Here is a 71,202-nt window from a genome sequence, read left to right as displayed (position 1 = left end):
TGATGATTATAATATAATATTGTTGTCTGTATTCATTATACTGTGCATTAGATCTCTAGGGCTTATTGCAAGTCTGTGTCCTTAAACAACATCTGTCTTATAACCCCACCCCCCATCCCCTGGTAGCCACCATTTTACTTTCTGTTTGTACACGTTTGGCTTTTTTAGATTTAGCATATGAGGATATCATACAGTATTAATTTTTCTCTGTCTGACTTATGTCACTTAGCGTAATGTCTCAAGCTCCATTCACGTTGTCACAAATGGCAGGATGTCCTTTCTCATGACTGAATAATATTCCGTGGTATATACATACATACCACATCTTCTTCATCCGTTCGTCCACTGATGGGCACTTAAGTTGTTTCCATATCTTGGCTCTTGTGAATAATGCTGCAATGAACCATGGGAGTGCAGATATTTCCAAAAGAAGAATAATACATTGTGACACTTGGAGATTACGTGAAAATCAAATTTCAGTGTCCTTAAATAAAGATTTATTGGGAGATGACCATGCTCATTTGTTACAGACTGTTTTCATGTTACAATGGCCGAGTTGAGTAGTTGCAGCAGAGACCTGTGTGTCCCATCAAGCCTAGAATATTTACTACCTGGCCCCTTACGGGAAAAGTTTGCTGACCCTGAGGCAGATGACTGACACCTTTTAATTTCTTCTATGCTTATTATCCTATTCAGAAATATAGTAAGAGTAAGAGAGGAGGATTTTCTCCTTTGCCATGTTGAGCAGGCAGTGCTGATGGCATAGCCAACGAGAGATGGTATGTAGATAGCAAATATCTCAATGAGATTGTCATTAGATTCCCATTAATGTAGAGCAGGAAAATCTTAAAACGAAGCCTGAGTTTTCCATTCCTGTGCATTACAAGGTCAAGGGCCCACACTGAAATCCCGTAGTGTGTGTCTGCTTAGGGCAATCCTGGCAACCTTACTGGTTTCTTCTGAGCTGGACTGTTGCCCTCCCTCTGCTCAAATAAATCCAAACCATTCTCTTCCAGGAGCCACTTCAGAATATGTTCCTTGCCATCGATCAATGGAAAGAAATGATGTTTATGAGAGTATTGTGTGAAATGTGGACTAGAATAAAATGTTGACTATTGTTATTTTACACAAATGCGATTGTCTGGGTTTGTCTGGTTTGCTTGATCAACCCTGGCACAGCCTTTCCTGCTGCTTGCTGAAGTCCTGTTTCTGGTTATCCTGGGTTTCATCTCTGCTGCTGATGTCGGGTTCTGTCCTTTGGGTGGAGAAGAGGATGCCTGCAGACCCAGAGCTGCTGTTTATAATCAACATTACTGTTGTTTTATTTTTGTTAACAGAGCTCATCCTCTTTGTCTGATGGAACTCAGCTACCTTCCATCAATGTACAATGACCAAGGACATCGTGATGCCTTTGGGAAAGGGTTGATAGGGGGATGCAACAGCAACTAGGGTGTCAACGACAAAGTCCCAGGTTCCCATCCTCCTACATCCAGGCTAACTGCCAAGCCTCCGGGTAGATGTCTAAGTGTCCCAGACAAGGCATCCTGTATTTCCATTTTGGTTTTGGATTCTGTCATCGCTGCTGCAGGCAATTCTGTTAATCATTTCCTTTGTCAAGTTTACCCAGGGTTGGGCAGATCCCATGAGCAGATTCCCTTAAACTCACACGCCCCTGACTTGTAAGCCAGAACCATCAACTTTCAGTGGGAACTGTGAGGGCTGGAGATGCCTCAAACCAGCGGACACTCTCCGTAGCTCTATGGTCCAGTGGGAGTTTAACACTGGCCTATATTATGCTTGGGCAATGAGGCTTTGTGCCCAAATTCATGATTTTATATTATCCCGATGTCCGTCATTGTGGGGGGACCCAGAAGTTATAGTAACAATCTCTAAAGGCAACGCCTTGCTGAAGTCCAGAGAATTTGCCAACGATGTTCTCTCCTTCTGCCCCATTCCGTCACCCACTCACTCCTCCACGCACTCCACGCATTCCAGCCACTGCCACAGTCGACCACTGGAACTCTTCTCTCCAAGGTTGACAGTGTCTACTCAACCACTAAGTTTAAAAGACAGTTTTTCATTCTTACCTTGCATTTCATATCTGTCCTCGAAACCCCCTCTTCCTTACCTCCTGTGATCTTGCACCCGGGAGGATTAGAACACCATCTCCAGATGCTGCAGGGTCAGTGTTAGGTGTGACCCTCACTCTGGAATTCTGGTGTGTCTGAAGCAACCTCCACATTAGTCAACGGAAGGAGTAACGCTCAGTGGAAACCCCACCGCCAGATCCTGTAGGAAGGAAGGCAGAGGAGCTGAAGCCTTTGTGATGTGGCCTTGGTTAGTTAGCCAGATTACAACCTGAACTCACACCTGCATGAGAATCCCTGTCCTCTCTCTCAGCAGACATGTTCACTTCCTGTTTCAGAGGAGACAGAAGCCACAGGCTGGATTCCAAGCGGTCACGTCTATTGAGCCCTTTTCACGCCCTATCTTGCTTGACTCTGCAGATAGTACTTCACCCCTCCTTTCCACTGTGACCCCTCTTGTGTCTCTGCCCTTATTTATTTATTTAAAGAAGATGTTGTGGGTAGGAGTTTACTAATTAATTAATTTATTTTTGCTGTGTTGGGTCATCGTTTCTGTGCAAGGGCTTTCTCTAGTTGTGGCGAGCGGGGGCCACTCTTCATCGCGGTGCGCGGGCCTCTCACTATCGCGGCCTCTCTTGTTGCGGAGCACAGGCTCCAGACGCGCAGGCTCAGTAGTTGTGGCTCACGGGCCCAGCTGCTCCGCGCCATGTGGGATCCTCCCAGACCAGGGCTCGAACCCGTGTCCCCCGCATTAGCAGGCAGATTCTCAACCACTGCGCCACCAGGGAAGCCCTCTGCCCTTATTTTATAAGTCTCCTTGGTGGCTTCCCTTCCTTCTGTTTGTCTAGACTTTTCTGACAGTCAATTCTCTTCTCTCTTCATGAGCTTGGTAATTTAAACCACACTCATGGCTTCACCTACAATTTTTATGATCACTAAAGCCCTGTCTCCAGCCCAGGGCTCTCTTGATAGCGCCACATCTGCTTGTTGGACGTTCACGGGCCTATTCTAGGTGCTTCCAGCTTGACAGATGGAACTCTGGTTCCTTCTTCCAGGCATCTGGTAGCACTCTGCCCCAGGCCCGACGTTTGTGCAGACACACGGCACTACCTGCAGCTCCCAGACACGTCATTCTCACCACTCCCTAGCAGCAATTATGCTGCTCCGTGTTTCCTCCACCTGGAACCCCCTTCTCTTCCTCACTCCCCATCCCCCAGTCCTCTCAAGATTAAGTTCAGAAGTCATTCCATCCAGGGTCGCCTTCCTTGAGTCCCTTTGCTGTTACCCTGTGTGCACACTGGTGTGGAACTCATTACACAGGATTCTAACTGTGGGCTTCTCTTCTTCTTTCCTTGCTGGCTTGTGAGCTCTCTGGGAACAGACTCCCAACGATAGCACAGCCCCACTCTCTTGCCATTCTGCTGTTGACTGAAGGAAAAACGCACAACATAAGAGCTGTGAGTTTGGGTTTTATTGGGGGACCTTATGAGGACACTAGCCTCTCAGGAGCTCTGAGAGAACCACTCTGAAGAGGCGGGGGAGAAGCCAGTATACATATATGATTTGGGGCTGTGGAATACGTGCAGGCAAGCATACATCTCGGTAAGAGATGACGCGTGGTCACACGGATCAGATATCTCAGTTAATGGTTTGGTATTTGTGTGTGTGTGTGTATGGGAAGATGCAGGAACCTGGGTTCCTTAAAATTCTTCCCGAGATGTCTCTGTCTGAGGAGACTGCTTCTCCAAAGCACAGCGTATCCTGTTATTGTTCTGATTTCCTCAGTGACTTAATCCTTGTAGGACTGGGTGGCGAGCAACACCCTTTGTTCCTCTTTGTTTATATTGCTCTGTGTGAGGGAGAAGCTTTTTTATTTTATTTTTTATTTTTTTGCGGTACACGGGCCTCTCACTGTTGTGGCCTCTCCCGTCGCGGAGCACAGGCTCCGGACGCGCAGGCTCAGCGGCCACGGCTCACGGGCCCAGCCGCTCCGCGGCACGTGGGATCCTCCCGGACCGGGGCACGAACCCGGGTCCCCTGCACCGGCAGGCGGACCCCCAACCACTGCGCCACCAGGGAAGCCCGAGAAGCTTTTTTAAAATCACAAATTATCCACTGATGTTAAAGTATATTTGAGAGTTCTGGCCAGAGGTTTGCTGTCTTGCTTGTGCAATCAAATCACTCGGGAGCTTTTAAAAAAATACAGATTCTCCACGCTCCCCTTTCTGGAGATTTTGACTCAATAGATCTGAGGTAAATCCCAGACACTTGGACTATTTAAACTCCACTAGTGACTCTGTGGGGCAGCAGGACCGGGAACCACCGAGAAGGTCCTTTACTAACGAGGGACACATTTATGAACTGCGTTATCAGTGAGCACATTGGCAGGGTTTGGTAAGTCCCAACCAGGGGGCAGCAGTAGTGCTCCCCTCAATCCCACAGGATGCTGGGGAGGTCCTGCGGCCAGCTCCCCCTCCGTCCCCAGGGAGCGGCGGGCACAGTAATGAGAACCATGGAGACCTGGGTTCATATTGTTTGCAGTCTCAGATCGTACGACAGTTACTCTCTTTATGTAAGTTAATGCAGTTTTCTCATTTGTAAAAGATGGCTAATAAAAGTGCCACACCATAGGTTTTATATGATGAATAAATTGTGTGTGTTTGTGTGTAAAATTTACCAGTCTGACACAAACTTAACTCTCAATAAAAGCTGACTACTATTTTCTTGTCCTTTTTGTCAAAAGACATGTCATAGGCTCTTCCTAGTTTAGAGCACTGACGAAAGCCACGTAATCACCAATTTTCAGAACTAGAAGGAAACCTAGATTCACTTCCTCTCTGAACTAGATGGAGAAGCAAGCACAGCTCATGGTTTCTGAGTCTGTAGACCCATGGACCCAAGGATGCAGTCAAATCTCTCTTACAGCACTTGGAGCTGTGAGGAATTCTGCTGAACAGAGCTTGCGCTGGTGCAAGTATATTCCGTTACGAGGACGGGTATCTCTCAAAGAGGACTGTGTCCACATATTTTTATTACTCCAAAAGCTTTTCCCACCGGCTCAGGGTTTTTTCAGCTCATAGCTTATCCTTTCTCATGTCTGCCTTCCTCCTTGCCTAGCTGGCTCTCTATTTCAGTTCAGCCTTCCCATCCTTGGGGAATTGGTCCCTCACTCCCAATGACTTGGTCAGTGTTCTCTTTTATGGCTGGGCTGGTACCATGAGCATCTTTGGCAGCAATGACGAGGTTGTGGTTTACAAAAGTAAACTCAGTTAATGGATGCGAGCCCCGTTGGACTTTAGCTCCATAATTGCAAGGGCAATATCTGGTTTTCTCTTCCTTGCTTAGAACAGTGCCTGGCCCAGAGAAGAGGAACAGCAGACATTCTTTGCCGGAAACATACAGTTGTCACCTTCCATACATGCTCTTGGATTGCAAACATATCTGCAGCTAATAACAATGGTGGTAATAGAAAGAGTAGCAACATTTGATTGCTAACTATGGCCAGACACTGTAGAAACAATTTATTATATTTAATCCTTGCTACAAATGTATAAGCTATAAACTATTACAATTTCCATTGTATAGTTGAGGCAGCCGAGTATAGAAAGCAAGAAACTTGCTCAAAATTGTACATTTTCAAAGCCAGAAAGTCCACCTCCAGCACTGGTGATCTGTGCATTGTAAAGAAAGTGGTACTTCCAGGTTGGATGTCTAGTAGCGGTGACATGTCAGATGGACTGGAGGTGGATGCAAGTTAATTTCCATCTCAGTTGCCCCTTGCACCTCAGTTTCTGATCAAATAAATTTTTCTAGTCGAAGACTCCTCACTGTAGTTCCTTCATCTGTCTCTCTTTAATTCTTTTTTCCTTCTTCTGTTTTTTAGACAAGATTATATATTAACAACAGCAAACACCGGCATGGATGTAAGCACCAGAAATTCTCATTCAGTGGGAATGCAAAACAGTACAGCCACCTTCAAAGGCGCTTTGTGAGTCTCTTAAAAACGAAACATACTCTCACCATGTAAGCCCGCAATTAGGCTCTCTGCTATTTACCCCAAAGAGTTGACAGCCTATGTCCACATGAAAACCACACAAGGATGTTTGTACCTGCTTTATTCATAGTTGCCCAACTTGGAAGCAATCTAGATTTTTAACTAAGTGAGTGGATAAATAAACCATGGCACATCAGACAACGGACTGTTGTTCAGTACTAAAAAGAAACGAGCTATCAAACCTTGAAAAGACACGGAGGAATCTAAATACATATCACTAAGTGAAAGAAGCCCACCTGGAAAAGGATGCATGCTGTATGGTCCCCACTATATGATATCCTGTAAAAGGTAAAACTGTGGAGACAGTAAAAAGATCAGTGGTTTCCACAGGTTAAGAAGGAGGAAGAGAGGGCTTCCCTGGTGGCGCAGTGGTTGAGAGTCCGCCTGCCGATGTAGGGGACACGGGTTCGTGCCCAGGTCTGGGAAGATCCCACATGCCGCGGAGCGGCTGGGCCCGTGAGCCATGGCCGCTGAGCCTGCGCGTCCGGAGCCTGTGCTCCGCAGCGGGAGAGGCCACAACAGTGAGAGGCCCGCATACCGCAAAAAAAAAGAAAAAATAAAGGAGGAAGAGATGAGTACACATGGCACAGGTGATTTTCAGGGCAGTGAGACTATTACACATGGTACCATAATGAGGATAATTAGTATTATACATCTGTCGAACCCCATAGAACGTACAACACCAAGAATGAACACTGAACTATGGATTTGGGGTGATAATGATGTGTCAGTGTGTTACCAAGTCCAAGCTCATACTGCTTGCTGCCCAGTAAGCCAATAAATTGAGAGACAGGTTGCTGGGGCAAGGCACGACACCTTTATTAGGAAAGCCAGCAGACCGAGAAGATGGTGGACTTGTGTCCCAAAGAACCATCATCCCTGAGTCAGAACTCAGGCTTCTTTTATACTAAAAGGGGTGGGGGGTAAAGTCAAACATTTCCTGGTTCCAGTCAGACTCCAGAGGGGGTGTGTTAATTTCTTCCTCGCAGGAGTCATTCACAGGTAGGCTTTGTCAGGAGGTTTCCTGTGAGCTAAACAAAGGTATTTTAGCTTAATTCTCATTGCGTGGGAGGCTGTGTTCCCAGGGATGGGCCATGATGTGTAATTTAAGCTTGTAGGCACATCTCTTTAGTGATTAACTTACAGCAAAAAGCAATAGAATACAGAGGTTAAAGTAAAAGAAACAGATCCAATATGGAGTCAGATTTGTTCTTCCCTATTGCAAATGTAGGTTCATCAGTGGAACAAATGAACTATCTGATGAGAGCTGTAGATAGTTGGGAAGCCTGTGCCCGTGTGGGGGAGGGACTATATGGGAACTTTCTGCTCAATTTTGCTGCGGATCTAAAACTGCTGTAAAAAATAAAAGTCTACTTTCAAAAAAGGAGGGACATATGTTGTTAAAATATCCTCCTCAAACAAGGGGAAAAATTCCATGGAGAAAGAAAAATCAAGGAATCAGTCATCACTTATAGACAGCTGATCAACTATCGGGGAATTAAAGGCAATCTATTGAAAACACTATTAGGACTCATTAGAATTCATCAAGTTAGCTGAATACAAGATCAGCATATAAACATCAAGCACAATCGATAAACCAGCTGTTACCAGTACATAACCTAATGGAAATAATGATAAATGGACGAAGGTAACGATAGCAACAAAAAAAATATTGAAATATATTTAATTAGAAATATATAAACCTTTAAGGATAACATCATGAAACTTTACTCCTGGATAAAAAAGGGGGTCTACCATGAGGTTTTTGTATAGCACTCTACACACACACACACACACACACACACACACACACATATAATATATATATGATTGTTTTAAGTTGCTGATCTCCTAATTTCAAATGGATTTTAAAAACCCTGCATCTGTACTCTCCTCCCATTACAATGACTGCTTTTGACGTCATATTTTGCATCTAATTGTTTTGCGTATCCCTTAACGGGCTTATTGCGGACACAGATGATTTTACTACTTCTGTCTTGTAACCTCCCTACTAGCCTTGTGTGTGGATGGTTTCCTACCTTTATTGTATGTTGCCTTCACTGGTGAGCTTTCTCACTTCATAATTTTGTTTCTAGTTGTAGCCAGGAAAGGGGTCTAAGTAAATGGACGCACCCACCTTACTTTCAAGGAAACATGAAAGCATTTAATGATGTCAACTGCTCTCACACTACTCTACAAATTCAGTGCAGCCCCCATTAGAATCCTAATATGGCAGCTGTGGGCTTATTTTAAATTCTAAAGCGCTGTTTGAATGTCTCAAAATTAGCACGTACTCACTTATTGGGTTGAGGGGAGGAACCCGACTTTGGTCCCAGGTTCAAGCCCAGCTCTGGCACTTTCTACCTGTGGGGACACCAGCAAGGTGCTCACCCTCCCAGCCTCAGTTTCCCCCTCTGTAAAATAAGGTGACATAATCCTGCCTACTTCATGGGATTTGTCTTAGGATAAATAATACAGGAAAAAAATGTCCAGCACAGTATCTGGCAGTAAAAGTAGCTATGACACTTAAGTAACAAAAAGGAAAAGAATATAAGTACTAAGTCAAACAAAGTAAATCACCTCTCTCCCAAAGTCAAATAACAAACTGAGTCTACCTGACTTTGCCTATGAGGAATGTTTATTTATCCTAAATGCTAACAAATTGTGCTTCAGAATTTGACTCTGGTTCCATTGGGATTTCTCTCAGTTAAGAAGAGACCATTCCTTTTTCAATCACTTTATTGTTTTATGGCGAGTTCTAAGTGACTCTTATTGTGGTTTTAATATTCTTAGTACTGACTATAGGAACAAGGGTATAGGAAGGTGGTGGGTGGAGATAGATATTATTTATCCCAAGACACACAGGGACTCTGGGGACTCATGTCTTCAGCGGGATGCTCTGGTCACTCGTGTCCTTTTGGCTGAGGTTGGAAATCCCAGAGATTCTTTAGGTCTTGCAACTGATGAACATATGTCCCACCTCCCCTTTCATAATCCCTCTTGTTCCAATTTACCAAAGACAGTAGGTTTCTGCATCATCCACCAGAATCTTAACACAGAGCCTTGACTCTGCGTTTAGAAATCCCTGGACCTCAAAGAAACAGTTTAAAGTCTTATTTGGTGATACAGAAAAAATTTTCTATATCAAGTGATTTCTACTTCTTTCCTCTAATAAAATCAAAAGAGGACCTAAGTTAACTGACTGATAAATTATTAAAAATCATTTTCAGTGATAAATTACGATGCCTTTTTTAGCCTGTAGTTCAGAATGATTGAAAAAATTGAATGGCACCGCTATCACAAAACTCATTCTGCAACTGCAAATTCATGTGACAAGTGTTTTCAGAGTTTACATCCATGAAGGTGAAAAACATGAATAAAAGTACCTCATTTTAACAATAATTCACAGTATCCATGTATATGTAAAATCAAGAGTCCTCATTCAGTTCATGAAGAGATACATTTATCAATAACATTTTACATCACGTGTTTAAAAAGAATCAACAATTGAAATAAATGTCTGGTCTTCATGCAAAGTTGCAAGCATCTCTGCTGGCGCCCAAATCACCAATACACCTTATCTTACAAACTCCTTGAAGCCACTTTATCCCTTCTTCCCACGCCTTTCTGCATTGTGGAACCTATGAGATTTATGCCCTGAGGTTCCTCAGGGAAACGTGTGAGTGATGTAGCCACGCCTTACTACTCCCACAGACCACCTGCCAGCCCCCCTCCTACCCCTAATGCAGCTCAGACTTCGGGCCAAGGATGTGAGCTGCAGAGGGAGGCATATAACATGGACAAATCCACTGGGCATCAGAGGTTGTTTCCTTCACCTTGTTCACCAACTCTTGCCATGAAGGGATGGCCTTGTGATGTTTGAATCTCTTTTCTGTGTCATACCTTAGGCAGAAGGAGGTAAGAAAATATCAGAAATGCTTGGTTTGCTCCGGAATTCTCCATAACAGTTACTCAGTGTGTGCACTGGGCTACCTGTGCTGTTCATAGTGCTGGGGATCCAGCCCAGGTACCAGCTGAGACACAACCTAGAGTTTGGGGACCATCATCCACTTGTAAATTGACTTCATCCACCATGTGGCATCAGTGGGGTACTCCCGTGAGCCAGTGCTATCAGGTACACTATTTGGATGGCCCAAGGCCTCCTCTCCTGAGAAGGCAGAGCTGTGTTCATCACAATACATTTTGCCTCAATAATACAATTTTTAACTTTGTATTTGGAATTAACTTCAAACACGCAGAAACATTGTAATGATATGTATAGTAGAACACCATCATGCCATTACCCAGATGCACTTTTTTTTAAAATTGAAGTATAGTTGGTGTACAATATTTTATAAGTTGCAAGTGTACAATAGATTCACGATTTTTAAAGGTTTTATTCCATTTACAGTTATTATAAAATATTGGATATATTCCCTGTGTTGTACAATATATCCCTTGTAGCTTATACATAATAGTTTTAATTCCCTACCCTTATATTTCCCCTCCCACCCTCCCTCTCCCCACTGGTAACCGCTAGTTTGTTCTCTGTACCTGTGAGTCTGTCTGTTTTTTGTTACATTCACTAATTTGTCGTATTTTTAAGATTCCACATATAAGTGATACCATACAACATCTGTCTTTCTCTGTCTGACTTATTTCACTGAGCATAATACCCTCCAAGTCCATACATGGGGTTGCAAATGGCAAAATTTCATTCTTTTCTACGGCTGAGTAGTATTCCATTATATAGATACACACCAGATGCACTTATTGTTGATGTATTACTTGATTTACTTTATATACATTCTTTTGGAGACTTCTTCTCACAAAGACAGAGGCCAGACATTTCAATACATGGAAGAAAAATTCCAACAGACACGCATAGCCTTTAGCATGAAATTATACCCATATATTCCACTGGCCCCAAAGCTGTGGCAAGGCCATACATACATAAAGTCAGGGACGATGTAGGGACTAAAGAAACTACAATAAGCAGATCTTTTGTGGTTGCCAACCCTCCCATGTCAAGAAGAACATGTAGGCTGCATTTGAAAGATTGGAGGAGCACTGCATTAATGAAACTGTCCTGGGCTCCTGAGTTCCAGGCAGTGTTCCAGAGGTTTCCCTTACCATGCAGAAGACACTTGAATGTCAAGGACTCTCCCTCCATCTGAAGTCCTTTTCTGCAGGAGTCAAGACTGCCAGACCAAGGTGAGGCACTGTTCCAATATGTCTGTTCTACCTAGGGAACGGATGTTACCGAAGGCAATTCCAAGGGAGAGCTGCCTTGTAGCAGTGAAGCCAGATGTTAACAACTCTTCCTGCCCCTCCCACAGTAAGGTAAGCTGGCGTGTCGTTGAGATACACGTTCTCATTGTAGGGCAGCCCCACAGGTGCTGGAGACCCCTGAGGACAGCAAGTCACAACCCCTTCACTGGTCCCTTCCTGAATAGGGGAGTTTGAGTCCTCTGCAAACACAAGTGCCACTTATGAAAATGGAAATAGCAGATTTTTGCCATCTTTCCCCTTGAGAAGAAAGGAGTAACTCCATGGTGTCCATGACAGGTTGAATGAAAATGAAGGTTTTAAAAAAATTTTATTTATTTGTTTGTTTTGGCAGTGTTGGGTCTTTGTTGCTGTGTGCGGGCTTTCTCTAGTTGTGGTGAGCAGGGGCTACTCTTCGGTACGTGGGCTTCTCGTTGCAGGAGAAGCAGTTGGCTCAGCAGTTGCGGTACGCAGGCCCTAGAGCATGCGGGCTCAGTAGTTGTGGTTCGTGGGCTCTAGAGCTCAGGCTCAGTAGTTGTGGAGCATGGGCTTAGTTGCTCCACGGCATATGGGGTCTTCCCGGACCAGAGATTGAACCCGTGTCCCCTGCATTGGCAGGCGGATTCTTAACCACTTCACCAGAGGGAAGTCCCAATCTCAGACTCTCTTGCCAGCTGCCTTCTCATTAGCTTCTCTAATGGAAGGCACTGATGAAGATAGGAAGGTGGGAAGAGGGCAGAAGTCATGTGCTGCGGTATTGTTTAAGGGAGAAAAGCTTTCTAGAATCCAGTTTAGAATTTGTCTATCTGTAGCAGGCCACTAACTGGGGACCTGATGCCTTCCCACGATCAACAGAGAGAGAGGCAGAGAAACCAATCAATAAAATAAAGAATTTGAGGTGTGGCCCTGACTTGCCAGCCCTGGGCTATATGGACTATGTCAGCTTGAGAGAACCAATTCATCTTAAGTCCCAGTAAATGGAGATACACTTTCTTCTTTACATGAGAGTCCGTATTGTGCTCATCTGGTGTATTGAAACTTTTAACGGGAATCTGGACCTCTCATAAAGGTGTTTTGGTCCATGTATCATTGGTTTTTTTTTTGTTTGTTTCTAAAATATTTATTTATTTATTTATCTTTGGCTGCATTGGGTCTTCGTTGCTGTGCACGGGCTTTCTCTATTTGCAGCGAGCGGGGGCTACTCTTTGTTGCAGTGGCTTCTCTTGTTGTGGAGCACGGGCTCTAGGCGTGCGGGCTTCAGTAGTTATGGCACGTGGGCTCAGTAATTGTGGCTCTCGCGGCTCTAGAGCGCAGACTCAGTAGTTGTGGCGCACGGGCTTAGTTGCTCCGCGGCATGTGGGAGTCTTCCCGGACCAGGGATCGAACCCGTATCCCCTGCATTGGAAGGCGGATTCTTAACCACTGTGCCACCAGGGAAGCCCCATGTATCATTGTTAAATCAGTCTTTCTGCGGGGGAATAAAGGCTGGGACTTCCGCCACCTTGCTGATTTCACTCTGGGGATATCCTAGTTCCTCTCTAATTTCCAGTAGCTACGAGGGAGAGCATATAAAAGCTGCTGTATTTTTTACACATTGTTGATACATCTAGCCTTACAAAGTATCTCATCTTACTATCTTAATACTGCTTGTTGTATTTCAAGAGCCTGTCTCATGTTTCCTGGCAAAACAATCATGCTCTCTGCAAATGAATGTGTTTTCTGTCTTCTTTGGAAATATTTAGGATTGGTCCATTTTATTATTTTTGTCGCTACTTAGGGGGGTTGACACAAAGCAAGGTTGACTGACTGCATGTCACAGGCATATTTTTGTTTATCCTGGATTTTAATGGAAATGTCATTAGCATCCATTATTTTATTTTATTTTAATTTTTTAAATGATTTTCTTTGTTTTGGCCGTGCCACGCGGCTTGTGGGATCTTAGTTCCCCAAACAGGGATGGAACCCAGGCTCTCGGCAGTGACATCAGCAAGTCCTAACCACTGGACCGCCAGGGAATTCCTGCATCCGTTATTTTAGAACTGCACTTGCTCTTGGCATTGTAAATTATTTTTTTGTACCTAAATAGTTTCTTCTATACTTATTTTACTTTAAATTTTTATTAAGAATGGTCATTGAGTTTCATTAAATAACCTTCATCTAGTCATATAATAGGGAGATTTCTCTTTTTCAGTTGTTGAGATGATGATATTGGTAACGTGTATAATATTGAACTGCACCCTTGGTTTTGGAATCCCCTGTGTATGTTTCACATGTTAATCCAAGGCCACCTCTGGCCTGTATTTAATGATTTCAGAGGAGACCTTTTTTTTTTTTTTGCGGTACGCGGGCCTCTCACTGTTGTGGCCTCTCCCGTTGCGGAGCACAGGCTCCGGACGCGCAGGCTCAGCGGCCATGGCTCACGGGCCCAGCCGCTCCGCGGCATGTGGGACCTCCCCGGACCGGTCACGAACCCGCGTCCCCTGCATCGGCAGACGGACTCTCAACCACTGCGCCACCAGGAAGCCCAGAGGAGAACTTTTATACACACACAAACACACACACACACACACACATTGACATGATACTGTGGTTCTCAAAGCCTGGTCCATGGGCCACTGTGGAACTCTGAGATTCTTACAAGGGGTCCTGGGAGATCAAACTCTTTTAATAATGATACTAATATTTTTCAGGTCACTCTCATTCTCTTACAATTGTTCTTTGGAGTTTTCCAGAGGCTATGTGATATGTGACACAGCGACAGAATTAATGCAGAAGAAAATATATTTCAGCAGTTTTCTATCAGTCATATGTTAAAGAGACTTGCAAAATTCTAAACATTGGTAATCCCAATGCAATGCAATTTTTTTTGTCCTTTTGGAAAATATAAACTTTTTAATAAAGATATGCTATATATTAAAATATATGAATTTATTATTCTTATGATTAAATAAAAAATAAATGTTTTATAAATGTCTCCATTTTAAACTGTGTAAATGTAGATATTTATAAGGCACTTAAACAGAAGCTCTTTTTTGTGGTCCTTAATCATTTTTACGGTTATAATGGATTCCCTTTTCTGAGAACCATTGACATAATATAACCACAGACATGTAAGTACATTTTATATATGTATCATTTGAATAATACTAAGTACCCTACTTATTATTTTCACTCCTAGCTATCAATACTCATAAAAACAAGGAAGGTTGAGGGACCTCCCTAGTGGGCCAATGGTAAAGAATCTACCTTTCAAGATCCCACATGCCTCAGGGCAACTAAGCCCCTGCACCACAACTACTGAGCTCACGCCTCAACTGGAGAGCCTGCGTGCCGCAAACTACTGAGCCCAAGCGCTCTGGAACTCATGCGCCACAACTAGAGAAGAGAAAACCTTCTCTCTGCAACTAGAGAGAAGCCTGCACGCCACAATGAAGAGGCTTCATGCCTCAGTGAAGATCCCGTGTGCCGCAACTAAGACCTGACGCAGCCAAAAAAATAAATAAATAAAACAATAATAATAATTTAAAAAAAAACAACAAGGACGGTTGAGAAGAAGTGGAAGTTGACAAAAGGATGATCAAGGAAGATCTCACTGAGAAGGAGACATTTGAGTAGAGACCAAGGAAACAAGAGAAATTGAAATGAGATTCAAACAGGATTGGTGTGCACTGCATGTTCCTATATGTGTTCAAAGGCAAATAATAATAATAATAAATTTTAAAATAGTGTTCAGTTGTTAGATTGTGTATAGTTGGCAAATACACTGCCCAGAGACAGGACTAAGTGGGCAATTAATAGATATTTTTTAAGATTTTTTTTTTGGATGTGGACCAGTTTTTAAAGTCTTTGTTGAATTTGTTACAATATTGCTTCTGTTTTATGTTTTGTTTTGTTTTTCTTGCTGCGAGGCACGTGGGATCTTAGCTCCCTGACCAGGATGGAACCCATACCCCCCGCATTGGAAGGTGATGTCTAAACCACTGGACCACCAGGGAAGTCCCAATAGATCTGGATCCAATAATTCTTTCAGTCTCTGATATTCTTTCTTTACCTCCAAAACACATATATATCTTCATCCTTCTACTTATTTATTTATTTTTTTTTGCGGTACGTGGGCCTCTCACTGTCGTGGCCTCTCCCGTTGCGGAGCACAGGCTCTGGACGCGCAGGCCCAGCGGCCATGGCTCACGGGCCCAGCTGCTCCGCGGCATGTGGGGTCTTCCCAGACCGGGTCACGAACCCGCGTCCCCTGCATCGGCAGGCGGACTCCCAACCACTGCACCACCAGGGAAGCCCCCTTCTACTTATTTTTATATTATCTCAGTGGTTTCTCTAAAAATGGTTATTACTGTTACATATGAGTCCAAGTTGGGGGACTGGAGCTGGGGGTGCTCCTCAGAACACAGTGGATGCTGACAGTGGGCGGTGGGAGTATTTGCACTGGGTGTGGGCGTAAAGAGACGCAGTGCCTGTGGAGCATTTGAAAGTGATGAGTGAAAGTGAAGCGTCCCCGGAACCTACTTTTCTAAATAGCATCAGTGATAAAGTCCACCTCCCTGAAGAGATATCAGTATACGTTTTAATACTCGTTCTACCTTCCATTGCCCTGGAACAGACCACTCCCAGAGCCCTGTCCTCGATACTCCCCCGACTCCATGCGGTCACTCAGGCACCCAGGCTGTCCTGATGAAGGCCTCAAGCATCTCTTAGGGCCTCAGGACTCTACTGGACCTTGGCGTTAGGTGGCAGATAAGGGAATAGGGAAGGGGCTTTCTGAGACAGGTCTGGAGGTGATGTTTCCCATGACTCCCCCATTCCATTGACCTGAACTCAGGGACGTGGCCACACCCCAGGGAAACAAAGCCAGCTGTGTGTCCTGGCGGCAGAGTAAAATGGCTTGGTAAATAGCTCTCTAGTATCTGTTTTGCTTTTTTAAACTGCTTTATTGACTTCACAATATATAATGAACATCTCTCCATGCAACAGGTAAAACTCTCCTGCTGATAGAAACTTACAGATTGGGTCAGAAACACAACATTCAATTAGAAGCTGGTAATAGGAGACCCACAAGAAACAAGTAACACCAAAAGGTTTACGACAAAGGTACGTCACAAACATGTAAGTTTAGGAAACGATGTGTCTCCCTACTAACTTCAGGGAAGACATCAGGATTCAAGGCATAAGGCAAAAATCCTGATGGTCCTGGTGAGGGGAGTCAGGGCTAACTGCCCGCAGACTATGACTCACTGCTTTTCCCTCAGCTGCCTCCCCTCCTCCCCAGTCCTTTCCATATTCTCTTCTCTCATCCTTAGCTGTGGCTCTCTAAGACTCTGAGTCATGTCCCATCTACACTGCAGGGTGGGCTGCCTAATGCAGAACCGCCTACGATTTCCTCTAGGAACACAATATCCACCAGCCTCCAAAGGGCCACGGGCTCTCCTTTATCAGCGTCTCGCCCCTTTTCATCCTTGTTTTCATTCTCCTGGTTGGCATGTTCCATGTTGAGGGTGTTACCGCCTGTTCCTCTTTGGACGCCATTGCTCCTGGGCCTGTCCTCGCTGCCTCCTGCTTCTCCCGATTCTTGCTGCACGTGCGCCGCCGCCACACTTCGACTCGCAGGCCGTTTTCTGTGGCCAAACGCCATGCCGCGCGGGGGCGCCTGGGGGCTGCCGTCTCTGCCCCGGGACCTCTGGGGAGGGGTCCACAGGCCGTGTCCGCTCGCCCACGCCATCTCTGGGGACCCCCCTCCGGGTCCCTTACCTGTTCTCCCTGCACCTCCTACTCTTGGGGGCCGACCCCGGCCCGCACTCCTTCAGGGCCACCAGGAGCAGGGAGCGAGAAGTGAGTGAGCGACGGCCGGGCTGATATCTGTTTTTAATATCCTTACTGTCTAGAGCATAAACTATTTTGTAAATTGTTGATCTTGGTAGGCAAACCTATATTTCATTTCTTTTCCTTAAATTCTTTTTTTTTTAATAATTTTTTAAAATTTATTTTTATGTATTTTATTTTTTGGCCCTGTTGCACAGCATGTGGGATCTTAGTTCCCCGACCAGGGATGGAACCTGTGTCCCCTGCATTGGAAGCGTGAAGTCTTAACCACTGGGCCGCCAGGGAGGTCCCAATATTTCATTTCTAATCCTGTCACCCTCAGCAAGATCTATAAACAAAACACATTTTTTCAACAGCTTTATTGAGATATAACTCACATATCATAGAATGCATGCATTTAAAGGGTACACTTCCGTGGTTTTCAATATATTCAGGGTTGTGCAGTCATCCCCACAATCCACTGTGGAACATTTTTCATCACCCCCAGAAGAACCCCCCAGACAGCAGACATGCCCCATTCCCAATAACTCCCCCAGTCTCAGGCAATAAGTAATCTACTTTCTGTCTCCATTCTCTTTTAATGTTGCTGATGAAAAGTCTGTTGTGAATTCTAGTTATTTTGTGGGAAAAGTTTAGATTTTTCTTTTCAACTTTGATTTTCTGAAACTTCACGGAAACTAGGCTTTATCCAGACATCAGTCTTTTTCACTCATCTATCTTAGCCCTCACTGAACCCTTTTAGTCAGAAACTGACGAAATACGTTTATCTTTACTGCCATCCCCAGGCAGTTGCCATCCTGTTTTTTTTTTTTAACTGAAATATAGTTGATTTACAATATTGTGTTAGTTTCAGGTGTACAGCAAAGTGATTCAGTTATATATACATATTTTTTTTTCAGATTATTTTCCATTCTGTTCATGTATTTTGTGAGAAGTGTTTTAACTCGAGTGTTTACTTCCAGGAGACACAATATTTGCTTTAGTCTAAGACATGTGTTAGAAGTACAGCTAGAATGATGCATTTCTGCCTGGACAGATGTTACTATCCTGTCTCCAGCTCCAGGTAATAAGAGTCCTACAGAGTGTACTTAGAAGGAAAACTACGAGCAATATTTCCATGAGGTCTTTTTCTCCATCCTCATTTCGCCATAAACTTCTAACACGACACTGAGGATTCTCGCCTCCTCCCTGGTCTGTGATTCCTGTTTCTTTCCACCCGAGTTTGTTACCAGTGCATTTTCCGCAGGGCACGTAGCCCTCACGTACCTACCGTCTGTTCTCCGTTCCCTATCCCCTGAGTGCTGAAGCTACTTATTAGGTAATGAGGACCCCAGGTTGAAGCCTTTTCCGTTCCACAGAGCAACAGCCCAGTGCTGGAGAAAGACACCTAAAATAAATACATTGGGTATGTATTTGACGATTCATTGATTTATATTTTCTAGGAGCGTGGTGTTTTTTTACCGAGTGATTGGAGATTTTCCTATGATCATTCTCTTCTTGATTTTCAGTTTGATTCCACGATGGTCAGAGAACATACTTTGTACGATTGCACTTATTTTGCCATTGTCAAGGTTAGTCGAATGACGTGTTGGCGTGGACATCCTTTGCTCCCGTCTCCAGTGTTCCTGCAACACTCCCATCCTCTGGACATCTGGTAGTTGCTGGCGCTGTTGGCACGGTCCACTCTCACTCTCTTGAACTCCGCGTGGATTTCCAGGCACAAGTCCCTTGAACAGACACTCTTCAGCTATATCATTGGCCAGGTGGTGCGCCGGGCAAACACGTGACCATGGAGAATGGGTACCCTCACTCCACTGGGGCAGCTCTGTGATGTCCTGAGGCAGATGGAGGCCCAAGCTGTCCAGGTGCTGAGACTGGGGCTAGGAAGGGGCTTTCTGGGCCTGCCCTGTCTAGAGGCTGACATCAGGTTCTGCAGTCCTAGGAGGGTACCTCCTGGGAGCTGCCATTGCTCGGAATCCTGAGACCTCCTCCCTTCCAAGCCGGTGACCGGTCTGACTGGGAGATGGGAATTTCACTGACTACAGTCCCATTTGGCCTTCTGGCGCCGCAACGCAGGACCTTCTCTTGTGTTTCATTCCTGTCCGTGTTATACCTGACAGAGGAGTTGAACCTGGTGGGAGCTGAATTGTCCCGAGAAAGGGCCAGAGGTCTACCTGGTAGAGGGGATGCCCAGGTAGGAAGAGGGACCCTCGGAGGTGTGAGCAGAAGTGGCAATAACTTATCCCTGGTTACAAGATTGTGGGGACTGGTAAAAGTAAGGGGAGATAAGGTTTGATTTTAAAATCTCTTGCTTTGGGACTTCCCTGGTGGTCCAGTAGGTAAGACTCTGCGCCCCCAATGCAGGGGGCCCAGATTCGAGCCCTGGTCAGGGAACTAGATCCCGCGTGCATGTGGCAACTAAGAAGTCCACATGCCGCGATTAAGAAGTCCACATGCCGCAACAGAGACCCGGCGCAGCCTAAATGAATAAATAAATATTTTTAAAAATCTCTTGCTTTGCTTTATTCCGATGTAGTGCACACTTTTCCCTTGACCTTCCTGACTTCGTAGGTCATTGTGTGAATGAGCGATGGACCATGTTGCCACTCGAGGGACACAACTAGGGAGATTCACACAATTGAAGGGGGCACCAAACATCTCAGGAAGTGGGATAAATAATATTTTTGTGAACTATTTTTAAAAGTCAAGATCAGTGCCATATATCAAATTTAAAAATCAAGACAGGGGGCTTCCCTGGTGGCGCAGTGGTTGAGAGTCCGCCTGCCGATGCAGGGGACACAGGTTCGTGCCCCGGTCCGGGAAGATCCCACATGCCGCGGAGCGGCTGGGCCCGTGAGCCATGGCCACTGAGCCTGCGCGTCCGGAGCCTGTGCTCTGCAACGGGAAAGGTCACAACAGTGAGAGGCCCGCGTACCGCAAAAAAAAAAAAAAAAAAATCAAGACAGGATTCACCCTGGCTTTTGCCTGAGTCACCTCTCTCACTGGCTCTGTTCCCAGCCCTGCACACTTGGGGCAGAGACAGAGAGAGCTGAGAAAAGTGCCCGGCCGTGGCCAGCAGGGGTCAGAATGAAGATGAAGACTGTGGCGGATCAGGGAATTGGGGCGGGACCCAACCGCCAGAACCTGCCCTCTGGTTCCTGGGGAGAAGGGGGTGGGTGGGGAGGGGAGGAAAACCAGTTTCCAGACAAGGGATTAATTTATTTTTTTGTTAACATCTTTACTGGAGTATAATTGCTTTACAATGGTGTGTTCGTTTCTGCTGTATCACAAGGTGAATCAGCTATACGTATACATTTATCCCCTCCCTCTTGCGTCTCCCTCCCTCCCACCCTCCCTATCCCACCCCTCTAGGTGGTCACAAAGCACCGAGCTGATCTCCCTGTGCTATGCGGCTGCTTCCCACTAGCTATCTCACCCATGAATTCTTTAATGAATAATTGTGTGTGTGTGTGTGAGAGAGAGAGAGATGAAGCTCTTTGAAGCCTCTATTTTAATCAGACAACAAAAAAGAACTTCAGGTTTGAAGATACTTTATTGAAATGAAAATGTATTTGAGGTTTCAACAATTGTCTTGCAGTGTGTAGATCAAAAGACAAGAAAGACAAACACACACACACACACACAAAGAAAGACAGCTTGTGGTTTACACTCATCGCCAGTCGACGTCTTCTGAGTCAAAGATCTTATGGAAAGTTAAAACGGTTCACAGAAAATACTATTATATATAATTTCCTGGAAAACAAAAATAAACATCACTTAGATTTTCAACTCTTTCTTGTAAAGTAAAATCTTGCAGAATAAACATTTCTTATTGTTTTCCTGAATCTGTCCACACACACCTGTCATCCAAGAGAATTAGTGCTGGGAGTAAAATCAGAATGATCGCATCCTTTATTTGATCATTCAGGAGACATTTATTAACGTCAAAGAAGTTCTGGTATTTCCAGATCTTTTCTCCACCAGGGATCCCTTGAGTAAGTTTTTTTCTGCACATTTCTTGTTCCTTGAAATAACTTATCCATAACTCTGCTGCATGTATTATCATTTTTCCACACAGAATGGTGAAAATTTCAGCTCCATGACATTTTTGAGTTCCTGTATGGCCTTACTGTCAGAAACATAGAAAGTAGGCTGCTGCCTTTTACCTTTGACTTTGGCGCCTACAAAGTCTTGAGGCTGTGCACTAAGAATGATTTGTCTGAGCTACGTTTTTAAAGGAAAAAACCCCATCATCCTTAATTGTAAGGATTATTCAGTAAATTTTAGTAAATACATATAACATCTAATTTACCATTTTAAATACGCCTCACACCATATTCACTCAGCAGTCAGTGCAACCAATCTCCAGACTGTCTTCATCTTGCAAAAAAGAAACTCTATAGCTGCTAAATAACTCCCATTTTCCTCACCATCCAACCCCCGGAAACCGCGATTCTACCTTCTACCGCTATTCTACACCAAAACCTGTACAGGAATGTCCGTAGCAACGTTACTCATCACAGCCCCAAAGTGGAAACAAAAACCTGTACAGGAATGTCCATAGCAGCGTTACTCATCACAGCCCCAAAGTGGAAACAAAAACCTGTACAGGAATGTCCATAGCAGCGTTACTCATAACAGCCCCAAATTGGAAACAACCCAATTGTCCACCAGCTGATGAATAAGATTAACAATATGGTATGTCCATACAGTGGAATATTGATACAGGCTATCACACGGATGAATCTTGAAAACATTACATAGGTGAGAGAAGTTGGACACGAGAGGCCACATATTGTGTGACTGCACTGATGTCCAGGACCGGCAAGTGCATAGAGACAGAAAGCAAAGCAGTGGTTGCCGGGGCTTGAGGGCAGAGGGACGTGGAGAGACACTGCTTAATGGGGTGAGGTTTCTTTTGGGGGTGATGAAAATGTTTTGAAACTGGAGAGTGGCGATGGTTGCACAACATTGTAATAAATGTACTAAAAGCGGCCGAATTGCACAATTTTGATGGGTAAATTGTGGAGCGTGTGATTTGTATCTTCCCCCAAATAAGCTGTTTAAAAAGAAAGAAAAAGGGAACTCGTGAAGGGGAGGGAGGACTAGGTTTAACATGCCGGAACGAGCGAGGCCGGGCAGAACTGGGATCCAGCCACGGGAACCATCTTCTTAGGATGTGCCCCTGGGGCTGGCACCATCAGATGCCGGTGGCCACACCAGTGGAGTCTGTGGGCACGGGGTTCCCATGTTCACCGCGGCTGCCGTGATTAATCAGGATTGCTCTGGAACATTCTTGTCATTCCCTCAAAGCTGAAAGTCCTGGATACACACACGCCTTTGGTCAACCCGGGCCGCCTGCTGCACGTCCGAGCTCTCTGTGCCGGAGAGCTGGAAGTGCGACTCTGTCCCCTCTCAGCCTCTACAGTGTAAGGTGGGGTCCTGTCTCCCACCTGCCTTCAGATTCCCATCAAATAGGAAGGATCCAGACGCTGAGCAGCCAAAAGGGGACAATGGTCCATGACACATGGCAGCTCCTCTGAGAACCTGGAGATGCTCCAGTCCCAGCAAGCCCGAGCCCGGGCTCCTCAGATGGAGACAGGCTGGGACCTGGGACACGTTGCTGCAGCGTTTGCACCTGGATAAACGTCTCCTGGAGCAACAAAATACAAAGAAACTATAAGGGACTAAAAATACCTGCATGCAGTTGGGGCAAAGTATGGACAACAAGATACAAAAAGACCAAAAACCCAAATGCCACTTCTGAAGAACCGGGAGCAAAAGCAGGGGGTCGGGAGAAAAGCAGGGTACTGCTCATGTCCCCCGCACACAACGCCACCAAAGGGGTGGGCAGGCCACCTAAGCCACCCCTCCGGCCCGACCCCTGGACACACCCCTACCCTCCCCCCATAGAAGGAACAAGCTTGCCCCCCTTGGGAAGCAAGCAGGCAAGCAAGCCCTAACCAGAATCCCCTCGGGAACTCTCAAAGCTCCCGTGATCCAGCCGTTTCCCATGCTGATGACATCACAATGCCCGAGGTGCCACCGGGCAGCAGAGTTTGGGAACCTCTAGCACACAGCATCTGGCACGGTGCTCCCATAAGGTTGGCAGGACGGTGTGCTCACAGCAACATAGCAGATGAAGAACCCGGGGTCAAAGAGGGCAATGTCATCTTGCAGGTTGACGGCCAGGCTGAGGCAGGACGGGCCCCCTGACCACTGGCATCTCCACACGCAGTGGACACATGTCTGCGTGGATGAGCTCTGCTCTGAGCCTCTGCATCAGGCTTCCCCACCTGGCCACGCTCCCCCAGCACAGCCCCTTTCCTCCCAGCCAGACTCCCACACAGGAGGGAGGAGTGACCACCAGCTTCCGGACGTCACAGGCCCAGGGCCCAATGGCCATCGGGAAAATATCTGTGACTTCCGTCTAGAAGGCTTGGAACCCACACAAAAGCCTCAGCTGCCTCAGTACAGGGATCTGGTCCTAGGGAAATAGACTTGCCTCACAAAACACTGTCTCATTAATGATTTTTTACTATAAAGGCTTTTTGCTATAATGGCTTTTTGCTACATTGCCACTTTTTGAAAAACTATTTTTTAAATAAATTAATTTGTTTAATTTTGGCTGTGTTGGGTCTTCATTGCTGCCTGCGGGCTTTCTCTAGTTGCGGCGAGCGGGGGCTACTCTCCCTTGCGGTGTGCAGACTTCTCATTGCGGTGGCTTCTCTTGCTGCGGAGCACGGGCTCTAGGCGCGGGGGCTTCAGTAATTGTGGCGTGTGGGCTCAATCCCACGAGGCACGTGGGATCTTCCCGGACCAGGGCTTGAACCCGTGTCCCCTGCATTGGCAGGCGGATTCTTAACCACTGTGCCACCAGGGAAGCCCCGCAGCACTACTTACAATAGCCAGGACATGGAAGCAACCTAAATGTCCATCAACAGAGGAACGGATAAAGAAGATGTGGTACATATATACAATGGAATATTACTCAGCCATAAAAAGGAATGAAATTAGGTCATTTGTAGAGACATGGATGCACCTAGAGACTGTCATACAGAGTGAAGTAAGCCAGAAAGAGAAAAACAAGTATCGTATATTAACGCATATATGTGGAATCTGAAAAAATTGGTATAGACGATCTTATTTACAAAGCAGAAATAGAGACACAGAGAACAAATATATGGATACCAAGGGGGAAAGGGAGGTGGGTGGGATGAACTGGGAGATTGGGATTGACACATATACACTATTGATACTATGTATAAAATACATAACTAATAAGAACCTACTGTACAGCGCAGGGAACTCTACTCAGTGTTCTGTGGTGACCTAAATGGGAAGGAAATCCAAAATAGAGGGGATATATGTATACATATGGCTGATTCACTTTGCTGTACAGTATAAACTAACACAATATTGTAAAACAACTATACTCCAGTGGGTGCACATGTACGCACTGCTATATTTAAAAAGGATAACCAACAAGGACTTCCTGTGTAGCACAGGGAACTCTGCTCAATGTTATGCAGCAGCCTGGATGGGAGGGGAGTTTGGGGGGAGAATGGATACATGCATATGTATGGCTGACACCCTTTGCTGTGCAGCTGAAACTATCACAACATTGTTAATCAGCTATACTCCAATGTAAAATGAAAAGTAAAAAAAAAATCCACCCCAGGAAGTCTTCATGTCCCCGCACTTCCAGGCTATGTCATCTGCCAGCCCTGTGGGTGATACCAGATACCATGCCCTGCTGCCAGCGGGCGTCAGGAAGTCTGGGTGCCAACTAGAGGCCATGGGGGGGCCTCCCCTTACCTTCCTTCCTCATGTCTGGACAGCGGTGCAGGAGAGCTGACCTAGAGCAACACCTTCTGAGTCAGATTCCGACCTAACTGCACACCCTACATGACCTTGGGTAATGACTTTGAGTCTCACTTTCCATAAACTTAAAACGAAGATGAAAACAACACCATCACCACCCCCTCCCCTGGCACAGAGAGCCGGTGTGATTGAGAAGCACAGCAAAGGCAGAGACCTTGCACGGTGCCTCGCACACAGTAGGTGATCTGTAATTGACAGTTATTATCCCTGTTTCCAACTAGTTCCCCGGGGAGCAGTTATCTGGGGCTGGATACAAAGCCCACACCCTTGACCCTGACACAGTAAGAGTTTACTGCCATGTTGTGATATCTGCCTGAGTCAGTCTTCTTGATCTGTTGCAGCAAAACACAAGACACAACTGCCAAAGGGCCAGCGGCACGTGGTCCTGAGGACGGCAGCGCGAGACAGTGCTCTTCCCATTGCAGCCCGCTGGGCGGGGCCAGAGAGGGGCCAGGTTCCTGCTCCCAGGAGTGTAACCAGCTGCATCTGGACCCTCCCCCCTCCTGGCGCTGCCACCTCGTCTTGGCCCCTCTCAATAAAATCACTGCAACTGCCTTCATGGTGAGGGTCCTCCCTGCTGGGGTCTCCTGCAGAGGTGGATGCCGCAGAGGCAGACCCAGCAAGGGCTGGGTGCTGGGGGTGGAAGAGGGTGGCATGGCAGCCAGGGGTAAGGGGCACCGGGGTAAGAGAGACAGGTTTGGGGGCCACAAAAGGTGTCCATCCAGGAAGCGTGATGGTCACCTAGATCAAACCAGGGCTTCTCAAGTGGCTACTGTCAGGTCCTTTTCAGCCCTGAAGGGATCTCTGATGAAACGCTGACCACACAGAACTACCGTCTCTGCCCTGAGCTTATATTTTTCCTGCATCGTCTCAAATCTCTGTCTCTCTCTCTCTGCCATTGTGTCTGCTCTCAATTTAGTCCAGTGGGATCACAAACATTCTAATAACATCATGATCAAGATACCTGGGGCAGGAATCTTCTAGGCTGGCGTGTTTCCCTGCCATTCCTGCAGTGCTGACTGCACCCTCCCAAGCCCTTCCTGCTGCTCCCAGCACCCCCATGAGGTTTCTGAGTACAAGCAATCCCTTACAGGAGGTGATCCTGTACTTGTTTTTTTGGGCTTTTTTTTGCGGTACGTGGGCCTCTCACTGTTGTGGCCTCTCCCGTTGCGGAGCACAGGCTCCGGATGCGCAGGCTCAGCGGCCATGGCTCACGGGCCCAGCCGCTCCGCGGCATGTGGGATCCTCCCAGACCGGGGCACGAACCCGCGTCCCCTGCATCGGCAGGCGGACTCTCAACCACTGCGCCACCAGGGAAGCCCCTGTACTTGTTTTGTTACAGAATCCCAGGGGCCCCTACCTCTGTTATTCTCAAATCACAATTCAAAGACACAAATATACCCCTCAAATTCTCCTGCTCTGATTCTGTGGGATGGATTCCCATCCCTCACCGATCCCTCCAGGCCAGAGGCAGGGCTGGCAGGGACGACAGAGACCCAAAGAAATGTCACAGCTCTCACGGGTTATTATCTCCTCTCCCCTGACGTGTAACCCTAGACTCGTTATCTTGACATTAATCTGATAGGATCAGCTTTCCTAGATCTTAATAGCTGAGGAATGGGGAATTTTTTTTTTTTTTTTAATATTTATTTATTTGGTTGCACTGGGTCTTAGTTGTGGCACACAGGATCTTCATCGTGGCTTGCAAACTCTTAGTTGCAGCATGCATGTGGGATCTAGTTCCCCGACCAGGGATCAAACCTGGGCCCCCTGCATTGGGAGCCCAGAGCCCTAGCCACTGGACCACCAGGGAAGTCCCAGGAATGGGGAATGTTTAAAGAGGAAAGTAATGTAGGCAGTTGTGTGTGTGTGTGTGTGTGTATCTGTGGGCAAATAAGATTAAAGGCTCGTGGATTTCGGCAACTAAATCTGAATGAAAGTGTTGGACCTTCATGTTCCCTTTTCTAGGCTTAATAAATTGCAGTCAAGGCCAGTACCAAACAAAGGCGTGACGGTTTTCAAAGCTCCGCATTATAAGAAAATGAGTTCACTTCCTCCTTGCGGCACGCAGGACAGATCGCTTTGGTCGAGAAAGTTCAAAGTTATTGGCAGAAGCGGAGCTTTGGTTGGGGTGGGCCATGGAACTTATTTTCTGCTTTGCTGGTTGGGGACAACCAAGGTTGCATTCCTCAGTAAGGATACAAAGCAGGTGCCTCAGGCCTCGAGTAACTCAGCTTCTCTAGCTCTGGCTGCTGCTGCCTGCTCTATACGTATCCACGAGAACCTCAGAATGGAGCTCCAAAAGGACAGACAGGACAGTAACCTGAGATCAAGTTTGCAAACCTTTGGAACACAGGCTATGGCCAGTTTCCCTTCCGATGCCTGCTCTTCCTTCTTTCCCGAAGCTTCTGGGGGAGCCCAGAGGGAGCAGAGGCTGCTGTGGCTCTTCCCCAAGCAGAGCTTACCCAGCGTTCACTGCTGCTCAGCGGACTGAGCTGCAGGGGCACCCGTGGCATCACCATCCTGGATGGAGCAAGAAAGCAGCTGTGCCTTAGTCTACCTGAGGGATATGGGGAAAGTCTCCCAGGGCAGGGAACCACATGGGGCCCGGCCAGAGGAACACTGTCAGGGAGGTGAGATGGAGGGCTACAACGAGGGGTGGGATTGGCACGCATGGATGGGTCCTACGGAAGCAAGAGAGAGCCTAGATAAACCTGTTCTGTTCATCTTTACTCTGACTAGGTGTGGAAGACCTTTCCCAGCTCTGTTCCTGGGAATATGGTAGGATAGGCTATTTGCACCACCTCACACATGGGGACAGGGGAATGGTTAGCAGCAGTGACTTTTAAAAGGCAAAAAGTTTGAAATTTTGACTTTTCTTATAGTTCATACTTTTTGTGTCGTGTAAGAAATCTGTATCAAATACAAAGATAATAAGATTTTGTCCCATTTTTTTTCTAGTTTTATGTTTTTAGTTTTTACATTTAGGCCTATGATCCATCATGAATTAACCTGATAGATGGTATGAGAAGGGTGGGAGATTTTTAAATATATCCAATTGTTCCAAGACAATTTTTTGAAAAACATTATCCTTCCCACACTGAAGTCCCTTTCCACCTTTGTCAAAAACCAAGTGACTATACATATGTAGCTCTATTTCTGGACTCTATACAGTTCCACGGATCTATTCCATGGATCTATGTGTCTATCTTTACACTAATACGATACTATCCTGATTACTGCAGCTTTGTAATAGTCTCGAAGTTATGCAGTGTAGCCCCCTCAAATTTGTTCTTATTGACATCTTAAGAACATTGAGTTTCCAATTCATGAACATTGTATTATACATATCCCTTTTAGGTCTTCATTAGTTTCTCTCAGCAATTTTTTTTTTTTTTTTTTTTTACTATACAGGTCTTTCACATCTTTTGTCAAATTTACTAAGATGTTGATAATTTTGGACATTATCCATTGCATTGTTTTTTAATTTCAACTTCTGATTGTGCAAGGCAGGTGTAGAGAGATACAATCGGTTTTCATATATTAATCTCGTACCCTGCGTCCATGCTAAACTCACTTATTAATCCTTTTGTAGACACTGTGAGATTTTCTACAAGTCATCTCTGAATATAATTTTAATCCTTTCTTTCTCGTACCTTTTTTCTTTACTGCCCTCTTGCACTGGCTAGAACCTCCAGTAGAATGTTCAGAAGTAATGACAGTGGGCATCCTTGCATTGGACCTGTTAGTAGGAGGAATGCATCCAGACATTCACCGTGCTTGCTGAAGATTTTTTGGTAGAAGGGCTTTTTCAAACTGGGGAAATTCCCTTAAAATTCTTACTTGCTTAAAGCTTTTATCATGAATCAGTGTTAAACTGTCCAGCTCACTTTCTGTATCTATCAATTTAATCACATGATTTCCCCCCGGTATTAATATGGTGAATTACATTGACTTTCAAATGTTAAACCTACTTTGCAATGCTGGGATAAACCCTATTTGGTTAAGATATATTATGCTCTTTATATGAGTCATTTGTTGGATTTCATTTGCTAAAACTCAAAGAACCTTGATGTTCATGGCAGGTAATCTTCTAGCTTTCCTTTTTTGCAACGTCTTTTGTCTGGTTTGGGGATCAGAGCAATGTTGGCCACATAGATGGAGCAGGAAAATATTTTTTCCTCTGATTTCTTGGGAGAGGTTGTGTAGAATTGGTGTTATTTCTTCCTTGAACATTTACCGCTAAAATGATCTAAGTCTAGAGGGTTCTTTGTGAAATTTTATTTATTTTTAAAATTTATTTATTTTTGTCTGCATTGGGTCTTTGTTGCTGTGCGCGGGCTTTCTCTAGTTGTGGCGAGCGTGGTCTACTCTTCGTTGCGGTGCGAGGGCTCCTCATTGTGGTGGCGTCTCTTGTTGCAGAGCACAGGCTCTAGGCGCACGGGCTTCAGTAGTTGTGGTGCGCGGGCTCAGTAGTTGTGGCACATGGGCTCAGTAGTTATGGCGCATAGGCTTAGTTGCTCCGCGGCATGTGGGGTCTTCCCGGACTGGGGATCAAACCCATGTCCCCTGAGTTGGCAGGTGGATTCTTAACCACTGTACCACCAGGGAAGACCCTTTTTGTGAGATTTTAAACTACAAATTAAACTTCTGTCATACATAGGGCTGTTTAGATTTTATATTTTTTCTTGAGTGAACTGAGATAATTTTTATCTTCCAAGGAATTTGTGTCCATGTCATTTAAATTGTCAAATTACCATAAGTTGTTCATAATATTCTCTTTTAGTTTTAGTATCTGTAGAATCTGTGGTGGTGTTTCCTCTCATTCCTGACATAGGTCATTTGTTTACTCTTTTTCTCCTTATCAGCCTCAACAGAGGTTTACATTTTTTTTTTTTTTTTTGAGCTTCTTAAAGAACCAGCTTTGGGTTTAATAAAATTTTCTCTATCATTTTTCTCTTTCCAATGTCACTGACTTCTGCTCTACCTTTGTTATTTCCCTTATTCTGCTTATATTTTTGTTTGCTCTTCTTTTTCTAGTTTATTAAAGTGGAAGCTAGCGTCATTGATTTGACACTGTTTTTCTAACATAGGCATTTTAGTGCTATAAATTTCCCTCTAAGTACTGCTTTAGTTGCACCACAAGATACAAGGTCAATACATCAAAGTATAGAAACTGCATTTCTATACACTAGCAATGAACAAGTAGAAACCAAAATTAGAAGGACAATACCATTTATAACAGCTCCAAGAAAATAAATACTTAGCTTTAAATCTAACAAATCTTATACAGGATCTGCATGCTGAAACTGCAAAATGCTGATAAAAGAAACCAAAGATGTAAATAAATGAAGAGATATATCATGTTCATGGATTAGTAGACTCACTAGCATAAACATGTGAATTCTCCCCAAACTTATAATATATAGATTTAATGTAATTTCAATCAAAATCCCAGCAGTGTTTTTGTATAGATAAGCTGATTCTAAAATTTATACAGAAAGGCAAAATTGATAGAAAAGCCAAAATAATTTTGCAAAGAATAAAGATGGAGAAATCACACTACCAGATTTTTAAGACTTATAAAAGCTACAGTAATCTTGACCATGTGATATTGGTAAAAGGACAGACCCATAGATCAACAAAAGAGAATACAAAGTCTGGAAATAGACCCATACAAATATGGCTGATTGACTCTTGACAAAGATACAAAAGAAATTCAGTGAAAAAGAATAGTCTTTTAAACAAATGGTTCTAGAACAACTGGACATCCATCTATCTATATGCTCCCAAAACAAAAAACATAAACCTCACATTAAAAAAAAATTAACTCAAAACAGATCATAACCCTAAATGTAATATATAAATCTACAAACTATTTAGAAGAAAATATAGGAGAAAATCTTTTGAGAACTGGGGCTAGACAAAGATTTCTTAGACATGAAGCCAAAAAAGCACCATCCATAAAAAGGAAAAAAAGCTGATAAACTGGATTTCATCAAAATTAAAATTTGTGCTCTATGAAAAATACTGTTAAGTGAATGAAAAGGCAAGTTGCAGACTAGGAGAAAATACTGCAAAGCACGTATCTGACATCACATTTGTACCCATAATACGTAGAGATTCTAAACACAACAGTGAGAAAACTAACAACTCAATTTAAAAATGAACAAATGAGGGACTTCCCTGGTGGCCCAGTGGTTAAGACTCTGTGCTTCCACTGCAGGGGGGGCATGGGTTTGATACCTGGTCCCCTGGTTGAGGAACTAAAATCTCACATGCCATGTGGCATGGCAAAAAAAAAAAACAAAAAAAAACCCCACAAGGCACATGAAGAAAGAAATCGTGGCCCAGTAAAAAAGGAACCAAAAAACAAAAAGAACAAATGAGTTGAACACTTTGCCAAAGATACACAGATGGCAAGTAAGCACGTGAGCAGATGTTCACCATCACCAGCTATTATGGAAATGCAAATTAAAACCACAATGAGAATTCACTACGCGTCTATTAGAATGGCTAAAATAAGAAGCACTGACAATATCAAGTACTAGTGAAGATGCAGTGCAACCTGTAACTACCTTTTTGCTGAATAACAATTTTTTTCTCAAACACACTATGTAAATATGCTTTTATAAGAGGTAATATTTTGACATTGTGGTTTCAGGCAAAGACACATTCACCAGTTGACTCAACACAACAGTTTCTCATCAGAGAACATATGGAACAAATTTAAATTCGCACCGTATTTGAATGAACTGTAAAATGTTTTTCTTTGCGTGGTGGAATCTTCTAGATTTCATTCTGTTGTGTGCATTCACTCTTTACTCATTTTAAAAAGCTCTCTTATATTCAGCCTTGATTTTGTCCGAAAGCAGGGTCAGCAAACATCTTCTGTAAAGGTTCATAGTAAATATTCTCAGCTTTGCGATCCATAAGTCCTCTGTTGTAACTACTTAACTCTGCCCTCAGCAGAGCAGCCGGAGACAACAGGCATTCATTTCTACTGGGCAGGTTCCAATGAAACTTTACAGAAATGGACTGCAACTTGATTTGGCCCATAGGCCCCAATTCACCAACCCCCATTCCAGGGGCTGGAGTAGGAGATGATGAAGATGTGGCACGTTTAGAACATGGTTGGCAGCGATGGGGCAGGGCCAGCTTCCATGGACACTAAGCATTTAATCAGCAGCTGCCTGGATTTGTTGGAGAAACATCTCAACTACTTGCACGTACTGGTCCCGAGGTAGTTTCAAGAGACGGCCCCTTCCTAACCCAGATCTCCTGCTTCAGCAGCACGTCCACGTTCTCAAGTCCTTTCACCATCCGTGCAGCAAGGGTGGGTGGAGCCTGAGGCGTGGAGGGGCTGAGGGCCTCTCTTAAGCGGCAGAGCTGTGTCAAGAGCCCAATTCCCCTGACCTCAACTCCAGGTCTTACCCACTGAATGAGCCCCCCTCTACAGGCAGGGCGCTCCCCAGAAAAACAGGAAGTAGCGTCACCTGCCCCAACATGAAAGTAACTGAAGTGTTTCTCAGGGCTGTCCAGGGTGGCATCAGAACCACCCACTCCGTCGGCATCTCTGGGGGTGGGACCCAGGTGGCCTTGACGCACATCCCAGGAGAAAAAGCAGGTCCTATTCCTCCAGCCCATCCAGCGGCCCGAGACGGGGCCAGGGTCAGGGGCTTTCTGCAGAGAAGCGCAGTCTTCATGATACTCACAGCAGGCATGAAGGAACAGACTTTATTAATCTAGCTCTCAAACACTAGAGGCTAAAATTCAGTTGAACTCTAACAATCTATTTACAGAGTGCTGTCAGCAGACCAGGCAAGGCTGGCCCTGGGTCTTCCCCAAACACCCAACAAGCCTGGCCTCCCAACAGGCCCGAGCCGCCTTCCCCCGTAGCCCACAGAGGACGTCTATATACACTTGACCGAACCCTCAGCGACAGGATACGAGGCAGGACGGCACCAGACCAACAGAGACACAGACATACAGACACAGATGAAGGCTGAGGCTGCCCAGCAGGCCCGAGGGCCTGGCTCAGTGCTTCTTCAGGCTGTAGGCCAGGCTGCCAGGGACCCTGGTGCCCTGCAGGGGCGGCGAGTTCCACACAGCAGAGCTGGTGCGCTTATGGTAGCGGGGCTTGCTCTTCTTGAAGATGTCCTCCAAGTCCAGTGGCAGAATGGTTCCGAAGAGCTCCAGAAGGTTCGGGGGGTGGTAGTACTGGTGGATGATGGCCTGGCTAAGCTGGGTGCCTGCAGGAGGACACCAAGGGCTGGGTCACTACCCTGGGGCTCCCCCTGCCCCCCACAAAGAGCCCTCGGCGCCCTCTCCACCTCAGCATTCCTTCACCTCCTGTCAAATCAGCTCCTCTCAGGGCCCTCGTCCAGCCGCCCCCCCCCAACCAAACACGGATAACCTCTCACTGCGCGCTCCTACAGCTGCTCTCCAGCGACTCACGTGAGCCAGGCGCTAGGCTGAGGTCACTGCATGACCCCCCTCATCCCCACAGCCACCTCGGAGGCAGGCCCTCTACCCGCCCCGGATTACAAGGGTGAGATCTGCCCAGAGGCACACAGCTAGAGACTGGCAGAGCCGGGATTTGAAGACAAGTCCAGCTCCAGAACCAGAGCATCTGATGCCATCCTCGACTGCCTTGGTTGGCTACTCATCTCATCAGCACCACAGCCCCACGATGCCTGGTGCAGGCTGACACTGCCGGTGGCTCAGAGCCCGGCCAGCGAGGCTGAGGAGGACCCCGGGGGCGTCGGGAAGCAGAATGTGTGCCCAGCACTTGCCCTGCACCAGGCCTTCCTACGCTAACTCACTTCATCCTCGATAGCCCTTCTCAGCTGGGTGCTCTAAGCACCCCCATTCCACAGATGGGAAAACTGAGTGAGAGTTTAAGTAGGCTGGCAAAGGTCAAGGGCTCCCCGGCCACGCTGACCCCTGCCCGCTGCCACCTCTGGAATGACTGGACGTTAAGGAGATGAAGTCGGATTCTAGTCACTGTGGGGTTCTGTACACTGTACAGAACTGTACAGAACACTGTACTGTACAGCGCCAATCCCCTCCAGGGTTCTGGCCCTTCCTCCGGGGAGTGAGACTGCAGCCCGCCCCGCCCCCAGCTCGCCAACTCCGTAAGGCAGCCGCTGCATGCACTGGCCCTGCTCACTCCCCGCAGGCCTTGCACCCAGGCCTGAGGGGGCACCTTCACACTTACCCACACTCCTGTTTAGAGGCCTGTAAGCTCAGCGTCCCATCCTGCTGGGCCTCGAGTACCCCCATCCCCGTCTCCAACTCCTCCCCCAGCTGGCTGGAACCCCTTGCTGCAGCTCTGTGCGCTGCTGAAACCCCACTACTCTTAGCTCTATTTCCACCCCCAGGCAGCATATTTGGGTCCCTGTGGCCTGCTGGGTGGGACCCCAAAGGGGCAGCCAGATAGAGTCTGAGGTGGAACACCCAGCACCACGCCCGCCAGCAGCCAGCTGAAATCGAATGCATCTGTTGAGAATGGAAGCGCCCAACGTCCAGGTCTGGTCCTCAGATGAGCCCGCTGGCCACAGGGCGCCCACCCTTCCCCAGGCGCATCCCAAGGCCCGATGCAGACTTGTCGGCCAACGACTCAAGCTGCCAGCCCATGGGTGCAACGGGCTCCTGACCCCCGCAGCCGCTGAGCCACCCCCTCCAGGGCTCGAAGTCACAAGGGGGGACCCGGCTCTCCTGGGGAGCTCCGGGCCCTGCACACCTCTGGCCCAGTTGGGGATGGGCTTCCGGGGATGGGCCTCGTCATCGGTGGAGTCATCGCTGTTCAGATCCATCCCGTAGTTATCCGGGTTGATCTTGGGGGGCGCCCTGTGTCCCTGTGGGGTCATTTGATACGAGGTACAAGCTGGAGACTGGAAAAGATGAACAAGGCCGTCAGCTGCCTGCCCTGCAGGCTGGTACCTCCCGCCACTGAGGAGCATGGGGCTCTGGCCACCTCCCCTCATTTCACGGGAAAAAAGAAGAAGGTTCAGGGGTCGCTTTTTAATTAAAAAAAAAAAAAAAAATCACACCATATACATGACTCCATGTCTTCTTTTTTCATGTGAAAGTATGTTGTAAACATCCTTCTAGGTTAGTGTGTCAGTGTGTGTCCTGTGACCCGCAGCAGGGCAGTTCACTGGGAACCCCAGGATTTGTAATTTAACCATGTGGTTCAGCTAACTTCCAAGTTTTCAACATCTTAAACGGTGTTGCAATGAAAACCTTATATTACATTTTGTTTGTAACAGCATTAATAGCCTAAATGCTTGTCATTAGGGACTGGTTAAAGACCTTCTGGTACCACTAACTGGAACACAGCGGTCAAAAGTAAGAGATTTACAAGCGGTGAAACAGACAGACGTCTAGGATACATTAAATGAAAGGAAAAAAACGAGAAAAAATCAAACTGCTAAATGGTATGTGTTGTGGACTAAATATTCCCCCCCAATTCCCATGTTAAATCCTAACCCACGATGTGATGGTATTTGGAGGTGGGGTCTTCGGGAGGTACTCAGGTCATGAGGGCAGAGCCCTCATGAACGGGATTAGTTCCCTTAGAAAAGAGAGCTCCCTCTCCCCTTTGGCCATGTGAGGACACAGCGAGAAGACGGCCGTCTGTGAACCAGAGGAGGGCTCTCATCAGACACTGGATCTGCCAGCGCCTTGACCCTGGACTTCCCAGCGTGTCTGTTGTTTAAGCCACCCAGTCTAGGGTAATTTGTTGTAGCAGCACGAACAGACTACGACAGTATGGGTAGTCTGTGCCCATTTACAACTACGCATATGTGTGTGTGAGGTAAAGCGTGTGTATAAAATGTATTTACACGTAAAGTATAGAAAGACAGACACCAGACTTAGACTTTCCCTCTGGGGGTACCTTTCTTTTGCTTTATATTCTTTTATAAAGTTTAGTTTCTTTTCTTTTCTCTCTTTTTTTTTTTTTTTTAACAACAAATTCTACTTTCAGAATAAAGAAGAAGATATATTTCAAATATAGTAAAAAAACAACTGGGCCAACTGTATGCTTCCACTTTCTTATGGTCCTAATGCATACAGCCTGTGCCTCCGGCTACCGAGAAGAGAATAATGAGAGCCAGGGGGCCCTCTCCACCCTGATGCCCGGGCCTCACCTGCACGTCCACGGTCACGTTCAGGCTTTTGCTGGCCGCCGCGGCCTCCCTGGCTTTCTTCTCCTGCTCCTCCTGCAGCCGCTGCTCAGCCAGGCGCTGCTGTTCTTCCTGGGACCCCGGCGGAGGGCAGGATGTCACAGACCGCGTGTGCGTTCTCCCCTCCCCCCCACCAACGCCTCGCAGCGAGGCAGGCAGGGCGGCTCCTGCACCAGGGCCCCTGGACCAGGCCTCCCAGCCCAAAGCTCAGGGCAGACCCCGTGGGAGCCACAGGCCCGGCTCCCCTTTACCTTTTTCTTCTTCTCCTCCAGCTCCCTCTGCAGCCGCTCCTTCTGTAGCCGCAGGGCCTTCTCCCTCTCCTGCAGCTCCCTGAGGACCGAGCAAGAGCCTGTCAGGGTGGGAAGCTGAGGCCCGGCCCCGTTCCACCCTTGCCAGGGAAGCCAGGACCCTGGCACATGCCGCAGAGGAGGGAATGGCAGGACGGGCATGACAGCGAAGAGCCAGCAGCTGTGCTCGCACCCAAGGGGCTAGGAGCGCTCAGCTGAGGGTCCGGGAGCACTCAGCCCCGAGGCCCGCCAAACTGGGCCCCGCGCCTCCACACCACTCAGACCTCCGTGCCTCAGTCTTGCCTGCTGTGCAATGGGGAACATAACACCTTTCCTCCAGAGCTGCCACGAGAACAAAATGAGGTCATCTGAGCTACCGCCACTCGTCCTGACCCACAGGCCAACACCCGGCCCCAAGCCTGACATGAAGCAGGGAGGGGCCGTTCACGGCTCAGAGCCACCTGCACTTACTCGCTCATGACCCTGAACAAGTCACGGAACCTCTCTGGACCTGTGTCCCCCTCCGGGAAGTGGAGCAGCTGGTACCCAGGCTGCAGGTGTCTTCAGGTGAGGATTAAACAAGGAAATGTGTGGAAAGCGTGTGGCTCAGTACCCGCCCAAGCTGCCAAACGTTATACCGTCGCCACCCCCTGAAGCCCCTGGCGCTGCCCGACACACATCCAATTCTAAAGTCACATCAGCTGCCGCCCTGTGTCCCCCTCCGAGACTCCTGTCTCTGATTCTGCCCACAGGACCAGGGACCCCTTTGTGCCAAACAACACGATGGCCCTGACGCAGTCAGCCCTCTGGTTGTGACCCACCTCCTCCACTGGGCCTGTAGCCACCCACAAAGACGGACACGGAAAAAAGTGCTGCCTGGTGTTTCCCAGCGGGTGGAAGCAGGAGAGAGGCCAGGCCTGGGCCTGGGCCCACCCGAGTCTACACGCACACGGGGGAGTCTGCATCTGCACACACGCATAGGATCCCACATGTCTCCTGGCCGGTGGTGACGGAGGCTTACCCTCCTCGGCATCCCCAGGACCCAGCACAACCCGGCACAGGGACTGGCCTTGGATAAACGCTTGTGGAACTAAACGTGGAATTCTCGCCTATCGCAGAGACCACTGCCTCTGCAAGGGCTCATCTGCCACGGTCCCCAGTTGCGGGGGCGCCGGACAGTCTGGAAATGGGGGGGGGGCAGCCCGAGTCATCACCAGCCCCAGAGGAGCACGCGCGGTGGGCACGAGCCAGGGGTGCCGAAGGCCCTGCAATGAATCACAGCACGTGGTGGCCTGACTCTGCCACCAAAGGCCCTCAGTGGCTGCTGAGAAATACTGGCTCGTCCTGCGGCCCCACCGCCCCCTTATGTCAGCTGAGAAAAGAATGAACCAAAGGGCTCAGCTCATCCGGTTGGAAGCAGAACAGAGACACAATCCCGAGCGACCCTGCCCGTTACTCCTTGAATCTCCAGCAGCCAACACACCACGTCTGGAGCCAGGAAGAAAGCCTGTCCTTCTTTTCCAAACTCCCGAGTGAAGGCAGGAGCTGCGTCTGGGTGACGGCTACATCTGTGTGTCAGCCACACGCGCACAGGAGGACGGCTGATGTGACAGCGAGGCGCCACAGAGTCACCTGGGCGCCGGGCCTCCGCGACGCCTCACCTCTCGGCCTGCAGCCGCTCCAGCTCACGCTGCTCCGCCAGCCTCTTGGCCTCGGCCGCCTTCCGCAGCCGCTCCTGCTCTTCCTCCCTCCTCCTCTGCAGCAGCTCCTGGTGGCGCCTCTCCTCCTCCTCCTGTGACCAGAGAGCAAGGTCAGGGTTCGCAGGCCAGCCCGGGCTGGAGAGGCAAGAGCGGGTCTGGGAGGGAGGAAGGGGGGGTGGGGGGAGGAGCAGCTGGCCGGAGGGCCTGTCCTTCCCAGAAGCTCCTCTCGTATCAAGAACAGCAGGGGCCGACTTCCCTGGTGGCGCAGTGGTTGAGAATCCATCTGCCAATGCAGGGGACACGGGTTCGAGCCCTGGTCCGGGAAGATCCCACATGCGCGGAGCAACTAAAGCCTGTGCAGCACAACTACTGAGCCTGCGAGCCACAACTACTGAGCCCACACGCCACAACTACTGAGGCTGTGTGCCACAACTGCTGAAGCCCATGCACCTAGACCCCGTGCTCCGCAACAAGAGAAGCCACCGCAATGAGAAGCCCGTGCACTGCAATGAAGAGTAGCCCCCGCTCGCCGCAACTAGAGAAAGCCCGCGCGCAGCAACGAAGACCCAACGCAGCCAAAAATTTAGAGAAATAAATATAAATAAATAAATTAAAAAAAATAACAGCAGGGGCTGAGCCCAGGGACACCCCATACGAGGCTCCACCCACAAGGACCACGGCAACCGGCCTGAGGCGCGTCTTGCGACAACTTCTTTTGCTGCAGCGGCAGATTTAGTAGTTAAGGGTACAGACTGGACGAAGCCAAACTCGTGAGCTGGGTGACACGAGGCGAGTCACAGAAGCCTTCTGGCCTCGGTTTTACCCTCATTGATAAAATGGGGACAACAGTCACGCCCACGCCTCCTAAGACGGCTGAGTTTATACACATGACGCACTTAGAACAGTGCCTGGCACAATGTAAATACTCCATAAATCTTAGCCATTAGTCTTATGACCCCCTAATGCCAGATCTGTGTTCCCTAGAGTCGTAAGACCGACAGTTCCCAGGAAGAGGTGGGCCCGTCATCTTAGAGTCAGAACGTTTAATCCTCGCAACAACCCTATCGAGTAGATACCACTGCTACCTGAAGGAACCAAAGCACAGAGAGGCCAAATAACCCACCCAGGGTCACACAGCTAATAGATGGCAGAACTGAGATTGGAAGTCTGGCTCCAGAGTCCGCGCACTTAACCCTCAAACTGCTGCCTCTACAGAAAACACAGGGCGGGTCCCCGTCCCCGTCCCCACCTCCATGGCCTTCGTGAAACCTCCTTGTGAGCTCAAGGCAGCAAGACCCACCAAGATCAACCCGACGCAGGGGGTGAGCCCAGCGGCCCAGGGGCGCGGAGGCAGTGCCGGCCTCCTGCTGCGTGAGCCCGGCGTGCGTACCTGCTGCAGCCACCTGAGCCTCCGCGCCTCGTCCTCCTGCCTCCTGCGCGCCTCCACCTCCCCCATCTTCTTGGCCGCCGCCTTCTTCTTGGCCTTCTCCTCGGCCAGCCGCTCCTCCTTGGCCTGCGGAGCCCACCCACAGACGCCCATTGGAGCAGCCCCCCGCCACTCAGCCGTACAGGGTGGGGCGCAGTACGCAGCAGGGCAGATACTCCATGTCCCTGGGGCCCCGGCTAGCTCCCCACAGCCCGGGGAAGGGGGCACCCGGGAGCCAGACCTGCCAGGAGCGCAGGGCTGTGCTCGGTCCCGGGCAGACCTTCCACCCTCCACGTGGCTCAGAACAGACCCCACGGACGGCCACGAGAGGGATATAGGGCATCAAACCCGTAACTTCCCGACGGGTCCAGTCCTAACCCTCGGGCCACCCAGTGTGACGGGCCTGGGTCCCGCCAGGGCCCAGCCCGCGGAAGCTGCTACCCACAGCCCGAGGCCTGCACCTTCTCCGTCTTCTCGTCGATCTGAGCAAACTTCTGCTCGATCTGCTTCTTCTTCTCCTCCTTCATCTGCTCCACCCGTTCCCGGGCCTGCAGCACCTTACGGAGGCGCTCCTCACGCTTCCTGCGGGCACAGGGTGGTCACGGGGGCCCAGCAAGGCCGGGGGAGCCGGAGAGGGGGGCGGGCACTTACAGCTTCACCTCCTCCAGCCGGCGCCGCTTGTCCTCCTCCACCTTCTGCCTGCGGAGCTGCTCGGCCTCCTCCTTCCGCCGCAGGTTCTCCAGGCGTTGCCGCTCCTTCGCCTGGGGGGGTGGCGGTGGGGGAGTGAGGGCAGCCCCGCGCTGGGCCAGGACGACCCCAAAGGCCTCCCAAGGGCCTGAGTCACGAGTGCCCTCACCTGAGCCCTGCCAAGGTGTGGGCAACACAAAAGTAAGGCTCAAGACTGGATGATTCAGATTGATCTGCTGAACCAACTAGTACTTTTCTCGTTTTTTTTTTTTTTTGCAGTACGCGGGCCTCTCACTGTTGTGGCCTCTCCCGTTGCGGAGCACAGGCTCCGGACGCGCAGGCTCAGCGGCCATGGCTCACGGGCCCAGCCGCTCCCCGGCATGTGGGATCTTCCCGGACCAGGGCACGAACCCGCGTTCCCTGCATGGCAGGCGGACTCTCAACCACTGCGCCACCAGGGAAGCCCCCAACTAGTACTTCTAAAAAGTTGTTTTTGAAATTATTATATAGCCACATCACAAGAAGTTTGGAAAGTAAAGGAAAAAAATGCCATCCCTAATCTACTTCACCAGCCTATAGTAACCTCTGTTAGCGGAGGTTATAACTATATAAAAAGTTATATTTGATAAAAGAGTTAAGAATGAGGGACTTCCCTGGTGGTGCAGTGGCTGAGAATCTGCCTGCCAATGCAGGGGACACGGGTTCAAGCCCTGGTCCGGGAAGATCCCACACGCCGCAGAGCGGCTGGGCCCGTTCGCCACAACTACCGAGCCTGCCCTCTAGAGCCCGCGAGCCACAACTACTGACCCCGCGTGCCTAAAGCCTGTGCTCTGCAACAAGAGGAGCCATCGCAATGAGAAGCCCACGCACCGCAAGGAAGAGTAGCCCCTGCTCGCCACAAGTAGAAAATGCCCGCATGCAACAACAAAGACCCAACGCAGCCAAAAGTAATAATAAGAAGAAAAAAAGAACCAGATTGGGAAGGGACAGAAAGGCAGCTTTGAAAGTTATGGTTAATGTTCTATTAAGGGGGTGGATGGGTACACATGTGTTAATTTTTTATTATTATGCTTTATAACTTTTACGAGTGTATACACACACACACACACACACACACACACACACACACACACACACACACACAGTGTATCGACTCTTTCCTAACAGTTGAAAAAAAAAGAAAATACTGTCAAATGCTAACAGAGGTTACTATATAGGCTGGTGACACTGATTAGGGATGGCATTTTTTCCCCTTCATTTTCCAAACTTCTTGTGATACGGCTACATACAAATTTCAAAAACAACTTTTTAAAAGTCCTAGTTGCTTCAGCAGATCGATGCTGGTACCCTCCTCCTCCACAGGCCCAGAAAGCCCCAGGGGCATGGCCATAGCCGTAGGCAACCAGCAGGACAGGTGGGGCCTCCAAGCCCTCCCTGGCCAAGGACGAGACTGGTGCTTTACCATTAACGGTCAGGGGATAAGGGTAGAGGCCGGGACCTGGACTAGAGGCCCACCCCTCACCCCAGCCTGGCTCCCATCAGACACCGCCTCTGGGCTAAGCCACCACCGGCCTTACTGCCCATTTCTCCTTGGCCACTGACCTTGACTACAGATTTCCCACCTAGAAATCTGGCCCCGAGGTAATACCATCCTAAAGACGGAGAGAAGGGCTCCGGTTCTGGGTGAGATGGAGTGGACACTCCCATCTGTCTCTCCCACTACATGTGGTGTATAACCTAACAGAATGCACGGAGCAGTTATTTGAGGCCTCTGCAAGGTAAACAGCCGCAGGCAGACTGGGGAAGGAGGCCAAGCTTTGAAGCGTCACCGAACCAGCAGTGAGCTGAATGCTTTTTTTTCCCTCCAGCACTAACTCAGTGAAGCCTGAGACCCCAAGGAGATCACCGAGGTGCTGACAGAAGTCCGGGAAGAGCCCTCTGGTTCTGACTCAAAACACTATGGTTTTTTCCCTCTTTTCTCCCTTCTCTCATGCTCTGGCCCACAAGAATCCTGTGGCAACGGGGACAGCAGCAGTTACTGGAACCTGCAGAGTCAAAACTCAAGGAGGAGAACCTTCCATGCCACACTATGGAGCTGTGATCCCAAAATGCTGGGAAACACTGTTGCCTTTCTTTCTGTCTCCCAGCTGGAGGCCCTCCACGTGGTTAGGGGAGCACACAGCAGAGCAGAAGAACTAAGGCCCCAGCTTCCTGGCTGGGGGGCAGAAAGGGGGAGCCCCAGAGAAGAGGAAAGTACTGGATAGATTGAGAAAGTAATACCATAAGGTTTTTATGAACTCCCGGGCGCAGCACCAAACTGGAGATGTTTGGATTAGACCCGAACTATCACACCTGAAACTTTGAGAACTAAACTCACAGGTCACCTGCCAGATCCCAGACGGACCGCTGACTGGCACACCCACGACAGATCCAAAGAGCACGGTAAAGGCTTTGAAATCTGAATGGACGTTGGAACCACAGGCCACAGAAAGCAGGTTGGAACCACAGCCAGAACCAGTGGGTTACTGCCAAAGCAAACTATCAACAGTCTCCATAAGATTTAAACAAGACCCAGAGTCTCCTAACATCATATTCAAAATGTGCAGGTTGCAATCCAGAATTACTAAGCATACAAGGACCAGGAAAATCTCAACTCCCACGGGAAAAGGCAATCAACAGACACCAATGCCAAGAGGTCCGGTTGGAATTCTCTGACAAAAATGCCCCAACAAAAAATCACAGCACTCTTAAGACAACTGGAAAAACAGAAAATCTCAGCAACTAGAAGATCTAAAGAAGAAGCAAATGGCGATTTGGAACTAAAAATACAATAACTGAAAAAAAAAAATTCAGTGGACAGATCCAAGAGCAGAATGGAGAAAACATGAAGATAAATCAAAATTTAGCCAATCTAAACACAGAGAGAAAATATACGGAAGAAAAATTAACAGAGCCTGAGGGAACTGTGAGATGACAACAAAAGTTCTATGAGGACTTCCCTGGTGGCCTAGTGGTTAGGATTCTGGGCTTTCACTGCGGTGGCCTGGGTTTAATCCCTGGTTGGGGAAGATACCGCAAGCCGTGTGGTGTGGAAAAAAAAAAAAAAAGTCTATGAAATACTGAAAAAAAACCTAAAACCTTGAAGAAATAATGGCTGAAGATGTCCAGCTATGCTGAAAGATATAAATCTACAGATTCAAGAAGGTCATCAAAACCCAAACAGGATAAACCCAAGGAAACCCATGTCCAGCCACAAAAGAATCAAACTGCTAAAAACTTATTATTAAAACAAAGGAAAAAAAATTCTGAAAAGCAGGCACCAGAAGAAAAAAGACACATTATCTATCAGGGAGCAATGATTTGAATGACTGGGGATTTCTCATCAGAAAGTTTGGAGGCCAGACGGAAGGAGCACATTTTAAGATTGCTAAAAGGAAAGAACTGTTAATCCGGAACTCTACCTATATTCAGTGAAAATATCCTTCAGAAATGAAGGGAAATAAACTTTCTCAAATAAAGGAAAACTAAAGAATTTGTTGCCAGCAGACTTCTCAAAGAATTGCTAAAGGAAGTTTTTCAGACAGAAGAGAAATACTACCAGAAGGAAAGGTGAAGCTTCAAGAATGAAGAACAGAAATGACAAATATCTGGGTAAATATCAAGACTTCTTTTCCTCTTGAGTTTCTTTAAAATGTTTGACAGTTGAAAGCAGAAATTATTCTGCTGGAGTCATCGATGTATGGAGATGGAATATGTAAGACAAGGATCACACACAGTGGGAAGTCAAGGCATCTATAGGTGGTAATGTTTCTACATTCCAATTCAACTGATAAGATACTGATGCTTGGGCTTCCCTGGTGGCGCAGTGGTTGAGAGTCCGCCTGCTGATGCAGGGGACATGGGTTTGTGCCCCAGTCCGGGAAGATCCCACATGCCGCGGAGCGGCTAGGCCCGTGAGCCATGGCCGCTGAACCTGCGTGTCTGGAGCCTGTGCTCCACAGTGGGAGAGGCCACAACAGTGAGAGGCCTGCGTAATGCAAAAAAAAAAAAAAAAAAAAAAGATACTGATGCTAAAGTAATTGTGAAAGTTATGTAATGCCTCGAAACAACCATTAAAAACCCTAAAAATGATATAGTCCAAATCGCAAGAGACAAATTAAAATGGAATACTAAAAAACATCAAGGGACCCCAAAAAAGGCAAGAAAGGGGAGACAGAAAAAAAAACAAAGGTAACAGCCAATAATAATAAAACAGTAGACATAAATTGAAACATACCACTAAATATATCAAATAAGACACTGTTAGATTTTAAAAAGAAACAAAACCACCACCCTGACTCAACTGTATGCTGTCTACAGGAAACTGAATTCAAGTGTAATGACTGAGTTCAGAAGCGTTATGCTGAGTAAGCCAATCTTAAGAGGTCACCTGTTGTATGATTACACTCATGCGACGTTCTCAAAAAGACAAAACTACAGTGATGAAGAACACGCGGTAGGGGTGGGGGAGGGAGTCTTGTGGGGTGATGGAACCGCTCTGCATCCCAACTGCTGTAGTGGTTACATAAACCTATGCTTTCACAAAGGATAGATTTCACTGTATGATAATTTTTAACATAAATTTTACTGTAAAATGTTTTTTAATATAAAATTTTTTTTTTTAAAGATGGAAAGAGAAATGGAGAGAGATGATCATGAGTCATAGAAGCCAAGCTGGGGTAGGAAGCCAGGCTGGAGGAGGATGCTGGCCTTTGGGAGGACCCCTCAGGGAGGGAGCAGGTGGCCTTGTGCTCTCCAACCACACGGACCCAGGGAAACCCAGCAAGAGGCCACACCGCCCGCTGGCCTATGAGGAAAGCACCTGGGAAACAAAGGCCACGTGGAACCCAGAGCGCTCACCACCCTCTCGTCCTGCCCCCAGATTCCTACTCTCAGCAGGGCTCAGCAAAACAGGCTTTTGTCCTGAAGCTTGACTATTAGGATTTCCCAGCCCAGGTCAGAGAATTTATCCTGTTGCCCTGTGAATTTTATAGAAGAAAACAAGAGTTTCTTAGGTCGTAGAATCCGTGCTTCCTCTCTGCCCCAACCTTGGAAGGTGGGCTGCTCCCCAGGGGCCACCATCAAGCCCAAAGCAGAGGGTGGGAGGGATCCAAAAGCTTCTGCAGCCCCTTCTGCCTGCAGGGGTCTCAAATGAGCAGCCTCTCTGCCATCATCAAACAACCACTTCATGCCGATCCCTGTGCTGGGTGCTTGACACTCGCTACTGCTCCCTGCTTCATCCAATCTCCCTGAATGAACCTCTGTCTCCTCACTTTGTAGCCAAGGAAATTTAGGCCCAAAGGTTAGGAAACCAGTCCAATGCCACAGCGACCTACCTAGGTAGGTCCCCTGGCCTCCTGAGGACTGTCCCACCCGCGCAGATGTCGCATGCAGGGACCTGGGCTCCCCAAAGCAGGAAAGGGCAGCTTCCTGAACCTCTTGGTCATTCCTGCAAGGCCCCGATCAGTCTGGGTGGGGCACAGGTAGTTCCTTGTAGGAGGAAAAAGTGCAAGGCTGGTTCACTGCTGTGGGCCCAGGTGCCTAGTAGGGCCCTGGCACAAAGACAGGTACATAAGAACCACACAGCCTGCTTGCTGGCATGTTGGATGACATGCCATGGCCCTGTCCACCCAGATGGGACCAGCCTTCTTGCAGAAGAGGCCAGTTCAGGACCTGCCTGTCCAGCTGCTGGGCAGCCTCTTGATCTGTCAAGCTCCACGGCAGTGCTCCTGGGGCCCTAAGACCCCTGGCTGGAGGCAGAAGCCCTCCAGGTAGGTGGCCTTCAAAGTGCCAGTGGACACTAAAGGACTCGGGGATGCAACCTTGCAGCTGCTCGGGAGACCCTGGGAGCTGGGACTGTGGGCCGAACAGGTCCCAGGCCCCCATGGCTCCTTGCACGCAGCCGGTGGTCCAGCTCAGCTCTGGGGTATCTGAGAAGAGAACAGCTTCTGTGGCCTTCTTTCTGGAGGATGGCACTGACAGTTCCACCGTTACCCAGCAGACCCAGATCTCCTTTCCCCACTGCCCCACCCCTCAAGGCAGCAGCTTAGGTCTGCGCTCCTGTAAATCTCGGTGGCCTGGGGTCAGAGATGCCTTGTCTATTCTCTTTGCAGCCCCAGACCCTGAGGGCAAGCCCGGCACCGGGGAGGTGGGAGGGACGTGGCTGGGGGGGAACACTGCAAGATGTGGCCCTGGTGACCCATCGCAGGTCACACCCCCTCTGCTTCCTCCTGCCTGGGGACCACACCCCCTCTCATCCTCCTGGGCAGGCTCTGCAGAGGGAGGACATCGGCTCCAGAACTGCAGGGCCGGCGGGCCAGCCAGCCAGCAACTCTATCTCACCTCCCACCTCCCGGCCCCCTTAACGCTCCCACTGATGATGTTAGTGCCTCTACAAGTGCTGTCAGTTTTGCAGGGACAGGGCTACGGCGGGTAAGTGCTGGGTGGAGCTAGGTTACAGGACAGGGAAAGGCTTTACTTACGACAAAGCTGCACTGTGGAGGAGAGGAGACAAGGAAAAAGCCAGAGTTAATGCCAGGTGGAGGGCATCCTGGAAAGCAGGCCGCCCTCCTGAAGACGCCAGAGAGCCTGCTTGGGGCCTGCGCCCTCTCCCAGCGCCACCACTCCTCTCACGTCACCCAGGCCTCATCCCCAAGTCAGCGTCCACGTGAGTCCCTCACCTTAACTACTCAGGCCGCCGGGAGGGAACGGGGGCGGTGCCTGGGGATGGATGGCCACGGCGGTGGCCAGCCAGGCCAATTCTGCCACTTCCCAGCCCCGGATCCCAGACCCGGGAGGTCACCCTGAGCCGGCCGAGCCTCTAGGCTGCAGTGCAGAGCCCAAGGAGTCAGGACAGTCCCCAGATGTCGAGGTAGCCCAGGGCCACAGAGGCTCAAGCTGGTTCTTGACCAGTGCCAGGTCACACCCGCCTCGGCCCAGGCCCCCGCTGCTCCCAGCAGCCTGGGGACATGCTGCAGCCTTCAGCCAGGCCGCCCTCACCTTGGGGTCCACGCGCAGGGGAGTGTTGCGCTTCATGAAGGATTTCACGCTGCTGTGAGGGGTCGAGGTCGGGGTCATGAGCGTCTGGTTCCTCTGCACGGTGTGCAGGAAGGTCCGGAGGGGCCGCACCACCTGCAGAGGGACCAGGGTCAGAGCCCGTGGGCGGGGCAGGGGGCGGAGGGAGGGCAGACGCACACTCACCTTGCTGGCGGGACAGGGCGGGGAAGGGGTCTTGCTCCTGGGGGGCTGCAGCTCTTCATCCTCCAGCTGCTGTTCTTCATCCAGCTCACTCACGGCCTGCTTGTAGCTGCGCTTCCTCCTGCCGGCGTGCGGGTGCAGCAGTGTCACAGGGCCCGCCCTCGCGTCCCCCCCAGTGCACCCTGTCACGCCCCAGAAAAGGTCCCCCTTGCGAATGGAACTGGGCCCAGTCCCTGGGACTCCAGATTGAAGGGCACTGCAGAGGTGGGGTCTCCCTGACCAACCCTCTGCCGCCCAGTCAGAGGAAGGGGAGTGACCAGTCCAAGGTCACACGGCTAGGACACAGGAGGATGGGGGTCTGGGATCCCGTGGCCCACCCCCAGGTCAGGCTCCTCCCACAGCCTGAAGCCACCTCTGTTATTAAGTGAGAGCTTGCCCACCCCTGCTGAGAGGCCACGGAGGTCCCTGACCACACGCCCACCCTTCCCGAGGGAGGACTCAAGGTTCGTGCCCCTCTGGGCCCCTCAAAATGGTCGCCTGCACATGCCTTCCCGCATGCGAACCTGACACTCTGAGGCGGCTCCTTGGGGCCATCTGCTTGGTCAGTCTTGGCCTCTGTGGAGAAAGCGGTTTCAGGGGGGCGATCAGGAGAGCACGGAGGGGTCAGGGGAACGCGCCCACCGGCAGTGACCGTGGCAGGGGCGAGGCTCTCTTCCCGGCAGACCCCAGGGTAGCCGGGAGCAGAAGCATCAGGCTTTGCACTGCCCGGCCGTGACCCCTCTGTGGACGCGCAGAGCTGGCACGCGGCCCGCAGCCCGCAGATCCCTCGCCCCCAGGCCTGGCCTCTGGGGCGAGAACAGCAGGACAGTCCCATCGAGGTGGCCCTAACCACATCCCACCCACCTCTAACACTGAGAGCCGGGGGCAGAAACCTACACAAGCTGCAAGCTCTAACAGGCCCCTTGAGCGGCTTCGAAATCCCACTCCTCCCGGCCCTTTCAGCTGGGGCTGGCACGGGGGCGGGGCCTCCTGAGCAGGGTCAACATGTGGGGTGCGGGTCTGTACGTTTCAATTCGCCGCCAGGAGGAAGCGCCGATCTCTCCCCCGGCTCTCCAACACTCTTTACTCCAAAGGGTCCCGGCAGCCCCTGGGGCCTATGGGGCTGGCATGGCCATTGTGCTAACCCCGTCCAGCAGCTGGGGGAGCCGTGTGCAAGCTCTCATGGCTACAGTGCTCCTCCCACCAGGGAGATGCAGGCCAGGGCCCAGAGCCCACAGCTCTCACGCCCTTTAGCCAGGAGACCCACAGAGGAGAGAAGTTAAGCCAGCGACAGAGACAGAACACGAGGCCAGGTGTTCACACCCCAGGACACAGTTCCTCCTGTCCCCCCTGGAGTGAGGCTCCAGGCCTTGACCTGGCACGTTCACAGTTAACGCCCCCATTCAGGTCCCACCCCCAGCTTCCTGCACCAACCAGCCATGGCCACCCAGTGGCACTCAGCAGTGGCTCCAGCCAAAAGGTGGGAGATGAAACGTGCAGACTCGAAGGAGATCGCTGCACTCTGGGTCTCACTTTCCCTCGGCCTATCAGCCCAGAAAACCGGGCTTGCCTCTCCTCCAAGAGAAAGTCAGGCCGAGGCTACCACGGCCTGCGTGGCCCTGACGGTCTGTAGGTCAGAAGACTCACCCGGACGCCCTTCAGAGGGCGTTCCCTGGCCGCCGGCTGCAGGCTGCGAGCCGGGCGTGCTAAGGGCGATCTTGGTGGTACTGCGGAGCTGCAAGGCGCTGCCACTGTTCTTGGGGACCTAAGGGAAGAGCCATGGCTTTAGGGGTCTGCACATGGGACTCGCAGGCCCGCCCCTCCCTGGCCTGCCCATCTCACCTCCAGCTCAGCTGCCTCCTCTGGCTCAGCTTCCTTGCTGGGCTCCTCCGCCGTGGGGCTGGAAGCAGAGCAGGGGGCACTGTGGGAGCCGCCCAGCCCAAGCCTCCCCGCAGAAGCCCCTCCCCTACGCCCTGGGGTAGCGACCTAGGAGGGACGGGAGGATGGGCAGCCGGAGCCAGTGGCCCCGTGGTTTAAGTCTGCGGCCTGGGCAGACGAGCAGTGCCGGCTTCTGAATTTGGCTTCGCCTGTATTCCACCAGGGCCTTGATTCAGGAGGTCGGCCCTTTCCCAGCTCCGTCTCGACCCTTTGGGCCTGAATGAGCCACGTCTCTTTTGAGGCCCGTTCTCCATTCTCCGCCGGCAAAGTCACCGGTCTCCCCGTCCCAAGCACTGCCCCTCTGCTCCAGAGCAGGGAGGCCTGGTGGTGGTGGAATAGTTTTAGTGGCGGCAGGACATGGCCTCCAGGAAAAGGAGCGCTGGCTCAAAGCAGCGCTGGGGTGTAAGCCTGGAGCAGGAAGCACCCCACCAACCCCCATGCCACCACCCCAGTCTGAACTGGCTCCTCACGGCTGCACTGGCTCATCCACAGGCCTCTGGATTTGACAAAGCAATGAAGCCCAGGCCCCAGGGTAAGGCTTGGAGGGGTCAAGGCGAGGCCAGGACTGACAAGCGATGTTGACAAGCAATTTGGGAAGACCTGACACCCGGGTGGCACTGCCTGGTAAGACTGGGGCAGGGGCAGGGGGCAGCGGGGGGCAGCCCAGGGGCAGTCCCTGTGATGAGGGAAGGCTCGAGCACAGGAAACGCCTCCACCTGTGGGGCTCACCTAGAAAGGGCCCCCCGTGTGCCCTGCCCAGCCCTGGGAAGGTCCCCAAGCCCTGGAACTGAACTCACCTCACTTTCTGAGGCACCTCGACATTCAGGAGCCTCTCCAGGTAACTGTGGCCTGACAGGAAAACAAAGGAACAAGAGATGCCCTCAGAATCAGCCAGGTGCCCCTCCAAGAGGTCCAGGGAACCAGGCTCTGACGGGGGCTCCACCACTTCTCATCTGCAGCCAGACCCTCTCCACCTGTCGATCCCTCTCGACCCCGCAGACCTCTCCCCCTTCCCTGGGTGCAGATCCCTGCCGTCAGCACTCCCTCAACTCCTAACACCGTCAACAGAGCTGCTGGCTTGATGTCTCCTGCTACCCCCTAGAGGGTAACATGCCCATCTGAGGGCGCGTCTTGGCTCCTTCACTGGGCTGGGAGTTTCCTAGGAAGAGGGACAATGGCCAGCTCCGAGCCTCCAACTCCCAGCCCAGGCCAGCACAAAGCAGCTTATTCATTCAACAAACATACGTCGAGGGTCTATACCATGCACAGGCCCTGGGGACCCAATGGAGAGCAAACCAGACTGGGCCACGACCTGGTCTAGATAATCATCAGATAATCCTGTAACCGACATGTGACATGTGCCATGACAGAAACGAGCAGAGGACTTGAAAAGCCTATAATGGGAAGCCGAGCTGGTCTGGAGGCTGGGACGTAAAGGATAAGAAGGTCGCAAAGGAGGAAGGGGAGGGAGGAGGATGTCCTGGACAGTGTACTCTGGGGTTCTTGAAGTCGAGTGCCCAAGAGGACCCTTTTGGGGGACCCACGAGGTCCTAACTATTTCCACCATAACACCAAAATGTTATCTTCCCTTTTCATGGTGTTGAGATTTGCCCTGAGAGAGTGAAAGCAATGGAGGTAAAGTACGAAGCCTGGGTACCAAACTGCACCCCACACTCGGGACGGAAACGTCTGGTTTCACTTAAGAATGTCCTTGGTGAAGGAATGAAAACTATTAATTTTATTAAATCTAAACTTAAGTACATGTCTTTCTAATACACTATGTGATAAAGCAGGAAGTATGCAAAAATGCCCTTGGGCTGCCTAGCCAAGTCTCTGAAAAGCACGGGGGTCTGAGGTCTCAGCTGAACTGGCCCCTTTTTTAACAGAATGCTGTTTTTAAGTCAAAGACCAACTGACAAACTACGGCTAATCAAGCTTGGGTATTTGGCAGACATTTTCTTAAAAATGAACAAAGGGGGCTTCCCTGGTGGCGCAGTGGTTGAGAGTCCGCCTGCCGATAGAGGGGACGCGGGTTCGTGCCCCGGTCTGGGAAGATCCCACATGCCGCGGAGCGGCTGGGCCCGTGAGCCATGGCCGCTGGGCCTGCGCGTCCGGAGCCTGTGCTCCGCAACGGGGGAGGCCACAGCAGTGAGAGGCTCACATACCACAAAAAAAAAAAAAAGAACAAAGGGAGTCTGTCCCTTCAAATAAAACGAACAGTATTTGTTGCCAAGAATAAAAAACTGAGCCCACAAAAAAGCCAAAAATAGAATTTTGGACCTTGTATCCACCACCATGAACTTCATAGCTTCCCAATACCTAAAGATGTTTCTGATGAGACCAGAAAGCAAATGTGCTCCTTTAAAAAAATACATAATGAAGTGTGTCGACATCTGGAAGATGTGCATGACGCCACATATTTGTGAGTACGCACACATTATCTGGAAAAAAAAAAGAATATGCACCATTATCTGAAAAGGCTTTTGAAGTACTCTGCCCTGTTCCAACTACGTATCTGTGTAAGGCCAGACTTTCTTCACATACTTGAACCCAAGCAACACAATGCAACAGAATGAATGCAGAACCCAGCTGTCTTCTTTTAAGCCACACATGCATGGGATCTGCAAACTGCAGAATAACGCCAGTCTCCTCATCACATTTTTGTTTGGAAAACAGTTATTTTTTCTTAAAAAAAAAAAAACCAACAAAAATAAACACAACTAACCTTAACAGGTAATTGGCTTGTTACTTTTACATTAAAGTATTAAATAATACTTTTAATATCAAAACAGTAAGTAGTATTAATATAAAAAATAAAATATTAATGAATATTAAGAATTTTTTAATCCTTCAAGTTAATTTCTAATACAGTAACTGTCAATAGATAGCGTCCTCATAATCAAAAGCTCTTTGGGGTCCTCAATAATTTTGAAATCTGGAAGCAGGGGCTGAGGCCAAAAGTTGAGAGGTGCCAGTCTAGGCAGAAGGAACAGCATCTGCAAAGGCCATGAGGCAGGAAAGAGCAGGCTTTGCTGGGCACAGAAGAAGCCTGGCTCGGCTGGAGCATCTGGGCCACAGGTGCGTGGCCAGAGGTTTAAGGCTGAGGGAGCCGAGGCCGGAAGCAGGGACCTTCCTGGGGTGAGGCAGGCAGGCCTGGAGGTGTGGGAGGGCCAGCTCCCACCTGAGGGGTCTGTAGCCAAGAGACAGCTCACATCCCCTGCCTCCCATCCCAGCTCAGGGCTCGCTGATGAGGGGGCAGAAGGGTGAGAAGATGCCCATGTGACCGCACAACTATTCCACCAGCGCAAAGACTGCTCTGGAATGTTAAGTACCACCTGCATGCCATTCAGGCTTCAGAACAGGTCTGGGGGCAGGGAGGAGGCCTGGAAGGGGGTCGATGGGCACCACACTGGCTCCAGAGGCTCCCCCGAGGCCCCAGGCCTGTTATGGGTGTCACTGGCGGTCCTCTCTCCCCGGCTCACCTCCCCGCTCCCCTGCTGCAGGTGCTTCCTTCCCCTCCCACAGTAACAAGTTACACTCAAATCCTGATATCAAGGGCTGCTTCTAGGGTAACCCAAACTAAAATCCAACCTCTGAGTTGCCCACCCAGCCAAGCCCCAAGGCCTGGGTGTCAGGAAGGCCTCCAGGAAGCCCCCTCTCCCCTCCCTGCTCCACACCCTTGAGCGCCCCGGAGGGTCACCCAGGCCACACCTCCACTGAGCTTCAGGGACCCAGGCCGTCTGCAGTTTTATCATCCAGTTTTGTTTTGATTTAGATGGACTGAGCTGTACCATAGCCAAGCACTAAGATGGGTCCTCTACCCACATTCAAGGCAGGTGTTCTTACCATTTAACACATGGGGAAGCTGAGGTTCGGAGAAGGGTGTGCCCCAGGCCCCCCAGGCTCTGTGTGACTCCAAGGCTTAACCACTGTGTTTGACTGGCTTCCTTCCACAGGACTGGGTCAAAGGCGAATCAAATCAGAAGCCCACCCGTGTGCAGGGCAGGGGGCCGAGCAAACGGACTGGCTTAAGAAGAGCTTCTGGATGTCTGACCAGAAGCATGGGGAGGGCCTCTAGGGTCTCTCCCCAAACCTCCCTCTAGAGTTCCAGGCTTGCCCGCCCCCTTGGGCCCCTGCCCAGGATCAGATTCACACCTGAGGAAATCTCGAAGGCAGGGCAGAATCACTGGGGCCCTTCTGAGAATCCAAAAATGAACAGTGTGCCAGACCGCATGTCTGCACAGGCCCCCGACTGTGTGTCCTTGAGCCCCAGGCCCTGGAGCAAACCCTTCCCCAGGCGGGGAAGAAACCGGGCCCAGGGAGGTGCCCTCACCTGCCTGACAAGCCCGCCCTGTGGCTTTCCACCTGGCCTCCTCAGCAAGCAGTCACCATCCCAGAAGGGACGAAACATGTGGGGCTCTTCCCAATTTACAGACTTGGTAGCCTCCTTAAGCCTCAGTTTAAATGTACAGCTGGGGCCAGACCGAACAGTTACGTTAACAGGAGGTGGCCCACAAACATGGTGAATCTAAGCGAGCCTCCACAGGAAGGAAGGGGAACACGCGGGCCCTGGGGAAGAGGCCCAGGTTCAAGCTCAGCACGGCATTAACCGCAGGGACACTGCGGCCAACGGCCCCGGACCTCAGTTTCCTCATTTGTAAAACAAGAGCGTGGGACCAGATCTGCCCTGTCCAACGTGGTACCCACTAGGTACGTGCGGCAACTTAAATCTGAACTATGTAAAATGTAATAAAACTAAAAATTCAGTTCCTCGATCAAACGAGCCACATTCTGAGGGCTCAACAGCCATTCGTGGCTAGCTAGTGGCTACAGTATAGGACGGCACAGATCTGGAACACTTACGCCACCGCAGAAAGTTCTGTGGACAGCTCCTTGCTAAATGGTCCCCAGAGCCCCTCTGGCTGAGCCAGGCATGAAGGACCACCCTCCGCAGCCTTGCCCAGAGCTGAGCCCCAGACTCACAGATGATGCGGGCGGAGGCGGCTGGCTCTTTGGTGGCCTTCCTGGCAATCCTTCTGCTTGATCTTCGGACGGTGCTCTCCTCTTTGGAAACCAGGGAGTAATTCTGGGCCAGCGTGACCTGGGGACCCGGGGAGGACGGGGCGATCAGGCTGCGCCGCACTGACCTGCGGTCCACACGGGAGCCCGTGGGTGTGGAGAAGTTATCCGGCAGGATGGGAGCCAGCACCCGCTCCCGCCACGGGGAGGCCGGAGAGCTGGGCGAGTCCTGCGGGCCTGGGGAGGTCGCGGCAATCCTGAGCTTGGAGGCGGACCTTCCTGCTCCAACCCCTCGGCCCTTGGGGTCCTGGGGTGTAGTTATCAGGGAGCTCACGGTGACAGACTCCAGTCTCCCGGCCTCTGGCTTCTGGGGTGTAGAGTCCTCCTCCGAGGTCAAGGTGATCTGGGAGGCCAGAGCAGCGGCCGGAGCCGGGGTGGGGGGTGGAGCCTGGGCAGACTGGAGCTGGCTGAGGTGCTGCTCAGCGCTCCGGCGCTCGCTGATGCCAATCTCCACCATGGGTACCAGCTGGCACTGGGCCGGGCTCTCCTTGGGCTTCTCGGTCAGCACCGGGGGAGACTCAGGGGTGGGCGAAGGCGTGGCTGCCGTGGAGGTTGCTGCAGCTGCGGCCGCAGCACGGGTCACCCGCCGCAGGACGGAGCCGTTCTCCCCCACCACTGTGGCCAGCTTCTCCACCTTGTCCTTGCTGCGGAGGTGCCGGGAGCTCCGATGGCTGCTCCGCGTCTTTCTGCGGGACAACCTGCTGGAGGAGGTGGAGCAGAAGCTGAGATGACCCAGCAGGGCGGGGAGGCTCCCCAAAATTCCAGCTGCAGGCACCGGCCTCCCCAGGAGCCGCCAGCTCAAGTGGAGTCTGAAGCGGAGGGCTAGGAGGCAGAAGACCGGGGTTCTGGTCCAGGCTCTGCTGCCTCTAGCCGTGACACCCCGGCTGCCCCTCTCTGGGCCTCAGTCTCCCTATCTGTAAATTGGGATGATGCCTGTCCTCTCAGAACCACTGGGAAGATTAAACTCCCCTAAACCTCCCACTGACCGGGGTCACACTGGGCCAAGCACCTTGCTGGAGGCATTGCTCATGCTGTCGCCTAAACCACCAGACAGCCCTGAGAGGCAGGGACCATTATCCTCACTTTAGACTCCAGAAACTTGAGGCTTAGAGACGTGGAAAATTAACCCAAGGACATACAGTTGCTAAGGGGCAGAGCTGGGGTGTGCACCCAAGACCACCTGACCCCCAAGACCCAGCCTCTTTCCCCTGGTGCTTTGCAGCCCATGGTCGTTACCAGGGTAGTTATAACCAGCACAGCAACAGGGGGTTAGGGAACAGCGCCCGGTCTACACCTCTGGTCACTCTCCCCCAAGCAGAAGGTCAGGTTCTCTTGCTTCTCCTACCTCTGGAAGGAGAGGCCCAGATCAAACACCATCCCCACCTCCAACACACACAAGCTCTGGACTCCACGGCCTCGGGTCACGCTTCATTTCCCCTGGGCGGCTCCTCATGTCAGTTAATACCTGCGAATCAAGCTCTCCACGTGGGCCCCAAGCCTCCGGCCCCTCCTACCTTCTCCGGACGGGGTCTCTGTTTTCATCCTGAACATAAGAAATCCGTCTCTTTTTCCGTCGGTTCTTCTGAGAAGGTGTTTTGGGCATCAGCTCGGGCTCCTTGCTGAATTCTCTGTTTGGTACAAAGAGGGTGATGTTCGAGGCTGCCTGGAAACCATGGGTCCCCCTTCCCCACCCAGCCCGACCCTTGCCCCCTTCCTGGCAGTGCCTGGTCAAGCTGGGGTGACCAGCACCAAGCGAGCTCTCCAAGGCTGCACGTGAGTCACCGCAGGCACTCAGGGCTCCGCCCTCCCCCCCCCCCCCCGCGACATGGCAGGGGAGCAAGGTTGCCAGGCAGCCCCACCCTCTGAGGTGCAGCCCAGCACTTCTCCCCCTGCTTCCCATCACCCTAGCCCTGAGCATCCCGTGCACTCAGCAGGGACCGCTGGCAGCCTGTCTGTTCTGCCTGTCAGGTGGGGAAGCGGCCCTCGCTGGGGCCTCAGGCAGCCCCGGGTCCGTCCCTCCCGCACCTGGTGAACATGCGCTCGGCCTCCTCCTCGATCTCCTCCAGCCACACCATGTCCTTATTGTCCACGTTGCAGACAAACTCCATGAGCTTCTGGTCACAGAGCTCCAGCAGGTGAATGGGCCCTGGGGCTGTCGTCCCCATGATGGCTCTGTCTGGAGAAAGCAGAGATAAGAGGCATGAGGGCTGGAATCTTCACACTCTTCAATGCCGCCCCATCCCCACCCCACACAGCACGTTGTCCCCAGAAGCCCACAATGACCAGCCAATTGTGGTGTCAATGGACCTCCTTACAAATGGCCGTCTCTGGGGCTTAAAAGGACAGGGCACGGCCAACTGCCTTCCTGGATCAGGAGAAACTGTGGTCCCACCAGGTAGGACCCCTTGACCTGCCCAAAGGCCTGCTCTTACCCTCCTAAGGGCTCCTCTCCTACTGTCGGAGGGTGAGTTACCCACGAGCTGACCCCAGGCATCAGGCCAGAGAACATCAAATCCAACTGCCTCTTCGGGAGGCCAGTGGCTGGAAGGGGTTCTGCGTCCCAAAGTCGTGGGTAAGAAAGCGGGGTCTACAGACAGGCTCTTCTCTAAGGGGCCCTACAACCCTCTCCCTTGAGCTGAAATGCCCTTGAGACGCATGAGGGAGCACGAGGGGAGCGGATAAGCAATGTCTTGTTTTTAGGAAAACTTGTCTAGAAATACAGGCAGTGGAAAATACAAAATTAGTTTTCTCTTAATTTCCTTTAAAAAAAATTTTTATTGAAGTGTAGTTGATTTACCATGCTGTGTCAGTTTCAGGTGTATGGCAAAGTGATTCAGTTATACATATATATTTATTGTTTTTAAGATTCCTTTTTATTACAGATTATTACAAGATATTGAGCACAGTTCCCTGTGCTATACAGTAGGTTATCTACTTTATATATAGCAGTGTGTATATCTTAATCCCAAACTCCTAATTTACCCCTTCCCCCTCTTCCCCCTTGGTAACTATATTTGTTCTATGTCTTCACTTAATTTCTTAAAAAACTAGGAACTCAAAAAAGCAAACAAATAAACAAACAAAAACAAAAAAACAACTGGCAACTCAGATATTCTCCTCAAAACTCAGTTATAAAATCATCACCAAAGCCCCAGGCAAGGAAGAAGTGTTCTATTCTGGTCATAGCAGGGGCTCAATAAATATCCCGACTGGTAGAATGAATGAAAGAACAAATGAATGGGTGACAGTCGTTAGCCACAATAACAGACTGCATGTCTCATGCCATGGCAGTAACCCACCACCCTGATCTACAACTTCAAAACCCAGAACCACGCATAGCTCAGCCTCCCACCTGAGATGGGAACTCCTGGAAGGAGGGGCTCAGTCACTCCTTACAGAGCGTAATGCCAGGTCCTGTTGCAGCCTCACAGGACCTCCTGGGGGCTGATTTCCAGGGCACACGAGCCTTTGTTCCTTGAGCAAGCTCTGCCCTCTGTCTGGAACCTTCTGTCTCCTATTTTGTGCAGCTCATTCCTCAGCACTTGGCTCTTAGCAGCTCAGGGAGGACCTGACCACCAGCTACCATCCTATCCATCAATTTCAATTCTCCGCATGGCACTTGGGTGACTGTATCTGTTTGCTTGCTGCCTGTCTCTGACCACTAAGCGTTTGTTCCCTGAGGACAAGCCTTTGTCTGTCTTGCTCGCAGCTTTGAAAGCCCAGAGTATGGCACAGTGCCTGGCACAAAAGGGATACTTGTTAAATGAATTCATCCATCTATCAACTCTATACCTAGAAATAAACATTCTACAGGTACTCCCATCCCAACACATACACACGTACAGGGACACCAAATGAAGTCATTCTACACAGGTTAGGGCATGCCTTACTCATCCAGAGGCCTACTCCTAGATGCCAAAGGCAGCTCTCATCGGGGCAGGGCCAATCGGGCAGGACTGCAGAGGCTTTGGGCAGAGACAGCTCTGCAGCCAGCCAGTCACCGACACAGCCTCTCGGCTGCCATCCTTCTGGATCCCCCCCAGTCCCTCTGTCCCAGAGCTCAGTCAGCCCTGGCTAAGGGCAGGAACACAGTTTGAGGCTAGGAAAGAGAAAAATGTTAAAGGAAGACAAAACACTTTGTTGCTATGGAAATCAACAACTTGCTCTTTTTTTTTAAAGTATTTGTTCAAAATGGCAAAATGGGCGAAAGCTTCTTTCACAAAGTGCAAAAAGGTGTTTGGGCTTCTTCCACGAGGAAGTTTGGTTTCAGCAGCCTCAGCCTGGGTATTTAAAAAGGGTCATTGTCATTAGATCAGAGGTGACCCTGTGAAAGGAGGGATCAGTGTAAGAATGAGGGTCCTGGGAAAAGCAGCAAAAATCTCTTCAGCCCCTGCAAGAACCTGGGCACAAACCCAGAGCACCCTACATCCCACCAAGGGCGAAGGGTGCTTGTTCATTTTCGTCTCCCAATACTTCTCTCACATCATACACCAGACGAGGGCCCCACGGCCCTCCTTCACAATACCTGTTCTTTTGAGGGTGCAGGAAGTCGGGCACCTAACTGTGACCTCGCCTCAGCAAAGAAGGGTCACAACAGTTGCTTTCTTTAAAGAGTCCTACTCCGTGCTTGGACGGAGCATCATCTCATTTAATTCTCACCACAACCTCAAGGAGACCCTCGTGCAGATGAGCAAATTGAGGCAAAGAGAAGTTAAGTCAAGGGCAAGGCCTGGATGTAAATTGTGCTCTTAACCACAAGCTTTGCCGCCTACTCCATTTCAACCTCGGGAAGGCAGGGGCCAAGTTCTGGCTCTGGGCGCCCCAGAGAAGGCCACTGTCAGTGAACGTGCTTGGGAAATGACAAGATCAGGGGTAGCAGTGGACTCCAGAAATGGTCACTTTAAAATGTTGCTCAGCCGATGGGGGAGGTGTTGAGCGAGAGTTAACTGTACAGAAATGCCATCTGGCATAATTCCGTCACACAACCCGGTCGGTGTGCGCTTCCTGCGCGTCCAGATCAACAAAGGGCCTCCTGGGCACAAAAGAAGGTGCTAGGCACCGGGAGGGGGAAGGGACGGGGTTATTCTCTAGGATGGAGGGTGGGGGTCATCTCTGGCCCCAGGACCAAGGCAGGTCACCTCGTCACTTGGAAGAGGTGATCCATCCACTGCCAGGCCGCAACGGGGGGTAGAGAGGGTCACGCCCCCGGTCCGGGGCTGGAGGAAGGGGTAACAAATCGCTAACTACCCCCCCACCCCCGCCGGCCGCCCGCGCGCACTCACTCGACTGCACCGCGTCTCCTAAGTGCTGCTCCGATCCAAGTCCGACGACCTTCCCAGCACAAATCTCAGCCCGCCCAAGTCCCACCGCTCCCGGCCTCCAAAGCTCGCGGCTGCAAGGAAGCAACGGGGCGGTGCAGCGCGGGCCAAACCTACGATTTTCAAAACTGAAGGCTCGACCAATCCCCGGCAAGTTTGTCTGTGCGGCTGCAGAAACCTAAGCCAATCACGTAAAAGGAAGCACCAGTCCGGCTATCTATTGGCTACTTGGATTGGCAATCTGCGGGACTAAGAGGCGGGGAAAGGAAGCTTTGAAACTTTAACCCGAACAGCTTCCGGGAACGGCGGCGCGCGGCCTAGAGAGTAAGTCGCCCGCGGTGGGGGTTGCGCGCGCAGGACCTCGCACGCCGGAACTACACGTCCCAGCGTGCACTGCGAGTGCCCTAGGGGACGTGGGAAGTGCGTGGGGCCTTAAGTCGTGGACCTGGAGGTCGTGCTCTTTCTGGGAGTCTTATGCTTTGCCATTGCCATTACTTCACCCAATTTGTCCTCTATACGAGACTCTGCCACTTTTGAGAAATAATACTTGCTATAGACTTGATAATGTTTCTTAATGATTTCAACTTAAAATTACAAACTGAAACAGCACTTACATGCAAAATTTATGATACAGTGAAATCATTTCGATGACAATTAACAATGTTTGAGTCACAGGTAAAGCCAAGTTGCTTATATGCTTCCCACGCTGTCAAATGTTAAAACAAGAATCCAGATCTCTGTTCCCACACAAATTTGCAGCAGGTGTATTTTCCAAGCTCAAACTGCAGTTCCAGCATAGTTTTTCAGACTTTGATGCAAATGCAAAGGAAATTTCCATTATTTCAAAATCCATTTAACTGTGCGATCCAGGAGTTTCCACCTAATCTCCAGTTGGGAGTGATTAATCTGCAATGTGATGACCTGCTAAAAGACAAATATCAAGAGAAGAATATAACAGATTCTACAAATGTCTTCCTGCTGATGAATATGATTGATTGAAAGCATCTGCTCAGGGGCGGATATCAGCATCTGGCAGTACATATTTGTGTGAAAAGACATTTCAAAAAGGAAGTGGGTAAAAATCTCACTGTAGATCTGCATTAACAGATGAACATCGCAATCGAGTTTTAATGATAGGGAACACTAACTGAGCCACAATTAAGAAAATATTATCCTCCACGCCTCACCCTTATCCCCAAAATAGAATTCTATTGTTATTAGTAGGCATATACCTTTAAAAATTATATTCAATTATTATTACTATATTTTGAATTACATCAATTTTTAAAACTGTAGATATTTTTTTCCTCTCTTGTTAGGTGAGTACCTACGTAATATCCGAGATTTTGCCTCTTGGCCCACAAAAGCTGAAAGTATTTACTGTCTAGACTTTATAGAAGTTTGCTTATCCCTACGCAAGGACAACATTTCTGGAACTAAACACGGGTATCCCCTTAGGAACGTGCAACTCAGTCCAGGGGACACGTGACCGCAGCTCCTAGCCACGCAATGATACTTTGCCCACCGGGCAGCTGCCAACGAGAGGCTGCTGGACTGGAGTTAAAGCCCAGCGGGGCAGACGGCGCACGCGCAGCCGAGTCTCCCGCAGGCACGTCAGCGCAGGCGCAGGTGGTGAGAAGCCGCTGATTGGGAGCCTGACTGCTGAGGTGCCAAGAGCACGTTCCAGGCGCTCTAGTTTCCAGGCAGTTTAGTTTCCAGGCTGTTTGTGCCGGAGGATCCGGCGACCAGCGAAGGACGGGCTACCCTTGATGGGTCTTCATGCTGCGGGTGGTGGATGGACCTGGGGGCAGGCCCTGGCTTCTTGGACACCTCAGATTATTCTGAATGAGGGTTTCTTTTTCTTTTCTCTCCCTCCCAACCTCCCTCCCTCTCTCCCTTCCTTCTTTCCAACATTTTAATTGTGAAATATAGCACACATCTAGAAAAAGGCACAAAACTGAGATATACAGCTTATTAGTGTGTCAAAATCATTCCTTAAAAACCACCTCCCACGTCAAGAAATAGAGCTTGGCCAGCTTCCCAGAAACCCCCCTGCTCCCTCCCCCAAAGTAAAACCTTTAAAAAAGTATGGTAATCATTGTATTGTATTGCTTGTACAGTAGTCTCCCCTTATCCATGGTTTCACTTTCCGTGTTTCAATTACTGGGGTCAAATGCAGTCTAAAAATATTACATGGAAAATTCCAGAAGTAAATAATTCATAAGTTTTAAATTGTGCTGTGTTCACAGTGGGGTGTTGAAATCTCACACCACCTGCTCTATCCAGCTGGTGACAAGAATCAACCCTTGTCCTGTGTATCCCACCCATTAGTCACTTACTGTCTTGGTTAGAGGATCAACTGTCGAGGTATCGCAGTGCTTGTGTTCAAGTGACCCTTATTTTACTTAATAATGGCCCCAAAGAGTAGTGATGCGAGCAATTCGGATATGACAAAGAGAAGCCATAAAGTGCTTCCTTTAAGTGAAAGGTGAAAGTTCTCAATTTAATAAGGAAAAAAAATCGTATACTAAGATTACTAAGATCTATGGTAAGAATGAATCTTCTATCTGTGAAGTTGTGAAGAAGGAAAAAGGAACTCGTGCTAGTTTTGCTGTCACACCTCAAAGTGCAAATGTTACAGCCACAGTGCCCAATGACTGCTTAGTTAGGTTGGAAAAAGCATTAAATTTGTACAATAAGATATTTTGAGAGACCACATTCACATAGCTTTTATTACAGTATATTGTTACAATTGTTCTATTTTATTATTGTCAGTCTCTTACGGTGCCTAATTTATAAATTAAACTTTATCATAGGTATGTATGTATAGGAAAAAACTTGGTATATATAGAGTTTGGTACTGTCTGAGGTTTTAGGCATCCACTGGGGATCTTGGAAGGTATCCCCCATGGATAAGGGGGACTACCGTATAGATTTACCACCCCAAAACATGCATCTCTCAACATTATAGTTTTGTTTGTGTTTAAAAAAAAATAAAGTGTTACACAGTTTGCTCTTGTGTCTGACATCTTTTGCTCAATATTATGTGAGATTCATCCATGCTGTTGTTCGTGGCTCTAGTTCCTTCATTCTTATTGCTGCTGTATAAAAGTACAATTTATGAGTATTTTGCAATTTTGATTCATTCTACTGATGATGGATATTTGGGATACGGATTTTCCCCCCAAATTTCTGCTATTATGAATAGCGCTGCTATACATCTTTTAACACTCTCAACAGCTCTTGGGGAAAAAAATAGCATTATCCCTTTTTAGGGTTGAGGAAAACCATCTCAGAAAGGTTAAGTCATTTCCTCAAGACTACGACACTAGTGAGTGGGGGAGTCAGATTTTAACTGCAGACTCTGCCTCCTGAGAAGCTTCCAGAATCTTTCTGTGTAGAAGTTACTAGAGGAGTGTGGAAGTTAGCAGCACCTCTCAGGGAGGATCTCTGATCAGCTACCAGTGCCAGGGGCTAGCCCTCCTTGTTCTTTTGTTTTAACCAACTTTATTGAGGTATAATTATATATGACTATATTTTATTTTTAATTTTATTATTTATTGAGGTATAGTTGATTTACAATGCTGTGTTAGTTTCTGGTGTACAGCAAAGTGATTCAGTTATACATATACATTCTTTTTTGTACTCTTTTCCATTATTGTTTATTACAGGATACTGAATATAGTTCCCTGTGCTATACAGTAGGACCTTGTTTATATGACTATATTTTAAATGTCCAGCTCAGTGAGTTTGGGCAAATGTAGGCACCTGTGATCAAAATAAGCACACTTCCAGCCCCTCAGAAATGTCCCCCCTGCCGCTTTGTACTGCAGAATGGGCTTTGTGTCTCACTCCTTCCATTCAGCTTTATGTTTTGGGGAATCCCCCATATTGTGGGTCTCAGTATTTGGTTCCCTTTTTATTGCTGAATAATATTAAGTTGTGTAAATATACCACAACGTGTCTATTCATTCATCATTTGGGCTGTTTCCAGTGTGGGGCTATTATGAAGAAAGCTGCTATGAACATTCATAGAGAACTCTTTGTGGACTTACGTTTACGTTTGTCTTGTGTAAATAGGCAGGAGTCGAATTGCTGAGGCGTATAGCTAACGTATGTGGAACTTGATAAGATACAGTTTTCCAAAGTTGTTGCGCCCTTTCACACTTCCACAAGCAGTCGATGCATATTCCACTTGCTCCCCATCTTCCCTACTTCGTAGAAGACCCCACAGTTTTCTGACCCTGCTCTGAAATTCCAGTCGCTCCAGCTGCCCCTAGGTCTGATACCTGCCTGTTCAGCTCAGCGGGGCTCCAGCTGGCTGCACCCCAAGGAGACAGAGGCTGAGTGGTCCTGGGGCTCAACCCCAGGTGTGCCCCTTCTCTCCGGGACTACAGTCTGCCTTCTCCTGTGGTCTAACACCTAAAAAGAGTTGCTTATATTTTTGACTCCAGCTTTACTGCTGTTTACCATAGCAGGGCTTATTCTGTACTAGTTCCTCCGTCATAGCTGGACGCCGAAGTCCTCCATGCTGTGTTTTTTTTCGGGGGGGGGGGGCTGTATATTAAAGTCTCAAAGAATCAGTCTTTTTTGTTGTTGCTCTCTGATCCTGATGGCTGAGAAACTCATTTATATGAAATAAGAAATATGCAGACCAAAACTTATTGAAAGAGTACCTCTCAATCAACGTGCAGTGAAGAATAAATATCACCAAACGAAATCCTTGTGTAAGTGTTATCTGTGCAGCCTCCCTCCTAGCAGGGCACTGAGTGAAATCACAATCAGAAGCTCTTTTATTGAGGATTTAGTATGAGGAATCGGGGTCTTGGGTAGCCAGTTTTAGTCTGGAGGTTAATCGAGTGCGTTCTCTCTCTAAGGTACAGCAGAAGCCACGTTGTAACCCGAAGGTTGTCCTGCTAATGCAATCAGCACGGGAAATTAGACGCATGGTTAATGGCAGCCAGCTATGGCAGCCTGAGGCATCCAGCTTATAACAGGGAGAGCCTTGCTGGCGGGTTCAGAAATACAGAAGGTCCGCCATACTCCCTGAATACATACCTCAATTAAATAGAGTTGGGAGACCAGCAGGGGGAGCTCTCACACCCTGCAGCAACAGCGGAGCCCAACAGAAAGAAGGAAAGACTCCTCTTTCCTGGCAAGGACTCAGCCAATGAAAAGCCACGGACCCTTTGTTTACACTAGCCCTCCCAACTTCCTTTCCTTCCCTATAAAGATGATCTCTTTTCCCTTGCTGTGTGGGGACTTGCACAGAGCTCACCATCGAGGCCGACCCTAAATTGCAATTCTCTGCTATCCCGAATAAACACATCCTAGCTGGAAAAATATCTGGCAGTCTATTTGTTTCAGGTCAACAGAGAGAACCTTTCCTTTGGAACAGGAAATGCTTAAAGTTGGTGACTAAAACTCATCCTTCCTTGGATAGGAAGCGTACAGTCCTGGAATGGGAAGCATTGGCCACTTATGTTCCTTTTGCTTTGCTTGGGGGACTTTGCTTGTCTCCGCTCTGATCCCTTATGAGTGGTCTTAGAGTTGAGCTCACAGACGGCAGCCCCATTTTCCTCATTTAAGGTTTGTAAGGCCCTCCTCTCTGTAGCTTCAAGGATGGAAGGTAGTCGAGCACACTAATCCTTTGTTGTGTTCTAAGGTGACACCTCTACTCTACTACAGAATATTCTATTACAGAATATCTCATCTGGGCTGCCCTGCCTTGTTTGTGCCCTAGGGCAGGGGCCCCCAACCCCGGGGCCATGGACTGGTACTGGTCCTTGGCCTCTTGGGAACCAGGCTGCACAGCAGGAGGTGAGCAGAGGGTGAGCAGGCGAAGCTTCATCTGTATTTACGGCCGCTCCCCATCGCTCGCATTACCGTCTGAGCTCTGCCTCCTGTCAGCATTATGGTGAGTTGTATAATTATTTCATTATATATTACAATGTAATAATAATAGAAATAAAGCACACAATAAATGTAATGTGCTTGAATTATCCTGAAACAATCCCCCCCTGCCCCCTTTCTGTGGAAGAATTGTCTTCCACAAAACCAGTCCCTGGTGCCAAAAAGGTTGGGGACCGCTCCCCTAGGGGTATAGCACTCTTTTCTGCCCCTGGCTGAAGGAGATACTGTATAAGGAATTCCTATTCAGAATGAGTGGTTGAACTGTGTTGCTTCCAATGAATGATTCTGAAATTCTAAATACACACACCCTTTTCACGTTTTGAAATTTCACAGTCATTGGCTACTTTGGAGAAAAGGCAACTTCGTTTGGTTCTGCAAAAATCAAAGTCTGTTTGACAAATGGAAGGTGTTTGACAGAGAAAACTGCAAAATCTGTTGTGCTAGTGATGCCATAACAAAGTACCACAAACTGAGTGGCTTAAATGACAGAAATTTATTGTCTCACCATTCTGGAGGCCAGAAGTTCAAGATGGTGTCCACAAGGTTGGTTCCTTCTGAGGACTTTGAGGGACAATCTGTTCCCTGCTGCTCTCCTGGTGCCGGGTGGTTTGCCGGGCATCCTGGCACACCCCATCTCTGTCTTCATGTTCCATGACCTCCTCCCTCTGTGCTAGCCTTATTAGGTCACGTGGCTGTGTCTGAGGCATCCTCCTGCTGCCGATGTTCCAGTGGGAGGCCGACTGACAGGGGGTGGAATCTTTCTTTTCCTGCCACAGGTAATGAATAGTAGTTCCCCTGCTCTCAGGACGTCGACAGAAATAGGCGGAGTCCGTGCAGCCTAATGAAGCAGCTGTGTGATGTAGGGGCATGGGCCCTGGACTTGGGACAAAACGCCCTGGGCCCCACTGTGTGACTTCAAGTGTCAACATCCCCATCTGCAAAGTAAAGGAAGTAAAACAGGCAGCTTTTTAAGGTCCCTCCAGTATTAATGATTCTTGCAGCTGCTGGGGAATCGGGTGGTAGTCTCTGAATCTAGAGACGAGCCCCATGCTGTGTGTCTGCTAGGAGGCCGGGAGACTGTCTGCATTGGATCCACTGCCCTTTGAGCAGGATGCCTCATTTACTAGAAGTCAGTTAATGAAAAAAAAAAAGAGGGCTTCCCTGGTGGCGCAGTGGTTGAGAATCTGCCTGCCAATGCAGGGGACACGGGTTCGAATCCTGGTCTGGGAGGATCCCACATGCCGCAGAGCAACTGGGCCCGAGCCACAACTACTGAGCCTGCGCGTCTGGAGCCTGTGCTCTGCAACAAGAGAGGCCGCGACAGTGAGAGGCCCGCGCACCGTGATGAAGAGTGGCCCCCGCTTGCTGCAACTAGAGAAAGCCCTCGCACAGAAACGAAGACCCAACACAGCCAAAAATAAATAAATAATTTTTTTTTAAAAAGAGAGGGGATGGGGTAGGAATCTCTTCTTAATTTCCCCCTCACTATCAAACCACTCTAGAATAACAACTTATAAGTCGGCCATTTAAGGCAATAAGAAACACTGAGTGTTTCTCAGTTTTTTGTTTCACTGGGTGTTTTGCTGCTTTCTGCAATCAGTCTGAAATTCCCCAGACTTGACCCTTTACCCACGAGGAACCCTCTGTTTTTCTTAACATGTTGAGCTTGGAGATCACAAACTTGTTAAGTCACAGAATTTCAGACCCAGAAGGGGCTCTTTACAGTCGAGGAAACTGACCAGAGTGATAAGTGGCTGGTTAAAGGTCATATCACAATTTAGTGGTAGGGCCAGCACTAGAAGCCACCGAAATCAGTTTTCTCAGCTATATGAGAGGTGATCTCTGGAGTTCTAAAGCTTTAGGCTTAAGAGGCTGATGTATTGGTCTTCATTATCTGGCCAGTGATCTTTGCTCCCGCATGATGGTTCTAACTAATCATTAATTTTGCTTGGTAGGTTGACTCTTTTTAAAAATAACTTTATTTTTAAGTGCATTTTTAGGTTCACAGCAGAATTGAGTGGAAGATACAGAGATTTCCCATATACCTCCTGCCCCACACATGCATAGCCTTCCCAGTTGTCAACATCCCCTGCCAGACGGCACATGTGTTACAACTGATGAACCTGCATTGACACATCATTATCACCCAAAGTCTGCACCTTACATTAGGGCTCGTTCTAGTTGTTGTACGTTCTATGGATTTAGATAAAATTATAATGGTCTGTATCTGCCATTATAGAATCAAACAGAGCACTAAGAATCCTCTGTCTTTCCCTATTCATTCCTCCCTGCCAGCCACTGGTATTTTTTACCATCTTCAAAGTTTTGCCTTTACCAGAATGTCATCTAGTTGGAATCCCAGAATATTTAGCCTTTTCAGATTGGCTTCTTACACTTAGTAATATGCATTTAAGTTTCCCCCATGTCTTTCCATGCCCTGATAGCTCATTTCTTTTTACTGCTGAATAATATTCCATTGTCTGATGGACCACAGTTTATGTATCTATTCACCTACTGAAGGACACTTTGGTTGCTTTCAAGTTGGTTGACTTTTTGAGTGTCCAGAGACAGATTATTCAAAACTTTCCTCATCAGAATGAAATTCAATTAAGTCTCATTAAGTCCATTATCTCAAGTTAAATCTCTGATTAAATCTATTAAAGTGATGGTTCTCTGGACTTTTGGATTTCACAAAGGTGTAAAATTAACAAAAATGCGCAGCTACATTGTGTTAATTTTACTGAGTAAATATGCATGTTTTTATCTGAAACCTACAATTTGTTATTATCCTACTACTATAAAAGACATTTTAACTCAAAAAATAAAGGAGTACACAATTTCAGGATACATCACTGCCGGATAAATAAGTTCCTCTTCGAAAAACTCTTGCATTGTTCTTATTTTTCTCATTTTGCACGAATCAGTAGAATCCTTGTCACCCACCAAACCCAGCCTACACATCAGCCTTGGAAACCACTGCTTTAAGGAGCCAGCCAACGTGACCAAAATTCCTCTAACAAAAGATTTCTTCTGCCTCTGAACGGCTCCCTTCAAGAGATCTTGGAGGCTGAAGGCATCTCCAAGCTGCAAGAGAAAACAGTGAGGGTGGGAAAGTAGGTCTTCTAAAGCTGAACTTGCAAGGAACTTCCCGGGAGAAGATTTGTAACTTCGGTTTCTATATGATAAAACATTCCTGAGACTTAAACTGCACTAGAAGTTGAATGGGGGTGGGGGGTGGGAAAAAGAGAAAATGTTTCCTTCTGTGAATGTAAACTTGCTGGACCAGTTAGAGGTAGGTTAAATCCTAGTCCGATGGTATAGACAGCTGCTGTGTGGGCCCTCACACTCAGAGTCAGCAGATGCAGAGAAGGTGGTTAAGGGACAGGTAATCATCCCAAAGAGAAATCAGAATTCCTGCTTTTGTTTACTCAGTGGCTCTTTGGCAAACGATCTAATCCCAGTCCACAGTTTTAAAGGACAGGGACTTCCCTGGTGGTCCAGTTGTTGGGACTCTGCACTTCCACTGCATGGGGCGCGGGTTCAGTTCCTGGTCAGGGAACTGGGATCCCTCTTGCAGCACAGCACGGCCAAAAAAAAAAAAAAAAGACATCATACAATTATTAGCAATATTCGCTCAGATAATGCTGGCTCTTCTTTTTTTAAAAAAAATATTTATTTATTTATTTATTTTGGCTGCACCGGGTCTTAGTTGCGGCACACGGGATCTTTTAGTTGAGGCATGTGTGCGGGCTCTAGTTCCCCGATCAGGGATCGAACCCAGGCCCCCTGCATTGGGAGCGTGGAGTCTTAGCCACTGGACCACCAGGGAGGTCCTGGCTCTTCTTTTTAAACAATGTTCCATGGTTAACAAACCGTGTTCTTCACAGCAATTGGTGCCTTCACTTTTTCTGTCTCTTAAATTATATTGTCTGAGAAAAGATATACTTTAAAAGACAAAACAAAACAACAACAACAAAAAACAACCTTCATCCTTTTGTGGGATTTCCTGGGTATATACAAGTCAGAGTATAATTCCCAACATTCCTTTAGGTCGTAAGACTGTACCTATGTTCTGCTTTACCAATAATGCCCCATTTTGCTCTCTCTCATATACTCTGCCTCTCTTTTTCAAAGAGACAGGTAAAAATCAATCTAAGATTCTTCCCAGATAGTAGGGGCATTCAGGATGCTCCCTAGGCACTGTGTGCTCCTGGAAAAAGTAGGAGCCCAGGGAATTTCTCCCCACAGGAAAATAGGAAACCATAACCACTGGAATGGAGAGGGGTTCTTGCCATGACATCTCTCCAGAACTTGAAGCTATGCCTGAAGATCTCATTTCCTCGGAAAAACTGAGCAAGGGGGAGAAGGTGAAATAAGAAGACAAACTGTTGAGGATTATAGTCTCTGCTACACTGTGAAGCTCTGGTGGGTCAGTGCATTTTTCCCCAAAGATAAGTACAGATTACTAGTAAAGACTTTTTCACCAGGTAGGCTCTGAGGCTCTTAGGAATGTTCTAGAATCCTTCAGGAGAATGGTATGGATAGTTCTACGGTCCCCGCAACCCGGCCTTTTGTCACCTTGAGAGCTGTGATGTTTTGTTTGCTTGTTTTTGTCTTTTTTTTAACTGGATATGAACCGGGGACTGAGAGCTGTGATGTTTCACCACTAGATTATGTTTGACCACTAGATTTTTAAATAATTAAAATAAATTTTAAGATAAACTGTAAAGTAAATGAAAATATTTAAAAATAATATATCCTCATTATAAGAACTTTGAGACAAACAGAAATAGAAAGTGATCACTGTAATCTCCCCGTCTGATCACACCATGGCTGTATTTCTTCCTATGACTCCTGGGTATCTTTTAGGCGCAGCTGTAATGGCATCCTAACTATCTCGTATTCTTCTGTTACTTGGTGTGTGTGTGTGTGTGTGTGTGTGTGTGTGTGTGTGTTACCATGTCACCACTTCATGAGTCTCACTGGCTGTGAAATTCCTTCTTGTGGGTGGCACGTTTTAGTTAAATATCTCCTTGTTGAGCTTGTGGACAGTATGGCTTTTGTTTTTGTTGTTAATCACCAGAAATCTATGAAAGTGTTCATTCTGCCAGGCCCTTGCCTATGTTAGCCACTGTTTTGTTCAAAATCTTTATTAATTGAATGAAAATAGCAGCTCATGTTTAATACGTATTTCTTTGATTACCGGTGAAGTTGAACACTTTCCCATATTCTTTTGTTTGCACCTTGTGGGTTTTTTAAAAT

General features: G+C 48.9%; 1 protein-coding gene, 1 long non-coding RNA gene and 1 pseudogene across 4 annotated transcripts in view; 1 reads left to right on the top strand and 2 right to left on the bottom strand.

The window, feature by feature from the left end:
• LOC309826787 overlaps positions 1 to 18,942 on the top strand; it is a 28,180-nt gene extending 9,238 nt beyond the window's left edge. The window contains exons 1-3 of one of the 2 annotated variants that reach the window (XR_014297137.1): positions 15,322 to 15,374; positions 16,396 to 16,512; positions 18,750 to 18,942. This is a non-coding gene — a long non-coding RNA (uncharacterized lncRNA). Of the gene's footprint in view, positions 1 to 11,390; positions 11,485 to 15,321; positions 15,375 to 16,395; positions 16,513 to 18,749 lie in introns of those variants that run through there. The other variant, XR_014297138.1, reaches the window with a different exon arrangement.
• LOC309826832 (protein BEX1-like) lies at positions 16,582 to 16,947 on the bottom strand (annotated as a pseudogene). The gene has a single exon. The product of its transcript is annotated as a protein BEX1-like (transcript).
• Positions 18,943 to 32,907: 13,965 nt separating the features above from the next.
• INCENP (inner centromere protein) lies at positions 32,908 to 60,054 on the bottom strand. Its single transcript, XM_082659974.1, has 18 exons — positions 59,992 to 60,054; positions 56,735 to 56,885; positions 56,224 to 56,337; positions 54,614 to 55,407; positions 50,428 to 50,479; positions 49,535 to 49,592; positions 49,340 to 49,457; positions 48,217 to 48,268; positions 47,657 to 47,774; positions 47,456 to 47,587; positions 40,382 to 40,491; positions 40,192 to 40,312; positions 39,695 to 39,817; positions 38,266 to 38,396; positions 36,569 to 36,647; positions 36,282 to 36,389; positions 34,871 to 35,021; positions 32,908 to 33,377 (listed from the first exon to the last, which is right to left on the bottom strand). The coding sequence occupies exons 2-18, from the start codon at positions 56,872 to 56,874 to the stop codon at positions 33,163 to 33,165; spliced, it is 2,616 nt and encodes an 871-aa protein (XP_082516100.1). The 5' UTR covers positions 56,875 to 56,885; positions 59,992 to 60,054; the 3' UTR covers positions 32,908 to 33,162.
• Between the last annotated feature and the right edge of the window lie 11,148 nt (positions 60,055 to 71,202).

This window comes from Grampus griseus (assembly GCF_964374135.1).
Source record: "Grampus griseus genome assembly, chromosome: 8".
NCBI lineage: Eukaryota > Metazoa > Chordata > Mammalia > Artiodactyla > Delphinidae > Grampus > Grampus griseus.
The sequence above is the reverse complement of the archived record's forward strand: the minus strand, read 5'-3'. Positions and strand labels throughout refer to the sequence as shown.

What these genes read in the sequence shown, in the direction of transcription:
- INCENP (XM_082659974.1), bottom strand. Translation starts at nt 56,874, where the DNA reads ATGGGGACGACAGCCCCAGGGCCCATTCACCTGCTGGAGCTCTGTGAC. An exon ending in TCGACGAGAAGACGGAGAAG is followed by an intron (nt 39,818 to 40,191) that starts GTGCAGGCCTCG and finishes TGGGCTCCGCAG; the next exon opens with GCCAAGGAGGAGCGGCTGGC. An exon ending in ACGTGACCGTGGACGTGCAG is followed by an intron (nt 35,022 to 36,281) that starts GTGAGGCCCGGG and finishes CATCTTTTCCAG; the next exon opens with TCTCCAGCTTGTACCTCGTA.